The sequence below is a fragment of the Acromyrmex echinatior genome, chromosome 15, assembly GCF_024713525.1.
Source record: "Acromyrmex echinatior isolate Ae372 chromosome 15, ASM2471352v2, whole genome shotgun sequence".
NCBI classification, from domain to species: Eukaryota; Metazoa; Arthropoda; class Insecta; order Hymenoptera; family Formicidae; genus Acromyrmex; species Acromyrmex echinatior.
In genome coordinates this window covers 376,850-448,938 of record NC_141866.1, presented here as the reverse complement: position 1 = coordinate 448,938, position 72,089 = coordinate 376,850, and the positions used below count along the sequence as shown (strand labels likewise).

At 34.1% G+C, this 72,089-nt stretch overlaps 4 protein-coding genes and 2 long non-coding RNA genes across 8 annotated transcripts; 2 read left to right on the top strand and 4 right to left on the bottom strand.

Moving 5' to 3' along the window:
• Positions 1–12,351: 12,351 nt before the first annotated feature.
• Positions 12,352–16,313, bottom strand: LOC147907181 (uncharacterized). The gene is made up of 2 exons (XR_015547540.1): positions 14,841–16,313; positions 12,352–14,771 (listed from the first exon to the last, which is right to left on the bottom strand). It is a non-coding gene; the product is annotated as an uncharacterized LOC147907181 (long non-coding RNA).
• A 1,863-nt stretch (positions 16,314–18,176) lies between these two features.
• LOC147907180 (uncharacterized) lies at positions 18,177–24,299 on the top strand. The gene is made up of 2 exons (XR_015547541.1): positions 18,177–19,514; positions 19,584–24,299. It is a non-coding gene; the product is annotated as an uncharacterized LOC147907180 (long non-coding RNA).
• Positions 24,300–24,617: 318 nt separating this feature from the next.
• Positions 24,618–28,092, bottom strand: Neos (nuclear receptor coactivator protein neosin). 3 transcript variants are annotated; one of them, XM_011065983.2, is made up of 7 exons: positions 27,929–28,092; positions 27,447–27,850; positions 26,426–27,269; positions 26,185–26,268; positions 25,908–26,107; positions 25,401–25,829; positions 24,618–25,037 (listed from the first exon to the last, which is right to left on the bottom strand). In XM_011065983.2, the coding sequence occupies exons 2-7, from the start codon at positions 27,679–27,681 to the stop codon at positions 24,835–24,837; spliced, it is 1,995 nt and encodes a 664-aa protein (XP_011064285.1). In that variant the 5' UTR covers positions 27,682–27,850; positions 27,929–28,092; the 3' UTR covers positions 24,618–24,834. The 3 variants fall into 3 exon arrangements, with proteins under 3 accessions (XP_011064285.1, XP_011064286.1, XP_011064287.1); XM_011065984.2 differs by having other exon boundaries at positions 27,447–27,701; XM_011065985.2 differs by having other exon boundaries at positions 27,447–27,682.
• Positions 28,093–47,027: 18,935 nt separating this feature from the next.
• LOC147907179 (uncharacterized) lies at positions 47,028–54,690 on the top strand (the record flags this gene model as incomplete). The annotated part of the gene is made up of 4 exons (XM_087414077.1): positions 47,028–47,429; positions 49,572–49,633; positions 53,458–53,476; positions 54,502–54,690. Coding segments are annotated over 4 exons (672 nt in total), but the record flags the coding sequence as incomplete, so codon positions are not given.
• A 5,213-nt stretch (positions 54,691–59,903) lies between these two features.
• LOC147907178 (uncharacterized) lies at positions 59,904–65,537 on the bottom strand. The gene is made up of 4 exons (XM_087414076.1): positions 65,276–65,537; positions 64,114–65,153; positions 60,817–64,002; positions 59,904–60,092 (listed from the first exon to the last, which is right to left on the bottom strand). Exons 1-3 carry the CDS (start codon positions 65,535–65,537, stop codon positions 61,579–61,581), a joined length of 3,726 nt encoding a protein of 1,241 aa, XP_087270202.1. The 3' UTR covers positions 59,904–60,092; positions 60,817–61,578.
• Positions 65,538–65,583: 46 nt separating this feature from the next.
• Positions 65,584–66,774, bottom strand: LOC147907177 (uncharacterized). Its single transcript, XM_087414075.1, has one exon. The coding sequence runs from the start codon at positions 66,772–66,774 to the stop codon at positions 65,584–65,586; it is 1,191 nt and encodes a 396-aa protein (XP_087270201.1).
• Positions 66,775–72,089: the final 5,315 nt, after the last annotated feature.

The window sequence follows — 72,089 nt, the reverse complement described above, 5'->3', positions numbered from 1 at the left end:
ACGCTACCGTGAGAAGTTATCCTATGCGTTTTATGATTTTTTAAGCGCGACGTGGCGCCTGTTTTTCTAAAATGAAATTGTTGGTCAGTCTGGAACGACAAAGATTGGATTACTATTGCGTGACTTCGGTGCATTTATAATGTCTTTTGCAATCTTGTCACTTTTTGGGCCTGCATTAAGGTTGTTATTCTTTGTGGGTTGATTAACGTTTACGAGTTTTCACAGAGCTTGTCCAGTCCCTCTTTTCAGTTCTGTCAGACCGTTATCAGAAGACTCCGCTCGAGTCTAGCAGACGCCAATCACAGTCGCGACGTGGAGCCGAAGAAAAGAATTGTGACATCTGTAGGACATAACAATATGAAGCGGTAAAACGCTTCTTGTAATTACTTGCAGCAATAAAGCGAGTGATTACATTTCCTTATTATTCTTGATACTTGAAGCAATAAAACGCTTTGAATGATTCATATTCATTTTTGAATGATTCATATTCATTCTTTCCGATTCCATGAACCGATAAAACGCTTTTCGTAATTTTTCGCTCTTTCTTCCTCTCTCGCATTAGGTGTATAATTTTGCTTCCGCCATTTTCCTATAGATGGCTTTAGCGGTAAATGGTGGTCGAAATAAATAGATCATAGATGTCATACAATAAACTTAGGCATCTGTCAACATAACCCCATAAAAACATTAGTCGATGTTTGTGTTTGCATCATAAAGTTATTCTCGATTGAAAATGTCAGTTTACGAGCCAAATTCTTGTCATTTGCGGGAGATTTTAATTTTCTGCTTCAATATGAAGAAATCTGCGGTTAAGGCTCATCGAATGCTCTCAAATACTTATGGTCGCTATTAGTGAACGTGTCGTGAATGGTTTCAATGCTTCAAGAACGATGATTTTGACGTCGAAGACCGGCATAGCGGTGGAAGAGAGAAGGTTTAAGATGCAGAATTGGAGGCATTACTTGATCAAAACTCGTGTCAAAATCAAGAAGAATTGGCACGATCATTGAGAGTGACTCAACCAGCCATTTCAAAACACCTCAAAACTATGGAAATGATTCAGAAGCAAGGAAATTGGGTGCCGTACGAATTGAAGCCGAGAGATGTTGAACGGCGTTTGTTTGCTTGTGAACAGCTGCTTGAAAGGTAAAGATGGAAGGGATTTCTGCATCGCATTGTGACTGGGGACGAAAAATGAGTTCATTACGATGACCCCAAGCGCAGAAAATGGAGAGTTCCGGCCATGCTTCCACGTTGACGGCCAAATCGAATATTCACGGCTCCAAGGTCATGCTCTGTATTTGGTGGGACCAGCTCGGCGTAATGTATTATGAGCTGTTAAAATCGATTGAAACAATCACAGGCGATCGGTATCGAATGCAATTGATGCATTTGAGCCGAGCATTAAAAGACAAACCGCAATGCAACAGAGACACGATAAAGTGATTTTGCAGCATGACAATGCTCGATCCCATGTTGCGAAAGTGACATACTTGGAAACATTGAAATGGGAAGTTCTACCCCACCCGTATTCTCCAGACGTTGCTCCCTCTGACTATCATTTGTTTCGATCAATGGCACACGGCCTGGCTGACCAGCACTTCCGATCTTATGAAAAAGTAAAAAATTGGATCGATTCATGGATCGCCTCAAAAGATGACCAGTTTTTTCGACGCGGGATTCGTACGCTGCCCGAAAGATGGGAGAAAGTGGCCAGCGATGGACAATACTTTGAATTATAAATTTATAACCAGTTTTTTACAATAAAGCCTCGAATTTCGGAAAAAAAAACGGCGGAAACGAAGTTATACACCTAATAATTACTTGACGCAATAAACTTTCGATTCGAGTGGTTACCTCTCTTTATTATTTCATGTATTTGAAGGTAGAACGCTTCATATTGATTCTTTCTGATGACATGAAGTGGTAAAATGATCTTGTAAATTCTCTTTCTCTCTCTTCCCCTCCCTCCCCCCTTTCTCTCTCTTTCGAATTACTTAGAGCGGTAAAACACTTTGAGTAATTTACTCATTTCTTGGTTTCTATTATTATTCGAAGGGATAAGGCGCTTCGAATTCAAATCTCCTCGTTTAATTTACTTTTTTGTTTTTCTTTTCCTTTTTTCTCACTTATCCCTTCCAATACTCTTCATCAATTTCGATATCATAATTCCTTAAATTAAAAAGGAAATTTCTAACATAGATGGTAAAACGCAATCGCCATCGGACGGGTCAGAGAAAGTGAGCTAAGGTTGAGACATTGAAAAAAAAGGGGGATTCCGATAATTCAGTCAGGAACTTTCATCTCCGAAGAGGCCCGTGATCAGCTGAAGAAGGCTCAATTAAAAAAGCTGAATTAAAGGCTGAATTAAAAAAAGGCTCAATAAAAAAGCAATAATTCAAAAGAAGCACCCTCAAGACTCACCCTCAGCGATCCCTGAGGTGGATTTGACAGAGGTCGATCCTCCATCCTTAAATTTTGAATTTCCTTCCCCTTCTTACTCTCCTATCCCCTGACAGACTTCCCACATCCCGCAATTTCTTCCCCATTCCTTCTAAGGACAACAGATCCTTTGACAAGATCTTTCAGTCACTTGAAAGCCTCGCCGAATCTGCAAAGTCCTCCCTCCCTTTGATCACATTACCTCACCCCACATAAACATACACACATGCACTCACACATATACATATATTGCTAGAAAATCTACATGTTAACTTAGTTTTAGTATTACTATTTAAAACGTACACACACACACACACACACACACACACACACACAAAGAATGTGAATTAAATCAGAAATATTTTTTTCATGAAATTTAGGATGGGATAAAAGTAAAATTTTATCGAATGAAAAAAACATCTCTGATTTAATTCACACTCTTTTAAGTAATGGTTATCCTCTAAAATTCATATTTTCAACAATAAATAATAAAATAAAAACATTGGAGAGTAGAACTAATTTAGATCAAAATTGCGAAACTAATAATGAATGTGATTCTAATGTGTTAACTCAAAGAAAAATTTTTCACGATACCATACTTAGGCAAAGTATCTGAAAAATTCAAAAAACTTTCACATATTCATAGTTTTAATATAGCTTATAAACCTATGAATAAAATGAATACATTTATAAAGATTGGAAAGGATCCTTTGCTTAAGGATGACTATTGTGGAGTAGTCTATAAAATTAATTGTTTAAACTGTGAATTGTCTTATGTCAAAACTAAAAGGCCAAACTAAAAGGAAATTAAAAACTCGTATAAAAGAACATAAGGCTGACATAAGAAAACCCACTTCCGAGATATCAGTGGTTTCACGTCACCGTTTGAATGAGATGCATGAATTGGATTGGGATAACATAAGAATTTTAGACCCAGAACAATCATTAATGAAAAGAAGAATTTCTGAAATGATACATATAAAAGATCAAACATGTGGTATCAATAAGCAAAGTGACACGGAAGATTTGCCTGATGTTTATCTTCCTCTTCTCAAGAAAGATCTTTTTCTCTTTTAATAAATAATTCTAGAACTTTCTAAACTGTTGACTCATATATATAAATAGTGATAAAATATACGATACGACATATAACAACACACAATGTCACGACAAATTTCTAATTGTGCTAAGGATATACTTGAGATTCATCGTTATTTTTTTTGCTGTAAAACAGGTAACGATTCTATTCTTTTATATTCCGATTAGAAGATATTAATGATATACAAATTTGTTTTAAATTAGAATCTGGAAATTCTTGTTCTACACTTTTCGTGATATGACAATTGGCGTTGTAACATTATTGTATGAAGCATCTTCACATAGAAAAGAACACGTTTATATAATTTTAACACACGACGGTTGAATTTAATGTAGATGTAACTCTTCAACTAGATGTAATTCTGAGTTTTAAGAATATTATTGAATTACTGAAGATGGCGGTCGAAACGTTTAATGTTTTAATTAATGTAATAATAATTAAATATCACAAACTATAACTTGTGCGGTGGTTTCTTATGCTCTTTTTTTTATACGTTTTAAAATTATAACCACGTTTGTTTTTACGATGTATTTTTATACTCAAATTAAATTAGTATATAACGGCTATAATATGCATCAATCTTCCAATATACTTCCAATCGAATTCGCCATAATGCTTATTATATTAGGTGTTGGAATTAATTCGTAGCGTTTTTTAATGAAAGAATGTTATTTATTTCACATGAGCATTAAAAAATACATTAATGAAAGTACTTCCCATCACTTGTAAAACGCTACGAATTAATTCCAACACCTAATACGAAAAAGGAGCAACTTTTAGATGAGTTTTCCGAAAAAAAGTTATCAAAAAAAATTATCGATGCGTCAGATTTAAAAGAAATTAAAAGCTATCGAAAGTAAGAAGACTGATGTGACGAATTAAATTTGGTAATTTGCTTGGTTATGAAGGTTACATCTCTTCCTCAAAGAAACTCGTAACCTTCCTTGAGAAAAGGAAGCTAATAAGGCTCCTTGTTTGATCAAGAAAGGTTTATGAAATGAGAAACAAAGAATCCTCATTCCTCAAGGAAGGATTATGAATACGGATAGTAATCAAATTTTATATTCAAGATCGTCTTAAGTATGGTCTTAAGGAGTCACAATCAGAGGGCCGCATTAGCATCTTAGGCTCCGTTCCAAAACTTCCTTTCCGAGAAAGATTTTACTCTATATACTAATATACGTTACGTGTATATTTCGAGTAAAATTTTCTTCGGAGAGAAAGTTTTGGAACGTAGCCTTAAAACATTACTTAAAACTGTGGTAGAAGGGATAACATGGGCCTATATTCATAGTTAGTTCTTATATTCAAGATCTTAAGTTCAATCTTGAGATGTCATGAATCAATTACAAAGCCGTATTAGTGTCTTAAAACGATTTATAGTGTGTATGCAATTGGACGGTGTCTCTCTCTACATTTCCGCCCTCTCTGTCTATATTGATGTTCATGAGTTTCAAAAGCCACAACTGTGAAACGCTAAACATAGGGTATTCATAATCTGTTTTTATTTTAATTGTCTTAAATATAATGTCTTAAGATGCTAATACAGTCCTCGGATTGACTTACAATATCTTAAGATTGTACTCAATCAAGACAATATTAAATGTAAAAATCGACTATGAATACTGACCTGTTTTGCGTCGTAAAGTTGGTACTAATCTTTCTTTACACAAGGAAAATGAATTGACTTGTCATTCCTGTCGAATTCTTAAAAACACAAATTCACTGCTTTTAAATACCATTAAATTCATTACTTTAACAAAGAATTTATGTTTTTAAAGCATAGTGAATTATTGTTATGACAGATTTTCTAGCCCAAATAGTCATCGACTTTAAGAGGATCCTAAACTCAGATCTACAATAGATTTTTGAACCTTAAGTCATAAGAAATGGACAAATCATAATCATATATCTTAAATAAACGTGATTATAATTTTAAAAATTAGAAAACAAAGAACATAAAAACCATAGCACAGGTTGTCGGTTGTGATAATCAAACTTTCAACAATAAAAAATTTTTTAAGCGTTTATCAATACAACATATCAATCAATAAACAATTAAACGTTTCGGCCACAATCTGGCCATCTTCAGTAATTAAAAATTTTCTTAAGGCGCAAATTTACATTTAGTTGAGTTAAATACAACAGTCGGTTGTTAAAATAAAATAAATGTGTTCTTATTTGTATGAAGATGCATCGTACAATAATCTTACAACGCCAGTTTTCATATCCGGACAATGTAGAACAAGAGTTTCCAGATTCTAATCAGAATAAAATTGTATATCGTTAATCTCTTATAATCGAAATATAAAGCATAGACACATTACTTGTTTTACAGCCAAAAAACTAAGCGGTGGATCTCAAATATCACTTTTGCACACTTAAAATTTATTATTATTCGTGACATTGTGTGTTGTTACTAGTCATAACATGTATTTTACCACTATTTATATATCGAGTCAAAACTCTCGAAAGTTCCAGAACAATTATTGAAAGAAAAGGAGAACCTACCTAAGAAAAGGAAGATAAATATCAGACAAACCTGTCACTTTGCTTATTGATACCTCTTGTTTGTTTTTTTATATGTATGTTATCATTTCCGAAATTCTTCTTTTAATTAAAGATTGTTCCGTGTCTAAAATTTCTATATTCTCCCAATCCAAGTCATGCATCCCGCTAAGACGATGACGTGAAACAACGGAGATCTCAGAAGACGGTTTCCTTACATCCGTTATTTTATGTTCCTTTATCCGAGTTTTTAATTTTCGCTTTGTTTGGCCCACGTATGATGATCCGCAGTTTTGACAGTTTATTTTGTAGACTAATCCGCTTTTTTCATACTTGGAAAGAGAATCTTTTCTCGTCTTAATAAACTTATTTATTGTATTATAGGTTTATAGGCTATATTAAACCCATGAATATGTAAAAGTTTTTTGAACTTTTCAGATACACCACCAAGATATGGTATAGTGAAAAATTTTTTTGAAATAAAGTTCGAATTGTTTTCTACACGGTTCTCTTCCAAGTTAATTCTATTCGCTAATGTTTTAATTTTGTTGTTTATGGTGGAAAAAACAAATTTCAACGGATAACCATTACACAAGAATACATTAATTAGTTCAACAATGTTTTTTTCCTGGAATTTAGGATGAGACAAAAATATAATTCAATCAAATTGACCGATGATAACACCTCTTTTATGTATTAATGAATGATTTGAAAAAAAGTTTAAATATCTTCCCGAATTAGTAGGTTTTTTATAGATATCAAAGATTATCTTTCCGCCTTCAAAATTTAATACAGTTTTGACTACCGACCTTTCTAAAAACCATTTTAGAGAAGAATATATTAGGTGTTGGAATTAATTCGTAGCGTTTTACAAGAGATGGCACAAGCAGTACACTATTTCGTTGTTACCTATAGTTCTGTATACATTGTAAACATCTATCATAGGACGTCATTTGCCGTACATAACCTTTCTTGAAATCATAAATAACAATACTGTATAATTCATTGAATATGTCAAAATTTGTGCCAGATAAAATGTTTTTGCGGGGAGTTTTGCTTCATTACTTTAATATGAACAAAAGTGCAGCTGAAGCTCATCGTATTTTAGTGGATGTGTATAGTGAACATGCTCTGGCTGAGCAAACGTGTAAGAAGTGGTTTGCACGTTTTAAAGCTGGTGATTTCGACTTGGATGACAAGGAGCGACCTGGTCAGCCGAAAAAATTTGAAGATAACGATTTGCAGGCACTGCTCAATGAAAACTTATGTCAAACACTTAAAGAATTATCTACGTCATTGGAAGTTGACTTCTCAACAATAGGAAAACGTCTTAAAAGTTTGGGCATGATCCAGAAGGAAGGACATTGGGTCCCATATGAATTGAAACCAAGGGATATTGAGAGACGTTTTCTCACGTGCGAACTGCTGCTTCAACGGCAGAAAAGAAAAGGTTTTTTGCATCGGATTGTTACCGGTGACGAAAAGTGGATCCATTATGACAATCCAAAGCGCAGAAAGTCATGGGTTAAGCCCGGCGAACCATCAACATCAGTGGCAAAGCCCAATATCCATGGCTCAAAGCTCCTGCTCTGTATTTGGTGGGATCAGAAGGGTGTCATATACTACGAACTGCTAAAACCGCATGAAACCGTTACTGGAGATCTCTACCGACGGCAACTGATGCGCTTGAGCCGTGCATTGAAGCAAAAACGGTCGGAATACTTCGAAAGATACGATAAAGTCATCTTGCTGCACGACAATGCTCGCCCACACGTTGCAAAACCGGTAAAAACATACCTGGAAACACTTAAATGGGAAGTGCTACCGCACCCGCCGTATTCTCCTGATATTGCACCTAGCGACTACCACTTGTTTCGATCATTAGCTCATAGCTTGTGCGAGCAGAAGTTCACATCTTACGAAGATTGTACAAAATGGTTCGATTCCTGGATTTCATCTAAAGATGAACAGTTCTTCCGACGCGGTATTCATTCACTGCCCGAAAGATGGTCAAAAGTAGTAGAAAGTGATGGGAAGTACTTTCATTAATGTATTTTTTAATGCTCATGTGAAATAAATAACATTCTTTCATTTAAAAAACGCTACGAATTAATTCCAACACCTAATAGTTAATAATTTCGGTTATGTAAAGAACAGCTTAGACTTAGTCTATAAACTAAAATGGCAAAGCTATGGATATGGATTTTAGTATTGTATCCTTTGATGTTGTTTCCATGTACACGAATATTCCGACTGAATTACTTATAAGTAGTATTGAACGTAGGTGGAATGACAGTGGTAATGTGACTTCAATTCCTTTGCACGAATTTATCAAAGCGGTTACGACCATAATTGACTCCACATTTTTCGCGTTTGACAATAAAATATTTAAACAGATTTTCAGCTTGCCAATGGGTTCTCCTTTGTCTCCGATACTCGTTAATATGGTTTTACAAGATTTGGAAGAAGAAATTATTATCAAGAATAATATTGTTTTATCTTTTTATTTTCGTTATGTGGATGACATCTTGTTAGCCATGCATAAAGAGAGCGTTGATGACCATCAACACCATCTAGTGATAAAAAACCGCGGATACTTTGTCACTAGATATATGACCATCAACACACATCTAGCGACAAAAAACCGCGGATACTTTTTAGATGACCCAATATATCATTCTGTCTTACTCAACATACATTTATCCTTATCTAACATATGCCAGCATCATCTATCGTAAGACCACGCAACTACTACTATACGGAATTTCGGCTTTGTTAATATTCCCAGTCTTCGCAAAGCATTCGTATACACATATTTTCCACTCGATGAAAAAACTTTTCTTCTAGAATTTTAATCTTAGTTCTACAAACTCGATATCGTTCGTTTCAGTAATGTGACCTCAGTTGCACGTATATTTTTAAGATATGGTCTCTAAAACTTTTATATCAAGCAAATATATACCTGAGGAGACAGTTATACGAGTCAAAAGTAAGTGAATTTTTTAGCTTTTTTTTTCATGAAATCAGTGCAGCTGAGGTCCTATTTGTGCGTACTTTAATTCTGTATTTTTGCAATCTATAAATCCAATTCAGAGATTTTTCACCAAGAAATGATGGTAAAGTAGGATAACTTTAGCATCCCCTTAAGAGGCTTAAGGCTGCAGCACTTTTGTATAACGTAAACGCATAGTGCATAAGTGAATCAACTAATCAGAATCTTTCCTTTCCTCCCATTCCATGGAAAAAAAGAATTTTGATGGGTTAATTCCCTTATGCGCTATGCCAGTGCTTGCAAAAATCTGTACATTTCGAGCCGATTCCTGCGGGCGCCGCCTACTGGGCCCCTATTCTTGAAAAGTATGGGTCTGAGCACAAGAACTTAGAAGTTACTTAGATTTAAATTGTAGACGTAAGTAACGTACAAGCTTTCACGTATGACGTACAACTTATTATCATGTCTCCAAGAGACGGCAATAAATCGTACGTCATACGCCAAAGCTTGTGCATTACTTACGTCTACAACTTAAGTCTCTGAGTAAGTGTTGATAGTTCTTGTGCTCAGATCCTATCGCATACGAAAAACTAGGGAAATGCTGTAGTATATAAACAGAGAGAAACCTGAGAGAGAACATAATCTCAAAATCTATAACCGCAAAATGCTACTAGTCACTAAATAACAAAATGCTGCAAACTTGCCTCCATCTTGACGCAGAACGCAGTCATTTTCAAACATATGTACTTGTATAAACACAGTTTATTTAGGAAAATAAAATATATAAATCAATCTTTTAATTGTAAATAATTTATTTACGAACCAAAAGAAATATTATACGAATATTTAATTTGTGTATATTTTAGTCTAACATAGGTTTTTTCGTTGTTGAAGTCTTAGTGTAGAAAAGTGCATGAAAGTATGTATTATTCACATATAGATTTTGAGGCTTGTCAAGCATTTATAATCGTTCATTCATTTCCTAATTCCTTATATAGCAATTTAATTAAAGAAAATCTTTTGCCGTCTTTCTCCGAATAAAGAAATATTGAGAAATATTGAAGAAGTGTTTTTAACCTAACCTCTAGATGACACTTGCTGACACTAATATGTCATTTCCTTATCTGACTAGCCAGACGTTGCCGTGCTAAAAAAAAGAAAGATATAATCACCGAAAGAGAACATAAAATGCATGAGGTAAATATTTAATTTTATTCATTGCGTGTAAGAATTTATATTGATTTGATTGCATGTAAGTAATTAAGTAAGGCCTAATTGCATGAATGTTGCTTTGATTTTAAGCAAGAATTAAAACTCTTTCTCGTCTTTCAAAAGAGAGAGATAGATTTTTTAAATCTCATTTGGAGACAAATGATGTTTTCCAGAAAAAGACAGTGCAAAACACAGTAATCATTTTAACATTGGTAGATAACAGTATGTAAAATGTTATCACTATTTCCTGTATGTTATCTGTGTTTCCTGTGTGTTATCTGTATTTCCTACTAGCACTCAAAATAACTTTGGTGCAATTGAATCTGAATTGAATCATTAATATTTCTCTTAAAGAAGATAATTTAAGTATTCCTTGTTAAAATATCAGAAATAAGTGGAATAAAGTGAAATAAGTGGAGCAATTATGAACTTCAAATTTTTTTGTTAGATTTGTAAATTATATGCAATTATAATTGATTATTACATTCCTACAACACATTCCTTGAGACTATATTTTATTCTCTGTTACAGAAATTATTGTTCTCAGAACTTTATTCTATATCTCAAATGAATAAAGAGATTTCTTTAAAAAATTCTTTTTCTAAAAATTCTTTTTAATAAAGAGGTTTCTTTAAAAAAAAATCTTCAGCAAAGTACAAAGGGGAAAAAAGGTATATATTTGTAAGGTAAGCTCTTTAAGGGGATGCTGGAGCGAAGGCTGAAGTTAATCAAGGTCGATATTAGGTTTTTATTTCCAATGTATAAGATGCTTACGCCCTCTGAGTTAATATGATCATGCAGGAAATTCGATCGATTAATTATCGATATTTTTATTCCGTTTCCTACATTACCATCTTAGCAGGGACGTATATTATGGTCGGTTCCACAAATGTAAAATTTATTTTGGAAAATTTTCCAATTTTAGAATTGAGAAAAAAATAAACCGTAAGTGAAGTTAATCTTATATTTGTAGAATCGGACCTTAGAAATACAGTTGTATTATTACACATGCAGTATAGACCGTGTTCCAATATATACCACCAGTATTAAAAATCTGTAATATACATAAAGTACAGATTTTTAACTTTAATAGTTATATCGATACGAAGTCATAGTAGCACTTTTTCCTTACGTCCAATGCCATTTTAGGTAATAATAATATAGTATCAATAAATGAATACGACATTGCACATACATAATGTAATTCTTTTTCATGAATATCCATATATATATATTAGGTGTTGGAATTAATTCGTAGCGTTTTACAAGTGATGGGAAGTACTTTCATTAATGTATTTTTTAATGCTCATGTGAAATAAATAACATTCTTTCATTAAAAACGCTACGAATTAATTCCAACACCTAATATATATATATATATATATATATATATATATATATATATATAATGAGTATATCTGTACACATAAAATGAGAATTTATCAGAGAATTTGGTAATTTGATTATCTTTTTAAAATGTTACGTCTGATCATCTGCGTTTGATTCTCGTTAGCTTTAATTTATGTTAGTTGTATGTATATTCTGATATTGAAAATATAAAAGCATATATCATTAATATCTGTATATTTGACCATAAAAAACATATCTCTTTTTATTTTTTCAACGTAGAAAAAAGAAGATCAGTACGCCTTTTTGTTATGCGTAATAAAAAGAGAAATAGCTACACACGTACGTGAATATGAATTAGAAATATATTTTATGTTTTGTAATGTGAGTACATCATAATGCACATAAAATATAATTCTATTATTCACTAATGTGTCTATATTATATCTGCATGAAAAGCTAAGTATGAGCTAAGTATGATATAACTTCTATCTCTCTTTTATGGACCTTCTACAATAAGCCATTAGTTACAAATCAGAAGTCAGAAGCTAAAAATTGATCAATCACAGATAATTTTTCTGACTTCTTATTTATGGCTGATTTATGGCTTATAATTGTAAAAAGCCCATTAAACATAATAAAAAGAGATGGAATAGCTACATATGTATGTGCAATGTATTTACGTACTGACAATACATGTTACATCCTAAGTTAAAATGGTATTGGGAATAAAGGAAAAAGTGCTATAACATTACACGTATTGTATACATGTATTTCAAATACATGGTTACATCCGAAGATATATCTAAGTCACATTCAGAGTATAGTTAGTAAAAATATATTTATTGTAACTTGCTGTTAGTCAACGTACACATTGACCTATAAGTGTACACATTTGCTAAACCATTTTGCTTTGAATATGATATATATTTATATACATTTCATAAACGTACAGCATCGTACGAAAATTATACATGTAACTATTGACTGTATAATATATGTTATATATATGTATAACGTATATATTATATAGGATGTCCAAAAAGACCCCGGATTTAGGAGCTGAACATAAAGATGACTATAACTATAATCGTAAAGGAATGTGAATTATACTTGTATCGGCATGCATAGTATATCAAAATATAATATGTTGACCTATGATTCATGTTCTCTTCTATGAATTACGGCCATTCTTGTGCTATAAGACTATTACCTAACGTTTTTAGAAAAAACGTTTCAGACAAAAGTTATAAGGTTTCAAAGAAACCTGCTGTTTACTGATATTCAGTCTTTTTTTTTCTTCATTAGTTTTTTTGTTTCCATCATGTCAAGCAATCAGCTTTTGATTCCATCATGACAATGCTATTCACATTTCTTTAATTGCAGACGCAAAATTTTACAAGTTGATTTTAATTGTATTTCACCAAATTTGATAATCGAATGCCTCTGCCAGTAAATTAAAAATAGTCAGTCCACGATGAAGGCCTCTGACATTTGTCTATAACTAGCCAAAGCACGATTAACGCCTCTGACAGTAAATTAAAAATAGTTAGCTCACGATGAACGCCTCTGACATTGGATCTAATTAAACAAAGCGCAAATTATTGTTATAACTATATCACTTGTATGATAAATAAAAGTGATATTTTCACGAATGACATAAAGATGCTAACCTTTTCCATGCTGGCTTTATAGAGTGCCTTCCAACAAGAGACACAGTGTGACACGGTGCATCATTACAATCTTGTTCGCCAATACAAGAATGAGATACTGTATTGTACTGAGTCGCTTATTAGAAAGCACCCATAACCTTCTCTTACTAAAGGCAGACAATATTCTGCTACTACATTTTTTTCTATTTTGTGGATACAAAACACTATATAAATACACATATACACACACACACACACACACACACACACACACACACACACATATGGTTGTGTGTAAAACACTACACTGAATTGACAGTTCTGTTGCGCAGCAACGATACTGTGAACGCGGGTCATACTGATTACAGCTGATTGACTCGTATAACGCCGTTTTTCTGACACATACAGCGTCACGCAAAACGATATATGTATGCATATATATATATATATATATACACATACATACAAAACATTTTCACTCTAAGAAAAAAGATACATAATCGATATCATGGTCACATTATCTTCTCCTTAGCGACTAATTAAGAAAAAGCGTTCACCATATCTAAATCTACGTTATTGTAAAAACTCTCTATTATCTTGAAGTTCTATTATTGATATATCATTTAAATGCATTCTCCAGGTTTATTCCACTAAAAAAAAAAATACAAATACATGACCAGATATATGACGTGGTAAACTAAAATTCTATATTACATTCTGTGGCACAAAAATGTGATCAGTAGCCCTTTGAAACTGAATGTATCATAAAAATAATAAAGTAATATTTTAAAAATACATTACATTCAGTAAAATGCATTAAGTTATTATGATGTTCAATCACCATCATCATTATTAAGAAAATATAATATTATGTAGAAAGGAAAATATTTTATTTTGTTTTATTTTATTTTCATGACAATTTGCTGGAAGGTATGGTCGCAGCATACTGTTCCTTATACTGTGACGTTCTTGAGATGCACGTCCGCGCGTGAGCGGTTCGGCCGTCAAGCGTCAAGCGGTTGTGAAAGAAAAATAGGTAGCATTTCAGAAATCGGCCCGAAATGCGCAATTAATTTCGAGCACATTGAAGTACACGTATATAATTTCTGTAATTTTATAAAAAGTATATTTGGAGTAATATAATATAATAATAGGTTTATTAATAACGTTATTTATTAAAAAAAAAATTATGAAAAAAGGAAAAAGCAGGATCGAACATAAGATCTTCAAAAGGTAGTATAAAAGAAGGGCAAACAGCCAATGATGTATATAAAAAATTATAATTCAGATAAAAAAACTTAATACAAAAACAATTAAAATACAATAAAATAAAACAAACGTTTCAACTCCAATTGAGTCATTTTCAATGCCATCATACGATAATATAAATGTCGTTCTAAATTAAAAATTAATACATAATCTTACAATATTCTTAAAATTAACAAAAAATTCTTTCCTCTTTCTGTGTAATACGCTGTGAGTCATTTTTATCAAGAATTAACAAAGTCATAAGAAAGTTCTGGAAAAGTAACCGTAAACAAAAAGAATTAATATTAATCATATAAAAATTAAAAATATGATGATATACCTTAGTAAATCTGTTAAAAGTCCCATAATACACAACGAGAAAAAAATGTAAAATGTGGTCCATTTTGTGGTACAGTAAAAAAGTCTTTTTAATTTAATAGGTTATTAAAGCAAATTCGCAAAAGTAACGAGCATCTGACTTAAACGATGTCACACAACGAAATGTCAAACAGAAAAACATTATCGATAAACGGAAAAAGGAAAAATAGGAGGAAAAGGACAGAAGATGTTAGAAAGGAGAAAGAGAATGTATAATGTCAGAATACAAATCCGGCAAAGACTCCGTGTCATTCTGTCTATTAATCCCATGCTTCTGTTTTTTAATATGAACCATTTCTGATATCAACCTTTTGTTGTATGAAGGCTCTATATCCAATATTTCTACTTTATCCCATTTAAAGTTATGATTCTCCACCATACGATGGTTGGAAATCACTGATGGAGATTTTGAACTTATATTGATATCAGAAACATGTTCATGCAATCTGATCTTTAATTGTCTTTTAGTTTGGCCAACATAACTGGCATCACAATCCTCACAGGATATTCTATAAACCACATTTTGACTCTGAACGTGTTCCAAATCATCCTTTCCTCTCCTTATAAAACTTCTCAATGTGTTAGGAATAGTAAAAGCCAATTTACAATTAAGCATATTAACAATAGGTATAAATCTTTCGGATATCGTATTAACATATGGAATCGTAAAGAACCTTCTCCCAGTGTCATCCTTATTCTTATTTAAATTATTAAACTTATTAATGTGATATTTTATTTTATTATGAATGGTCGAAAAAATAAAACTTAACGGATATCCATTCTGTAAAAAAATCTTAATAGCGTCAATCAAATTATTTTGTTGGAATTTCGGATGACACAAACAAAATATCTTATCCACAACTCCATAAATCACACCTCTTTTATGACAGAGTGGGTGGTGTGAATGGAAATTAAGAAATCTTCCGGAAAAGGTTGCTTTACGGTAAACATCAAAAATGAGATTCCGTTCATCGATAATTACCATCGTATCTAAATAACTTATTCTTCCATCACCTATCTCCATGGTGAACTGTAATCTAGTATGTAATGAATTGAAAACATCCAAAATATCATAAATACTTTCAGAAGGAGCGGCTAAGATAATATCATCGACGTATCGGTAGTAAAACAACAGACGACAAGGCAGCATTCCAATAGCCATCTTCTCGAAATCCTGCATAACAATACTTGCAACAACCGGTGACAAAGGTGAACCCATGGGGGTCCCAAAAATCTGTTTATATATTTTTTTATTAAAAATGAAAAATGTCGAATTCAGAACCATACGAAAGGCTATCAGAAACTCGTCCAAAGGAATCTTAGTTTTCTTAGATATAGCATCCCACCTCACAACCACACTATCAGATGCCAAATCTATAGGTATGTTAGTGAAAAGGGATACTACATCCAAGGAAACCAAAACGGAATCTGATTCCAGTTTTACATTTTTAAGTTTCTTGATCAAATCATAGCTGTTTTTTATGTAACTGGGCGTCTCCGGTATAGAATCTGCAATAATGCCATGCAAAAATAATGCCAAATTATATAACGGGCTATTTAACGATGAGACAATAATTCTCAACGGATAGTTTTGTTTGTGTATCTTAGTCACACCATAAGCCCTAGGAATGACCCCATCAGTCGTCCGCAACCTCCGATACGTCAAATCATCTATTATTCCCTTTCCTTTCCACCTACCAAGTTACGTAACTCACCCGCAAGTTTCTTAGTAAGATCTTTCGTTATTAATTTATGAGTATTCTTATCCGAAAGCATCAATTCCATCTTGGATATTTACTCTAATTTATTCTGAGCAACGGTGACATTCCCCTTATCAGCTTTGGAAATTAAAATTTCGGGATGATCCTTTACAAATAGTTTAGTTGTCCTTATCCAATCGCACAACAACTTGTCATTTGAGTCGTTCTTAGGAAAATCATTCCGAAATTTATCAATAATTAAAACACTATTATTTCTAACAAAGTTAATTAAATTCTTCCGACGGCCAATAATATTATTCTCGATATTTTTAATAAATTCTATCAATGTTCTATCTAAATTGTGTTTGTTAATAGGAAGACCAAAGCCTTCCCCCAACTGAAGCAAACATTGGACCTCTAAAGGAATGTCAACATTGCTCAAATTCAGAAACCATTTAAAACATCAAGAGGAGCCGCATCTCCGAACAATTCTGTCGAAATGTGAATCTTTTCTACATTTTGTACATCAGTGCAATTATTAACCTTGTTAGGTGTAATTTTATTAAACAATTCATTATTCGAAGCTATCTTATTCGAAGATATCTTACTGTTGTGCTTCGAATAATGAATTGTTTAATAAAATTACACCTAACAAGGTTAATAATTGCACTGATGTACAAAATGTAGAAAAGATTCACATTTCGACAGAATTGTTCGGAGATGCGGCTCCTCTTGATGTTTTAAATGGTTTCTGAATTTGAGCAATGTTGACATTCCTTTAGAGGTCCAATGTTTGCTTCAGTTGGGGGAAGGCTTTGGTCTTCCTATTAACAAACACAATTTAGATAGAACATTGATAGAATTTATTAAAAATATCGAGAATAATATTATTGGCCGTCGGAAGAATTTAATTAACTTTGTTAGAAATAATAGTGTTTTAATTATTGATAAATTTCGGAATGATTTTCCTAAGAACGACTCAAATGACAAGTTGTTGTGCGATTGGATAAGGACAACTAAACTATTTGTAAAGGATCATCCCGAAATTTTAATTTCCAAAGCTGATAAGGGGAATGTCACCGTTGCTCAGAATAAATTAGAGTAAATATCCAAGATGGAATTGATGCTTTCGGATAAGAATACTTATAAATTAATAACGAAAGATCTTACTAAGAAACTTGCGGGTGAGTTACGTAACTTGGTAGGTGGAAAGGAAAGGGAATAATAGATGATTTGACGTATCGGAGGTTGCGGACGACTGATGGGGTCATTCCTAGGGCTTATGGTGTGACTAAGATACACAAACAAAACTATCCGTTGAGAATTATTGTCTCATCGTTAAATAGCCCGTTATATAATTTGGCATTATTTTTGCATGGCATTATTGCAGATTCTATACCGGAGACGCCCAGTTACATAAAAAACAGCTATGATTTGATCAAGAAACTTAAAAATGTAAAACTGGAATCAGATTCCGTTTTGGTTTCCTTGGATGTAGTATCCCTTTTCACTAACATACCTATAGATTTGGCATCTGATAGTGTGGTTGTGAGGTGGGATGCTATATCTAAGAAACTAAGATTCCTTTGGACGAGTTTCTGATAGCCTTTCGTATGGTTCTGAATTCGACATTTTTCATTTTTAATAAAAAAATATATAAACAGATTTTTGGGACCCCCATGGGTTCACCTTTGTCACCGGTTGTTGCAAGTATTGTTATGCAGGATTTCGAGAAGATGGCTATTGGAATGCTGCCTTGTCGTCTGTTGTTTTACTACCGATACGTCGATGATATTATCTTAGCCGCTCCTTCTGAAAGTATTTATGATATTTTGGATGTTTTCAATTCATTACATACTAGATTACAGTTCACCATGGAGATAGGTGATGGAAGAATAAGTTATTTAGATACGATGGTAATTATCGATGAACGGAATCTCATTTTTGATGTTTACCGTAAAGCAACCTTTTCCGGAAGATTTCTTAATTTCCATTCACACCACCCACTCTGTCATAAAAGAGGTGTGATTTATGGAGTTGTGGATAAGATATTTTGTTTGTGTCATCCGAAATTCCAACAAAATAATTTGATTGACGCTATTAAGATTTTTTTACAGAATGGATATCCGTTAAGTTTTATTTTTTCGACCATTCATAATAAAATAAAATATCACATTAATAAGTTTAATAATTTAAATAAGAATAAGGATGACACTGGGAGAAGGTTCTTTACGATTCCATATGTTAATACGATATCCGAAAGATTTATACCTATTGTTAATATGCTTAATTGTAAATTGGCTTTTACTATTCCTAACACATTGAGAAGTTTTATAAGGAGAGGAAAGGATGATTTGGAACACGTTCAGAGTCAAAATGTGGTTTATAGAATATCCTGTGAGGATTGTGATGCCAGTTATGTTGGCCAAACTAAAAGACAATTAAAGATCAGATTGCATGAACATGTTTCTGATATCAATATAAGTTCAAAATCTCCATCAGTGATTTCCAACCATCGTATGGTGGAGAATCATAACTTTAAATGGGATAAAGTAGAAATATTGGATATAGAGCCTTCATACAACAAAAGGTTGATATCAGAAATGGTTCATATTAAAAAACAGAAGCATGGGATTAATAGACAGAATGACACGGAGTCTTTGCCGGATTTGTATTCTGACATTATACATTCTCTTTCTCCTTTCTAACATCTTCTGTCCTTTTCCTCCTATTTTTCCTTTTTCCGTTTATCGATAATGTTTTTCTGTTTGACATTTCGTTGTGTGACATCGTTTAAGTCAGATGCTCGTTACTTTTGCGAATTTGCTTTAATAACCTATTAAATTAAAAAGACTTTTTTACTGTACCACAAAATGGACCACATTTTACATTTTTTTCTCGTTGTGTATTATGGGACTTTTAACAGATTTACTAAGGTATATCATCATATTTTTAATTTTTATATGATTAATATTAATTCTTTTTGTTTACGGTTACTTTTCCAGAACTTTCTTATGACTTTGTTAATTCTTGATAAAAATGACTCACAGCGTATTACACAGAAAGAGGAAAGAATTTTTTGTTAATTTTAAGAATATTGTAAGATTATGTATTAATTTTTAATTTAGAACGACATTTATATTATCGTATGATGGCATTGAAAATGACTCAATTGGAGTTGAAACGTTTGTTTTATTTTATTGTATTTTAATTGTTTTTGTATTAAGTTTTTTTTATCTGAATTATAATTTTTTATATACATTGGCTCTTTGCCCTTCTTTTATTCTACTTTTTGCTTATTACTACAGAGCCTTTTATATTACTTTTAATAAGATCTTCAATATTCTGATTTTGCACCTAACGCCCGAGACCACGCTGAGTTCTTGCGGATCACCTCGACGAACACGGTACATATAGCGCACGGAAAGTCTTAAACTATTGTATATCTCATCAATGTTTATGTTTTGAAATCATTTTTGTATTTGCATTTTTGCTACATTAATGAGAAAGATATATGATTAATATAATTTAGTAAAAAGAAAATGAAAGAATTTTAATTCACAAACACGGTTGCCAGCTCTCCGTTTTTTTTTGCCAGATTTCGATTGCTGGGACTAATATTTAATACTCCAGCAGACGACAAAAATTGGAGATTTTCACATCTGCTGGAGTATTGAATATTAGTCCAAGAAACCGAAGTCTGTCAAAAAAAAAAACGGAGAACTGGCAACCATGTTCGTGATTTAAAATTCTTTCAATTTCTGTTATTTCGATAGAGCGAGACAGAGAAAAAACAAAAACGGATAGAAGCTCCGATTGTAATCAGTGAGTCTCCGCGCGGACACGCCGAACTGAGCTCGTCCAGCAAAACAATGAGTCTGTCTCTGTCCTTCTCTCTGTGGTCGCTTGTTTCTAGCGACCGAAAATATTTTCTCGACGATCTCGGCCGCTTGGCGTGTATTATAAGGAGGAAAGAGACATTCTAGACAATACATAATTTTTATTAAATTATATTAATCCTTTGCCCTACGATTTAAGTTACGATGGCGCGTGCCATAATTAACAGCCTGGAACATATTGTTTATGTTTGGCCCGATAGACATACCACGGCTCTCATCAATGATACTTATGTTTTGCCCGATTTCTTTACCACGAGTCTCACACGATATTATAAGTGAAAGAGTTAATCATATACCTTTCTCATTAATATATAATAGCAAAAATGATTTCAAAATGTGATAGTTAACGAGATATAGTTTACGATTTTCCGTGTATTTTATGTACCACGTTCATAGAGGCGGTCTGCAAAAACTCAGCGTGGTCTCGGGTGTTAGGTGCGAGATCAGAATGTTGAGGATCCTATGTTCAATTCTGCTTTTTCCTTTTTTTCTTAATTTTTTTTTAAACAAATAATGTTATTAATGAACATATTACTCAAAATATATTTTTATAAAATTATAGAAATTATATGTATACTTCAGTGTGCTCAGAACTAGTTACACATTTCGAGCCAATTTCTGAAGTGCTGCCTATTTTTCCTTTACAACCATTCAACAGTCGACGGCTAAACCGCTGGATCGCGGAAGTGCATCTCAGGAGCGTCATAGTATAAGAAACATGCTGCTATCATTTCCAACATGAAAATTATCATGACAACATTTTAGCATGAAAATTATCATAAAAATATTTTCCTTCCTACATAATTGTTATTTTCTTAATAATAGTGATTGAACATTAATAAATATATACATTTTACTAAATATTATGTACTTTTAAAATATTTACTTTATTATTTTTATACATTACATTGATACATTCAGTTTTCTTTCAAATGCATTGCATTGTATTAAAATAACATATACATACATATATATATATATGTTATTTTATATATATATGCATCAATAATTTACTAAATAAAATGTATATAAAAGACAGAACAGTGTAATTAAAATAATTATCTTCATTTGTATTCATATGTAAATAATATAGTATGTTTCTTGTTTAGGAAGAAATTATTTCAACAAAATTAAAATAACTAATATCATATTTATTTTATTATTTTTCCTCTCAAAAGAAAAAACTTTGATCAGGGCACGTTTATTGATATGGGCCTGAATAGGTCGATAATTCAGATCATTTCTATGGTTCAGCGACACACTTTTCATGGCAGCGCCGCTGTCGGAATATCGCGAAACTAAAATATTGCTCAGTTTCATGGCTTCACGTCAATTTCACTCGTAATATTGGGTCATCTAAAAAGTATCCGCGGTACTTTCACTAGATATATGACCATCAACACATATCTAGTGACAAAAAACCGCGGATACTTTTTAGATGACCCAATATACAATACAAACGAAATTTTCGGATGCACCTTTCTCTTAAACTAAAACTCCTACCGCGTTTCTAAAAGCATGGAATTGTTCGTTTAGGTTTTCCGCAATTCGCCAGCTATTTTTCATGAACGTGCAAGATCTGAAACTCTTATATGCAACACATATTGTGATGTGTTGACTACAGAAGCCGATAACAAAACTGTAAGTCTTTAATTTTCTTTCGTTTTTCGTATTCAAATGTAGCTGGCGATTTGCGTTGTTGTCGATACTTTAATTGTGGAGAAGGATTTTTCAGTCCATAAACACAGTTATGAGAAAGGTGTTTTTAAAATTTAATGATAAAACAGGACTCCAACATCCCCTTAAGCGGCGTCTACAATGGAATTCTAAAGCATTAAATTTATTTAAGTACTTCAGGTTGAGAAGATTACAATCAGTAATATTTCGAAAAGTTTCAGCTATTTCTGTAACTTTTTGGTTATATTTGAAGATTGCAGATTTTTTTCTGTAATATTTTAGCACCTTTCAACAAGGTTTTACAAATAAGAATTATCGGACATTTTACTATTCCAGAGCTATCTCAAAAATATTACAGATATTTCACAATTTTTAATGAAAAAGTAAAATGTTTCATTTTTCTGTTGAAATATTTTTGAAATATTTCTGAATTTTTTCGATTATTTTACAAATTCTGAAAACTTTCGGTATTGTATGGGACGTACATGAATCTATCATGCTTTCCATTATAATATTGATATCCAAAAGAGCAGAAAATTCGAAAATTCCGTATAGTCAAATACGCAAGATTTGATTCTCGGAATGTATGTATTGAAAACGATATGTTTCATCAGAAGTCACATATTTATTCCGATAGAGACTTTGGAATTTCCGTATAGAGCCATATATGTGAGATTCGATTCTCGGAATATGTGCATTGAAAACGATGCATCTTATCGGAAGTCCCATATTTGTTCCGATAACAATATAATCTTTCGGAAAGTCCGTATGGAGTCGTATATGCGAGCATGATATAAAAAGAAGTTGTACCATTCCCATGGATGTGCAGTCGTCTGAAGTATAGAGCCAATCAGAAATCACCCAGGATGTTAGAATTCAATATGACTATAAAGTAATACACTGAACTGTTGTACATTTGCTCCACTTCGCTCTACACTTCTGGGCATTTCTTATTGGCTCATTACGATCGTTACGTTATGACACGTGACATCATATGCGCAATGGTACACCTATTTTTTTTACATCATGTATGTGAGGTTCGGTTCTTGGAATAGGCGCATTGAAAACGATACGTCTGATATGGAAATTTTATATATGTTTCAATAGAGCGGTATAACTTTCGTAATGTCCGTATCTGTGAGGATCGTATATGTGAGGTTCAGTTTTCGGAATAGGCGCATTGTAAACGATACGCCTGATTGGAAATTTCATATTTGTTCTGATAGAGCGGTATAAACTTTCGGAAAGACCCATATACATGCGTCGACCATACATGTATCGGAAAAGTCAGATACAGAACAATATGATATCTGGATTTTTATATTAATCCAGATAGATTCAAATCTATCAGGAAATTCTTATATATATGGATCAGTATCTACATTACATTTTGCGGTTTCGTAGAAACTATATAAAAATTATGGTCTGATGAAATGATTAATATGACTTTTAGTAATAGATACGATTGAAAAATTCAGTAAACGTATCTGTATTTCTTCCTAAAAATATAGGACAAAAACAAAATGGAAGCGGTAAGGTACAGATAGACCTTAAATCTCTCGTACTTAATCGGGTTCTTTCGATTTTTTTAAGCAGGGTATACTTGTGTATATTAAATAAAGGAGTACACTATAAATACAAAAAGGTTCATTGCATATTACGGGGTACAATTATGAGATTTTTTAAATATGTTATATATATTACACAATTAAACTATTAATAGTTAATAAAATTTACATCTTTTTGCTTCATAAATTTTATAGCCAAGTAATATTAATAAAATTAAAATATATGTATTAATTCTTATTACATTTACTTGAAAAGAAACATATTAATTTCATTAAAAGATTTTATATAAATATGAACATATATGTAACACACATTTAATAATCAAAAAAGAATTTAAAAATATGTTAAACATAAATTACTGTAATATCTCTAATTGCTTATTATATTATTGTAGTTTTTGACCGGAGAAACAATTGTTAGGAATAATGTTAGTGAAAATACTTTATATATAATATTATATATAGGGACATGAACATTAAAGTGATTTTCATATAATAAAAAGAGGATGTATCTTCAATTATATTGAATATTTATCTAATATTCTAAGTTGTATAAAAACTGATTTTCACATAAAAATATATATGATGATAAAAAATAAGATTCATGTTTTGAACAAAAGTGCTTTAGATGTATGCATATGTGTATATTGTCTAATAATTTATATGTTCAAGCATCTGTGTGCAATGCAAAGTATATATATCATATATATATATATATATATATATATATATATATATGATAAATTATATAATGTTTATTAAAGCATATGTAGTTCAAACACATAGCTAACTAGAGAAATACATTATCAACGATATAATATTCCATACATATAGGCAGTAACATTAATTACGTGAATATCAGAATTATATAATTATATAATATTGTGTTGTGCAATTTAGAATCATAATAAATTTCTTATATTGAATTTTATCATTTTACATGGTTAATATACACAATATACTAAAATATTTATTATGTTTGCAATGCTACTTCTACATCTTCTTTTTGCCGATTGCATTTTCGCGAATGTATGCTTAATACGGAATAAAATCGGAAAAGTATAAAGAATTCGAAAATTTATAAGATCATATAATAGAATTCAATGTGACAGTTAAAATCTACCAATATTAGAAAAAGCAGCAAATAACGGTGCTCCAGATGTTGTCGCAGGTGATGGTTGCTGATCGCCGATATTTTTCAATAGATTACCTTGCAAGAGGCTGTCAAGAGCTTTCTGAACTGTCGGATCATTTAGGAGAGGCGAAGGTGAAACTCCTGTAGAAGTTGTTGTCGATGATGTGACCGTGTTTGATGCTATTAATATAATACAATAAACATTTATAAATTTTACAATTTCACACAAACTATAAAGTGCTATATCTATACATACGTAGATAAATTTTCTGAAGTTTATCTTTGATAAACTAAACAAAAAACCTACATTTGATCTTCACATTTAATTGCAAATAAGATTTTTTGCTCAGTATGGCAAAAATTTTTACTTGTTAAGTACATAACTCTTTAGGATCAAAATTTCAATTTGCGAACATTTACAAAAATTTCAAATTTAAGATGTGAGTGTAGATATTACTATAATATTAAAATTTGTGGTAAAGAGCATGTAATTTATCTTTAAATCGTTCTTGTCAACGCAATTTTATGATTTATAATTTTTACCTGTCCCCCAATTAGCTGATGGTATTGAGACTGGTGCTGAAGTCGGTGGTGGCACCGGACTGGGTTCCATTGTTGTTGATGCAGTTTTACTGTTATTTAAAATATTTAATATTCTCGTTTGTAATTCGGCCTGTTTCGGATCATTGACTGGCGTGAGCGATGTTTTTACTGGTAAATCTTTTGCATCACCTAATTCAACTTGTACTTGTTCCTCGCGTTTCATATCGAGATATTTTATAACGCGATCGTATTGCAAAACCGTAAGCTGATGATTGTCAGCCAACATGTTAAGAAGAACTTGAATAGCATCCGGATGACGTTCGCTTGCAAGAGGTGTATTCAAAGGAACCGAACGACCACCAGATTTATAATTCGCAAAATCTCGTGAAATTAAGTTTATAGCATCTTCAACAGGCATATTTCTGTGTTCTATAACATAATAATAATATAATGTCAATTAATGTATATTTGTAAATATACGCAATGAATTTTTTGTATTGACTCTACCTTGTGGCAAACCATGTAAAATATTTAATGTTAATGAATGATGCTCGTGGTTGATAGGTGTAACAACTACAGCATACAGGCAGCCACGGCTCGCTATATTTCCCAAAACACGACCTAAAGGAACATCTTCATTTGGAAACAGCAAATCTACCATTAAACCAATTTGCTTCAAACGTAATTCGATATCTTCTGCATATTTCCTGTATATTTAATAAGCAAAATATTATGTGTTACTCAAATAAAGTAAAACTCAAACTGTAATCTTGTAAAATCTTACGTTAACGCTTTATTAACAACAATAATTTCACAGTCATTCTTCTCAGCTGCAATGGCAAGATAATCAGATGATCCACTGGTGTTTCTGTAATATAAACAGATATTTTGCTATCTGAATCTATACAAATTAATAAATTAATAAATTGACAATAATTGTATCTCAGAAATTTCATTAGAATTGTCACTATTTATACATTATCTAAAATGAGATGTATTGTTTATTTTTACAAGAATGATTTTACCCAAAATTAGCATTTGTCTCCCTAGGTCCAGGAGCTTTGAAATCATCATAACGATTTGCACTATCATTAAATGAATCTCTAGGAAAATTATTATTACGTAGTCTATCTCCTTGTTTGAGATCCCAGTCTCTATTTGTTTTATCTTCCATCCGATTATTTCTATTAATTGGACTTCGATCTCTGAAATTATTTATGTTTGGATTATTTGGAATGTTCTGATTATTTTTATTTCTGTTTTTTCCTCCTCTTGACCCACGAGGTCTATGAATACCGCCAAGGCCTATTCCTGTACCACTGGCATTTTGGTTTTGGTTATTGCCTGGGTTAATTTGATTTCGATTTGGAATTCCTCCAGGTCTATTCTGATTTCCCATTTGGTTATTATTTCCAAATTGATTGTTTGTGCCTCTATTTTGATTGCCATGACCAAGCTGATCATTTCCACGATTTGAATTGTTCGTATTAAATTGATTATTTCCACGATTTTGCATGGGATTATTAAAATGATCATTTCCACTATTATTACTATTATTATTATTATTATTATGCTTCCCATTAAACTGATCATTATTCTTACTTCCAGCCTGATTTCCATCATCAAAGTGATTATTTCCACCGCTCCTAGATGGAGCATTCAAATCTTTTTGGTTGTTACCAAAGGTATTGTCATTTCCAAAGTTCTGATTCATCCCAGCATAATTTGGTTTATTTATACCAAATGATTCGTTTGCATTATTGAATTGATTCATGGAATTAAATTGGTTATTTAATCCACTCATTTGTTTTATATTTGCATTTCCTGCATTACCACTAGATTGATTATCTTTCTTTGCTGGTCTAACATCTACAAATTAGAATTAATTATAGAAAAAAATAAGTTCGAATTATTTCTCTACATATATTCTATATTTTCCAAGATAAAAAAAATTAAATAAAAAGAATCTTAATTAAATAAAAAAAATGGATAACGACATAAGGAAAGGAAAAATGAAACATATCTAGTTGCATCTGTATAATATACCTATACGTCTGCCTTTAAACATTGCACCATTCTCCTTTTGAATAGCATTTTGTGCAGACTGCTCTTCTTCAAATTGTACAAATCCAAAACCTCTGTTTATTACTGATGCTATAATAGTGCCATATTTAGCGAAATGATCCTCTAATTCTAGCTTCGTAATATCGTCAGTTTGTAAATGGCCTATAAATATACGGCTAGACGCGGTAGCAGGATCTTTTAGAAGCCTGGCGCTCATCCTGATTTCATCAAAAGATCCTTGTAGAGAATCAACAAATTGCCAAGAAAAATCAAAGTAGATACAATGTGTAAAATTACAACTTATTGATCATTGTGTAACATCAGATATTATTTAATACCACGTCAAAACATGTTAAATTATGTAAAATCTGACACCAAACTGATTCCTACACAAGTCCCAAAGCATTTATTGAATTGATATAAGTCAATGTGATGAGAAATTATATATCACCACTGAAACTTACTTTATATAGCTTTTTCACGAAACTTAATCACCATAAAAATCTTCATCAACCGCTATTTATATGTTTTAGAAAATATTGTTGCGAGTCGCGATTAACAACCACTTCACAACAGAGACATCTTGCCAAAACGAATCAGTGATACCAACTTAATTACAAATCGACAAACAAGAGAAATTTAGGGAGATTCTTCATGATGCATTTTTATGAACCGCTCAGGGTGGTCACGATTACATGTAGCGCGGTAGCAATACGAGCTAATGACAAATAAACTTTAATATGAATTTTTTAAAATATAATATATTAACTTATTTCTATGCACATTTTATCAACACTCTTATTTTTCAACGAATTTACTTAATAATAGCATTTAAATCAATTAATTCTATTAAAAAATGCTTAGTAATGTGAATTTATCACTAAGGCCCATGCCTTCTTACCGCACATGTAAGGATGCGATTACAAGGAACGCGGTACAGTAATGGCTCTTGCACATTGGACGCGAAAAGGCTTGCCGCGTGGCAAAATGAGACGCGGCAATCAATGAACACATTATAAGCTTATTGGCTACCGCATCATATTTTGCGCGGCAAGCGTTTCCGCGGCCAGTGTGCAGGAGCTATTGGGTCATCTAAAAAGTATCCGCGGTACTTTGTCACTAGATATATAACCATCAACACACATCTAGTGACAAAAAACCGCGGATACTTTTTAGATGACCCAATACTTATGAACGTGTCGTTTGACGCGCGCATTACGCGTTAAATTGAAGAAATAACTAGATTATCACGACTTATACGACGTATTTGATGCGTTTACAGTTTAATTTCAAATAGTGTTGTCATGTTTGGCAGCATTTAGTTTTGTTTGGTATTAAAATCGAAATGAGAACATAAATAGTTTGATTTCAGTACCAAACAAGACTAAACCATGGCTAAATGCTGCCAAACGTGACGATGCCATTTAAAGTTGGATAAATTCAACTGTAAACGCTTCAAACGCGACAATGTTGGAAGTTACTATAATTTAGTTATTTTTTCAATGGGCGCGCGTCAAATGGCGTGCCCAGGCTGCGTTCAATGGAACTCAACGGTTGAATAAGCACTCGATGTTATTGGTGTATTTTTTTAAATTATCCAATCAGCATTTTAGATCTGGAAAAATATATCAAGCAAGCGCTTATTTAACTGTTGAGCAGCCACGAGTTCTTATCTTTATGTAGAGTCTAGATACAGGAGAAGTTGTAATAAAGAGTCTTAAGTCATAGAAAATTAACCAACTACAGTCGAATATGAGAAGAATAATCGACTATAATTGTTCAATTTTCTACGACTTAAGACCCTACGACTTCTATTATAGATTGTAGCCCCACATTATGCGTGATCTACAATGGCAGTAGCAGTGCAGCAAGAAATGACCAATCACAGTCGATTATTCTTCTCACATTCAACTATGATTGGTCAATTTGTTACTCTTACAATCTCATCCACTACTGCTACTGCCATTGTAAACCACGCATTATCCCGTACGACATGGCGAGGCAATCTAATTACGAAAGCCGTGATAGAAAAGCACTCGTATACCATATGTCGAGGGACATGAATAACGGAAATGACTGGTGAATATACTCGATACCGATGATGTCATCGTCAAAACTCTAGATGCGCATTACGAAGATGTTATATTTCTTAATTAAATGATTGTAATACTATACGATGTGGAAAACATGCAAAGAATTGTGCTTTGCAAAATGTATTTAAAATATTTAATTGGTGGTTGCGATGTCAGGAAAAATTGTAAGATTTTTTAAATAAAATGTATGTTGTCTTACATTAATATATTTTTATTTCTGCTATCCTGACCAGTATTTAAATAAATAGCAGATAGAATAAAAAATGGACCGATAACGGTCTGATAGCTGTTTGAAAGCTATTAAATATCAGTCCGATAGTTTCAATAAGTATACGTTTAATTGCGAAGCGCTGTAACTAAAAATGTTGAGGTGGAATCTTTCGAGCGCGTCTCGTATACTTTTTGGTTGAAGCATACGTTTTTATTCGAGGCATTGTACTTTTTGCCGCTGATATATTGATTATGACTAATTATAACTGATAATCTAATTGTAACTCCAGTGTGAGCGTTAAAGATTAATTATAAAAATGCATTTGGATGAGAAAATATTGATACAGAGATTTAGTTATAATAAAAATAAATAATAAAATTTTATCACTTTAATAAGGCGATGTTCTCGATTTTTCTGAACATCTAACATTATCATGTCGATATTCACTCGCATTACTAATTTTTTATATTTTATTTTTGTTCCAAGTATGGCACTGCGGATGGTGACTGAACGAAGTGTTTGATGTAATGAATAAAATGATTGGGAAAATGATTGATGATGCCAAAAAAATTGTGCGAAAACTACAGAAAACACAGGAGACCAGACCATAACGACGACATCGCATTTGTGTTGGAGCGGAGGATTTATTAAAATTAAATTGATCAACAAGTTTTACTTATATATATAATGTAACAATCTTGTTTCTTTCGAGATATGATCAACATGCGTTTTTTAATAAATTGTACAACATCAAATCTGTAAATCTGATGGTGATTTTCCTTAGACACAGGAAATTAAATTTTGATTTTTGTAATTACTGAGGATGGTACCAAAATGTGCTGAAACATACTATGATTTTTGAATAAAGATTTAAAATTACATTTATGTACTACAATTATTACTATTTATTACCGCACCCGGAAGCGGCGGTGGCGGACCGCGCCCGGCAGCCACTGATTCCGGCAGCCACTGACTCGTGACATCATCACGCGGACATAATTTTCCGCATACCCCGCGCTATATAATTTTTTGCGACGTAATTTCCCCGCACCATCCTCCCCCGTCCCGCGACGTTATCCACGCAACGTCATCCCTTGCGTCACCCCCCTTGCCAAGTGACTCCTCCCCTTCCCGCGGACCCTCCCAGCGCCACGGATATTCCCCCTCCTCCCTCGAAGCATGGATTAGAATCCTTTTATCTACCCTACTAATGTTATTGAAGGGATATCATGTCTATTTACATATGTTGATTTTATTTTGTGAGCTAGAGTTGGTATTTTAATGAAAGTTCAATGCAGATAAGAACTTTTAGAAATCCTACAATCTTCAATTTTATATATTTTAAGTTTTTTTTATTTTTACAATATTATATTTTTCGTTTATAAAAAATCATCATTATCACTACTTGATGACAACGAAGGAAGATCAAGGAAGAAATATTATAGCGCTTTTCATTGGGAGAACTGGTGTGCACTGAGTGCGCACTAGACGCGGACTGTGTGTTTCATTGGGGATTTCAGTGCGCACGAAGATCGTGCGCGATGTTTCATTGGTAAATCTAGTGCCGAGTTTTCGCATTTTCATGCAAAAATCTACCATGAGCTCCGAGGGACGGTGTCGATTGCATGCAAAATATAGCGATAAGAATTGATATAAATGAAAACGATATGCAAGTAATACTCGATTATCTTTCGTCGCCATCAAGTAGTGATGATGATTTTTTATTTATAAAAAATGTAATATTTCAAAAATAAAAAACTTAATAAAATTGAAGATTGTAGGATTTTCAAAAGTTCTTGCATTGATGGGACTTTTATTAAAATACCAACCCACAAAACGCCAACCCACAAAATAAAATCAATATATGTAAATAGATAATGTAAATGGACATGATATCCCTTCCTAATACCTGATACCTGAAAGAAATTTATAGATATATTTGTCGGAATTCCGTCAAAAATTCATGATGCGCGTACTTAAATTATCAGATATATGCGACGAATTGCCAGAAATATGTGAAAGTGGAAAATACTACCTCCTAGGAGACGAAGTGTATTCAATAAGAAAATGGCTTATTACATCATTCAAAGACTACGGAAATTTTTTTGCAAAGAAAAAAAATTCAATAAAATGCTGTCTGCGATTAATAGAGAATGCATTCGGACAGTTTCAAAGATCGATTTTGACAATTGATTGAAATAGATATGCACAATGTAGATAAGATTTCAAAATTTATTATAAGATTTCAAAGTTTATTGTCTCTTGCTATGTATTGCACAATTTATGCATTAAAAATAATGATGATTTTGATGTTCCTATGTACAAAGAACAAAATGTAAATGAGATTTATAATGAAGATACAGGAGAGCAGAAAGCTGTGTTAACAAGATTAGGAAAAATGAAAAGAAATGTATTAATGGATGAATTGTCCCAATGAAATAAAGGTATATATATATATATAATAAAATATTATATAAAAGAACTGGAAAGGATACGAGTAGTAGGAGTCAAGCGCAGAAGATGTCGCACAAATAATATATCTATGAAGCGTGAAATTTCTTTATTCACTAAAACGCGCTTACATGTTTTGACTCCACTTTTGAGCCCTCCTCAGAGACAATACAAACTAACATAAATAAATTGTAAATAAAAATTATCTTGTGATGACATGAGCTCCCCTATCTTGAATGATTATCCATTGAACTTTATATTTGAGAATATTAACAATCGTTTGAAAAAAATTATTATAGCTAGTAATAGGAAAAGTGCTATTAATAATAATAGGGTTGAAGCAGTGCAGCCTTCGTGCTTCAGCCTTCCTTTCGTTCGTGGTATTACTGAGAAGTTAAGCAGATTGAATAGCGGGCGTATGAGGGTATCGTTCTATAATACTAATAAATTGCGAGAATTCATTAGGGTGCATAAAGACCACGTGACAAGAAGTCGAATCGTCTATAAGATCTCGTGTAAGAATTGCGATGCAAGTTATGTGGGACAGATGTGTAGACAGCTGAGGTCAAGAATCATGGAGCATACCACATCCAATGGAACACCTCTACTTGTAATGTCATAACGGAGCATCGATTACAAGAGAGCCATGATTTCGATTGGGACAATGTTACAATACTGGACAAGAAGCTTTATTACAGGAAAAGATTGATTTCGGAGATGATATTCATCAGGAGATAGACGCATGGACTCAACTTGCAGACGGATATGGAGGGATTTCCCAAGACCTACTTTCCGATCATAAAGCCATAAAGGCTAGAATTGTTGTCACGTCTAGTCAGTCAGTGTCGTTTGTACGCAGTAATGAGTTTTTCTGGCGTGATTTTTGATTACTTTTCAACTTTCATTTTCATGAAATTGATTAGTATTTTAATGTTAAATTTTTTCCATTTATAACCTTGAATAATACTAGCTAAAACTAAAAGTGACTCACTGTGTCTGATATTGGCCAAAATATCAAGAACCGGTTTTTGAATAATTCATAGTAATTGCATAAAGTTTGCAATATAGTTTGTAATTTGTGATCAAGGTGAGCGATCCTTATTTTCGGGATAATTAATTATAATCTTAAAGTTTTTTCATAAATTAATTTTTCATATTCTCTATTCCGATATTTCCATCATTTCCTTATTTCGTTCATTTTTCTTTTTTCTTTTTTCTTTTTCTTTCACTCTTTTTGGATTTAATTGTGGCATTTAAATTCTCGACGTAGCTCACCATGACAAGATAATTTTTATTTACAATTTATTTATGTTAGTTTGTCTCTGAGGCTTAAAAGTGAGCCGAAACACGTAAGCGCATTTTAGTGAATAAAGAAGTTTCACACTTCATAGATATATTATTTGTGCGACATCTTCTGCGCTTGACTCCTATTGCCCATATTCTTTCTAGTTCTTTTATTTATAAGGAGTCTTGGTTAGTTTGATTATACGGAAAATATTATATTGTATTTCATAATATATTATAATATTTTCCAAAATATTTCAGTTTTAACAAACTTCCCATACAATAAAAAAAACTTTCAGAGATATTTCAGAAATGTTTCATGTTTGAAATTGAAACATTGCAAAATGTTTCTGCAACAGCTCTGCAGACAGCTTTAAGATAGCAAAATGTCCGCAATTTTTGCACTTGAAACCTTTCTGAAAGTGTTCTAAAATATTTCGGTAACCTTTTAGAGCACTCTCAGAAAGGTTTCAATCACAAGAATTGCACATTTTGCTATCTCAGAGCTGTCTCAGAGCTGTTGCAGAAACATTTTGCAATGTTTCTGTGATATTTCAATTTCACACGTAAAACATTTCTGAAATATCTCTGATTTCTGTACTGTATGGATTACTTCTTTTTGATATTAAAGCACTATTATTCAGTGCTATAAAAAAATGCATTATGAATTTTGCTTTAAAAAACATTTCATATGCTTTTATCTTGGAGCCTAATCTTGGAGCTCATTTTACAGGCGAAATACTGCACTCCTTATATTCTCGCCCAGATGATTCTTGTTTACGAAATGCTCTCTGCCAAGGCCCTTTGTCGACGGAGATGTGTAATTTATTACTTGTAAAAGATTTCAGAAACAACTTAACTAACTAAAAGGTTTACAAAACAATTTCATATGAAATGTTATAGAGATAACTCAACTGAAAATTTTGTAAAATTATGTTCATGTGAACAATTTCAGAAACATTTCTTGCTGCAACATTTCATGTGACATATTGCAAAATACTTTCAGAATTATTACATATGAAATGTGAAAGGTCAAAATGATTTTGAAAGCTTACTGAAAGTTTTCTGTAACTATCAGTGCTATATGGATTGGTCTTATGTTATCAGGAAAATGTAAATAAAAATATAAAATATATTATTATACTTTAAATACGAAGCGCTGCTATGGTCTGAATGTTAAGATATTGAACTATTATATATATTCATATAAATGAATTAATTTCAGAAATGACGTCTTTTAGATATCTTGTGCAACATAAATGTTATCTAGGCAGTAACACACACACACACACACAAACTAAGGTATCTTTTATTTGTGCAATTACTTACAATAAAACAATAACAATACAAAGAAGTATTTTTACAGAATGCCTGTTCGTTTTCAGAATATTTAAAGATCATAACTTGTATCATTTTCCTATATTTGGAACTTAATCAAATTTGTATCATTTTCGTATATTTTAGAAACCTATTATATAAGTAGGATTATCAGAAACATTGTGATTTTCATGATGTTTATAAATATATGAATGAATATGTCTAGGAAAATTCAAACGTCTGAGAATCAATAGTTTCAGTCTGACAATCAAATTTTTTAAAATCAGACACAATTCGATTTGTGTGCTCTACGTATACTTATTTATAAACGAAAACTTCGTATGAAAACATCATACGATAAGCAAATATTAATCCATACGAATAAAAATGTGTAATAATAAATATGTAGTAGCATATTATTCGTGTAGTGAAGATTATTTTTAATAAGGAAAGCATCTCGTAACAAATTTTCTTCATAGTCACAGACTACAGGTTATATAATTTAACGGAATACGTATATACTTAAGTATAAAAATTATGCGTTTCACGAGTTTTCTCCGTGTCCAGATCCATTCTTGAAATACCAACGTTTCGTGAACTTTGCAATCCACTTCAGGGGCAGCCTGATACTGTATAGTACATGATACACCCTGATTCCTAGTTCAGGACAGACCGTTGCCAAATCATCTTCGGGCTGCTTTCACCAAGCTCCGATTAACGGGCCTAGTAACTTTGCAGGATTTCAACTGAAGCTGATATCGGAGAAAAAATATAAATTGAAGAGTTAAACATATTTCACTAATTATAATTAATTGTAATTTTACATACTATTGAACACAAAAATAGGTTATTAACAAACAGTTACCAGAGAGAAACTTTGCTACATAAGTTAGTATTACAAATCTATATTTATAACTCCTCTTTTTGCATTTTTTCTCCGACATCAGTTTCAGTTGGAATTCTGCAAAATTATTAGACTTGTTAAGTTAATAGCTTAGTGAAAGTGACACTTCATCAAGCAAATCAGAGCAGTTATTTTCAATGCGTTCAGAGCATAGTGAAAGAGATAACATGGTGTGTGCAAATATCTCTTTCTGAATCTCCGCCGTCTTTGTCTATGAATGTCGAAACTAAGATTGTTAACTGTGAAACGCTAAACATGTGGCGATGTTCATAATCCGTTTTTATTTTAAAACTGTCTTAAATAATGCCCTAAGATGCTAATACAGTCCTCGGATTGACATCTTAAGACTGTACTTAAGTTGATTCTTGTATTTAAGACTATCTTAAATACAATCTTAAGATGTCACAAGTCAATCCGAGAATTGTATTCACATCTTAAGATAGTTATTATTTAAGACAGTTTTAAAATAAAATCGGATTATGAATATCGCTCCATGTTTAGTGTTTCACAGTCGGCAGCCTTACACCCGTATTCATAGTCTTTCCTTATTTTAAGAATGGAGGAAGCCACCGTATGAAAGATTCCTCGATTCTTCAAGACCTTCATGTTTCATAATCTCAAGTCTGCCTTCCCGAAGGAAGAAATATTTTAGAGATTTTAATAACTTACTGAGGGTAGCATGTCATAATACAATATAATATATGCATACCAATATCGAGAATTACGAATAATAAAAATTATAAAGGCATTATTGATTAAATAAGGTCGTGATTAAGCATTTTGCAACAATAATGAACAAAAATAAAACTAATAGCAAATTTGATTGGACGCACTCATTGCTCACTGATGCATATTATAATAAAACCGCCGCACATACATAAACGTAAATATGTTTAAATAAACATAGAAATCGATTAAATTGTGAAATATTCTATATTTTATTATATTGTTAGATAAAATATATACTTTATAATTCGAAATATTTGCATTTCATTTTTATACTCAAATTAGTGTACAATGGCTTTAAGGCTCTTGACTAGTCGCGGCGGCCATGTTGGAATAGTGACATCAGAAGCGAGAAATGACATGTTAATTTATGTTGCATGCTATTTTTAAATAAAGACAATTTGAATAAAATGAAATGACAAGATCACTTTAAAATACTTGTAAAAATCGATAAAAATCCTGTCCTTTCCTCCCTTGACAATCAGTAAATGATCATAAAAGGCACGTAAAGTGAGCCTATATTCGGGCAGAAACACACACAGCTGAGTAAAATATACACTTTTAGAATTCCAAGATAACTCTAGTTTTCATCGATAATTACGACTTTGACAAGTACGAGACAAGTTACATTTAGACAAATAATAACGAAATGGCACGCAACATAAATTTCGTCATCAAAACGTCACTTTTTCTCGCCTATAAGTTCAGCCATTTATCATGGTGCGGCGTTGTAACACACAAACAAGTACGAGCCCATGTTCGTGTGGCGCCGAGAGTGAGCGAGCTCTTTCTCCCACTAGTAGCTTGTTTCAAGTGACCGAAAATGCTTTTTCGGCAATCTCGGTCGCTCGACGGCCTAGACATCAATAAGGAGCGAATATCCTAAATAACATACAAGTTTTAATAAATTGTAGTAATCGTGTACCCCTCCCCTTAATCCAGAATAGTGTAAATCATATTAAAACGCAATTTATGAGATATTTAATTGTTTACTATTTTTCATGCGCGTTATATAGTATACTCTTTCATAAATTTGAGTAACAAGAATAGTTCAATAGAAGTAGAATTTTATCGGAAAAAAATTATAAACCAGCATTTCTTTTCAAAAAAGAAAGTCTCGAAAGACTATTAGAAAAGAAATGCGTATGTTCGAGACTCGAGACTTGCGAAAAAAATGGAATAGTTGCAAAAAGCACGTTTTTTTTTATAAAACGAAAGATATAGTATTGATTGTATGGAAAAAAATTCGATATAAAAAATGTAGGTATTCGAAATACCTACAAAATAAGATATGGAATATTAAAATTGATCTATTAGTTTAGTAGAAAAAAAATAAAAAACACCGAAAAAGGCCTTTTCACTCTATGTTCATTGAGATTTAAACGCAAAGCTTTGAAATTCTCGTAAAATGTAGTTCTCGTAATGACGAACAAATCTAGCCCTGAACAAGCCAGAAAATGTTCATTAATTTTTGCAAAAAGCCATTTTTTCACTAAAAACTTGTCTGTGGAAAACTTAATTTCTTCATCTCTGAATAGTCGCACAGCAATTTACATAGAATATGGCATTATCATGAAATTTGATAAAAATATACCCATTCACGTTTTCATTCAAAATGAAAGAATTTGGAAAGAAAAACGTGGTGGCATGCTTCATGAAGCAATATTTATTAAATGTTGGGCTACGTTCGAAAACATTATCCAAGTGCTCCCATGTATCATTTTATCCTTGTGTTTAACATTGGATAATAAGATAATATACGGAGACACTCGGTTTACTTTACGCAGCTCTAATAACTATTCAGATAAAGAAAACTCATTTTCCTAATCTGAATAGACGCTTTGTAAGGCCGACTATCACATTTTTCTACTACATTCTCTTATTTCGAATGAGTATATTATCAAGTTTTGCGATGATATCTATATTCTAAAGCTCCATTCCAAATCGTCCTTTCCGAGGAAAATTTTACTCGAAATATTGTATAGCAATGCAAAAATACATTCGGGCCGATTCCGCTGCACTATCTCCACTACCGCTCGAGACTCAGCAGCCGAGCCGCCGGGCGCTCACATGATGCTCTTGCTTAGGAGCATCTCTGTAGCTTAAACATGCGGAGATCGTATTTTACGTTAATGAATATTTTTCTTACAAAATAATTTTTATTATTAACAAAATCAAATACTAAATTTTCTAAAATATTTTGTCATAATAATTCTTGCCTATCAAAAACCATTTAATAATTATTATAAATTTACATCAAGAAGTTTCTATAACAGACTTGTGAAGATTGAAGTCAGGAAATACGTGAATCTAGAAATTCCGTGTTTTCTATGCGATGTCTTATAAAATCTCAAGTAACGAGGATTCTATATCGCAATACATAGAATCTTTGTTTCTTCTGATGAGATTTTGTAAAACTTCGTATGGAAAACACAGAATTTCTAGATTCACATATTTCCTGACTTCAATCTTTGCAAGTCTGTTATAGAAACTTCTCGATGTAAATTTATAACAATTATTGAATGGTTTCTGGTAGGCAAAATTATTATGACAAAAATGTTTTAAAAATTTAGTATTTGATTTTTTTAAGAAAATAAAAATTATTTTGCAAGAAAAATATTCTTTAATAATGTAAGATACGACTTCCGCACGTTTAACCTATAGAGAGCTCCTGAGCCAGATTGTCACGCGAACGCCCAGCGGCTCGGCCATCAAGCCTCGAGCGGTAATCGAAGTAACGGAATCGGCCCGAAATGTGCAAATCTTTGCGAGTACTGCTGTATAGTATATGTTACATGTTTTATTTTGAATAAAATTTTTCCTGGGTGTTTTGGAATATATATAGCTAAGTAAATGTCTTTATTATATTTACATCCTGCTGTTCCATGTTTAAAACTTTGTGTAAGAGCGATGTCGTTGAAAGTTGGATTAATTAAACTTTCCAACAGTGTCACTAGCGACAAGAAATTAAAATAGGCAAATTGAAGGAGGATTCAGTTACATGATCATTTGTCGCTGAGACAAGCGACATTATGAAATTGTATCCATCATATAAAGATAAGGGTATACTCGTCCGGTGATAACCCATTACGCAGATATAGAAAAGAAGGGTTAAACACATGACCGTCAACAAATTACAGTCTCGAATAATTTTGTCCTTGTTTAATATTTAATAAACAACAAGGCTGAAATGATGCTTAAAGCGTTGTTGAGCATCAAAGCGAACACAGCCATGGTCGCAAATCATAACTGCGAGCACGTTTGTTTATAAGGTGATTGTATTTGATCACAGATTAACATGAAGTGTAAAGTAAAAAAGTGTAAATGTCAAAATTATTATTGGAAAATGAAAAATCATCCGGTTAAATATTTTTCATTTCCGTAAGATGAAGCAATTTGTGTTAAATGGCATGAAATCTGTGCAAATCGAGATATTTCCGTTATCGTTGTTTCATATTATATTTAGTTTAAACAACAGTTCGAACAATAAATTACCTCGAAAAGGATAATTTTTAATAACAAGAGAAATAATTATTTTCTATAATGCATTCCACAGGTTATAAGATGTTATGTTATAAAAATAAATTTCTAATTGAATTCTATAATATTTTATAATATTCTATAATATTAATCGGCGAATATTATAATATTTTTGTATAATATTGTTTTTTTATTTTGTGTTTAATATCTTTTGTATTTGTTAAAATGTATTGCAAGGAGCACTGTATACTGATAAATATAGTATACTGATAAATAATACATTCAAATTTATCACGAAACGATGACGTAACTTATCAACAATTCTGATTGGTCACTCGATTGTCGCGTTACATTCTGCGCATAGGCATACTCTTTCTTTATATCGCGATTGTATCTTTATTAAGGTACGTGTTAATGATCATATTCAGTAGAGTATAAAGTAGGGTATAAAGAGAGTGGCATCAATGCATGTGTCTAATGCTGATTGACTCCGCCATTAAGTATCCTTACTATTAGTTAAAAAGAAGAGGTTAAGATGAGGAATAGTGTCATATAGATACTCCAAATGTAGGACACCAAATGGCAACTTCTGGCTAATTGGCGTCACTCTCTTTATATCCATTCTAATATTCGTGACAAACGAGTCACGTGATTTCATATGTCGCTAACCTCGAATGTCGGTCATATAATAAATGGATTAGCACACACAGTGATAAATTTTTGATAGTAATTAAAATAGAATCGAATAGAGTAGAGTTGTCAGTTAACCGAGAAAGCCGATAAAGACTTATTCATTCATTCATTCTCTTCCTTCCTCCCCTTTTCCTCCCTCCTCTCTCCTCCTTCATCCCTCACTTTCATCCCTCACCTCTCTCGTCACTTTCCTTTCTTTCTCTCCTACCCGCCCCCTCTTTTCTCCTTTTATCTTCTTCCCTCTCTTTCTCTAGTTCTTTAATCCATTCCTCTCCTTCTCCTCCTTCCCCTAGGGATCGATTCTGTATCTTGAAATTAGATGAAAATTATAAAAGTGAACGAATTTATTAGAATACTGATTATTTCATTGGTCAAAATCTAATAAATTGCTCGCTTTTATAATTTTCACCTTGTTGGAAGATATAGAATCGACCCCCTAATACCTCACTTACACTACCTGCCATGTCCCTCCCCCTTTTTTTCTATGTCCTACATCTCTCCCACACATATTTCCATGTTTTCTCTTCCCCCTCACAAAGTCTGTATTTTTTCTTCTCTCCCTCTTTCCAGTATCTTCTGCTCCTTATTCATTTCCTATTCTAAATCTAATTACTCTCTTCCATCTGTTCTTTAACCATCCTCTTTTTAAATATTGAGATATCCCATCTCTCCCTTAATCTCTTTATACCAATGATTATACATTGATCTTTTCCAACCTTTCTTCTTTTCTCTGTTTATTATTCTTTCTCCTTCTTCTCCTTCTCCTTGTCTCCCTCTTCTCTCCCTTCCTATCCCATTTCTTCCATAATAATCCTCCTTCTCTTTTTCCCATCTTGATAATTCCTTTTCTTTTTCCATTCTTTCTTTTCCCTCTCTCCAACATTTTCTCGCTAATTCTTTTTCCTTGCCTTCACACAATTTCCTCTCAAATTTCCATGTTCTTAATCCTGCTCTGCCTTTTAGTTTATCTCTCCCTATTTCTTTTCTTATCATATTTCCTGGTATATCTCTTTCTACCCATTTTATATATGTATCATGTACTTTCTCTATCTCTTACCGCTCTTTCCATCCCCATATTTCCGTAACTCATCACTATCATCCATATCAATGCATCAAAAAGTCACATTCTCTTTCCCCATTCCTTTTCAAATCTCCTTTTTCCTATTCCCCATATATGTTCCAACAGTCGCTGCTTCTCTCCTCATTCTTCCTACCTCCCCCTCCCCTTTTTCTAAATCTCATAAGCTTTGCCTTTTCTAAGTTTAGTTCTAATTTTTTCTCATCCATGTATCTTTTTTAACCTTCCTATCATACTCCTCATATCATTTTCCTCTTCCGCCAACTATATCGTCTGCATATAGAGAGAAGGTCTGCATATAGAGAGAGGTAGAAGGTAGGCATTAATATTACCCCTCTATACTCTTCTATCTCTTTCCCCTCCCCTTTCTTTATAATCAGTAAGCAATTATTCCTTTCTTCTAACTTTCTACGGCCATTCATCCTCCCCCCTCCATATCCTATTACATATTTCTCTTACCCACTCTCTACTTCTCCATGCTTCCATACTTCCATCGGAATTTCCATTGCCTTCCCTTCCTTCATTCTTTTTAATATTCTTTTAAATTCTTCTTTTCCTATTTCTTGTTCTTCTTTCCTTTTCCTACACTTCTTTCTGACTTTTTGCTCTACTCCTCCTAATAGTTTCATAAAATATTTCTTCCGCTGTCTCATTTCTATTTCATCGTTTATCTTTCTAGTCTTTCTCCTTTCTCTATTCACAATTTCCCACATTTTATCCTAGTCCTTTGCTAATTCTATCTCTGTCTCTTATTTCACATTCTCTTCTTCTTTCTTCCTCCTACACACATGTTCTTGTATTCATTCTTTATTCTTATGTACTCTTTTCTTTCTTCCCTACCTTTCTTCCACATCCTCAACGTTGCTTTAATCTTTTCTTTCAAACACTTACATTCTTTGTCCCACTAGCCCTTCTTTTTCTTTCATCCCTCTACTCCTTTTTCCAATGCCGCTTTTATTTTTCTCCCTATCTCTTCTATTTCTTTATTTATCCCTCCTCCTTCTATCCCTCTCCTAAATTCCTCTCAAATTCTTCTCTTCCTTTTTCATCCCATATTCCTCTTCTCTTTTTCCCTATCCTTATCCTCTTCTTATTCAATTCTTTCTTTTTTTCTTTTAATTTGACTATTATTATTATTGGTTGATGGTCCGACTCTACTTTATCTCCTATTACTAAGCTTTCTATTCTGTTCCTACTTTCTCCTTCCATTACTACGTAATGAGCGTATCCCGATTGTGGACACCGCACAATTGAACACGCACGATTGAACAACAAGATTGGACACCGCATAGTTGGACACCTCATTATTGGACACTGCATTATTGAACACGAACATTGTGCGATTAGACACCGCTAAGTTGAACACGGCATTATTGGATACCGCATTATTGGATATGCATTATTGGACACCGCATTATTGGACATGGATTATTGGACACCGCATGATTTTATACCATACGTCTTTAAAAAATTTGTCATTCGATGTATAAATTATTCACATTTAAGGTAAGGCCCTTCTAACATATGTACATATACACAGTGCGACAAATATATTCCCGGACACGAACCACATCTCAGCAACCAGTGGCGACATCTGTGCGTTCAAACATGCATTTTAAAGGTTGAACATTTCATCTGTCAAAGTTTCATTCATTTTGGTTGACATATAACGAAGATATGACAGTTCATATTAAATAAGATTTTGGTCGAAGTAGAAATTTTAATATGGAACAAAGAGCAGTGATTAAATTTAACGCAAAACTTGATAAAAGTGCATCAGAAACATTTCGATCGATGCAACAAGTTTACGGCAGTCAATGTCTAGGTCGTAGCTGTTTTTGAGCATAAACGTTTTTTGGAAAGCAGAGAGACCCTTGAAGATGACAAAAAATCAGGACGGCTAATTTTGGTTCGAACACCCGAAATGATCGAAAAAATACGTGATTTTGTTGCAAACGATCGCAATGCATCACTAAAAATGGAGGAGGCTTTAAATATCAGTAGAGAAACGATTCGAACCGTATTACATGAAGATTTGGATAAAACGAAGGTTTGTGCGAAGTTTGTTCCACACACATTAAGAAGCGATCAAAAATCAGCGAGAATCAATTATTCCAGAGACATCGTTGCACCCGCAGAAAATAATCTAACCTTCCTAAAATCAATTGTTACAGGTGATGAAACATGGAGCTTTCAATATGATCTAGAAACTAAGCGTCAAAGTGCGGAATGGAAGTCAAAAAATTCACCACAAACAAAAAAAGTACGAAAAGTTCCATCAAAAATCAAGACAATGCTCATCACATTCTTTGATAGCAAAGGTATTATCCACAAAGATTTGTTCCAACTGGTCAAACAATTACTGGTGCATATTATCTCGAAATTTTAAAGCGATTGATGGGCAGAATTCATCGTATTCGCCCCGAATATCGTGATCCAGAAGATTGGTCTTTGTTGCATGATAATGCATCGAGTCACACTTCATTGATTGTCCGTCAATGTTTGGCTCGAAATCGTGTCTCTGTGTTAAACCATCCACCGTATTCACCTGATTTGGCCCCCTGCAACTTCTCATTATTCCCAAAATTGAAATTGAAATTGAAAGGACGCTTTTTTGATGACATTCCGACCATCCAATGAGCTTCTACATAGGCACTAGAGGCAATTCCGCAAACTGAGCTAGAACATGCATTTGAATCACTATTGAATCGCTGTAACAAGTGTATTGAAGCCAGAGGAGAATATTTTGAATAATAAAATCAAAAAATATGCATATTGTTGTTTCAATTATGATTTTCAGGCCCTGTCCGGGAACATATTTGTCGCACTGTGTATATACCATATGTACGTATACATATCCAAATGCGTTATGGCTCACCGAGCGGCTTAGAGCTTCTTTTACCAGGTCGATTTCTATCTATATGTAATTCATATGTTTATTTCATACATTGACGCATTGAAGATTTTTAAAAGTTTTAGATTCATCATGCATATTTAACAACATTTACTTAGACTGCGTGCCTATGAAGAAAGAAACAGTGGAACGGAATATTGACAGAAAAGATATAGAATGAGGCTTCTTTCTCCATGGATTATGAGTCACATCGTATACATATAGGGACATTGCTTTTTTTACCGTTTCGATATTCTTTATCGATATATGCCTGATTTGTATTAAAATATATACGTTGTTATGTGTATTTTACTATGTAAACGTACATTGTAATGTAAAATAAACGTACATTGAGAAAATGAAATTATAAAAGAGCATTATTAAGGACTCGGACTTCTTTGTCCTATAGCCAATCTTTGTTGCCAATCAACAGGCTTGAAAAATTTATCGTACGACAAAAAACGGACGCATATAATATTGACCTAATAGATAACATCAGCCGTTAATGAATCGCATTGTCGATTGCATGACAGATTATATAATCTTCAAAATATCACATGTACTGTTTTACTGCTTTTTTATTGTATAATTCCATTTTCTCGATGTACCTTCACTTTAAATAGTAAAATATGTACAACAATGTACGTATTTTAATACAAGTAGGCACCGATAAAAAACATCGAAACGGTAAAAGAAAGCAATGTCCCTATATATATACGATGTGACATAAGGCTACGTCCCCATGGAGAAAGAAATCTCATTCTATATCTTTTCTGTCAATATTCCGTTCCGCTTTCTTTCTCCATGGGGACGCAGCCTAAGTAAACGTTATTAAATTGCATAATGAATCTAAAACATTTTAAAATCTTCAATGCGTCAATGTATGAAATAAACATATGAATTACGTATAGATATAAATCATTGACCTGGTAAAAAAAGCTCTAAGCCGCTTGGTGAGCCATAACGCATTTGGATATGTGTACATACATATATACGTACATATGTTAGAAGGGCCTTACCTTAAATGTGGATTTGAATTTATACATCGAATGACAAATTTTTTAAAGACGTATGGTATAAAATCATGTGTCCAATAATGCAGTGTCCAATATTGCGATGTCCAACAATGCGTGTCCAATAATGCGGTGTCTAGCAATACGTATCCAATAATGCGGTATCTAATAATACCATGTCGAATAATGCAGTGTTCAATCTTGCGTGTCCAATCGTGCGGTGTCCAATAATTACGTGTCCAAAAGAAGGTCACCCCTGCGTAATCTATCACCGTTTATCCTCTGGCTCTTATATATGTCCACTCTCACTTTTAATCACTTTTAATGTACCATTTAAAATCATCCAACCCACCTCTTCTATATGCTCTACTAGTTTCTTCTCTGTTTGTTTCATGCTTTTATCTTTCAATTCTCTTTTTCTTTCTTCTTCTTTTTGTTCCTCCTAACTTTTAATTTTACCTCCTTCCTCACACGTCCTCGCATTAAAATTCTCTATTAATGTTTGAATTTCCTCCTCCTTCATTTCCATTCATTCCCTTAAGCTCTTCTTTTTCTATCTCATTCCTTTTTCAAGTATACGCCTATTATCTTCCATCTTTCTTTCCCTAATTCTATTATTCTCTCCATTATTCCCTCTCTCAATCCTGCTATCTCCCTCCATTTGAATCCTCTTTTTATTCCTATAATTATCCTTTTGCTCTTCTTTTCTTATTGTTGTCTTTGCGTCTTTTTGCGAATTGCACTCTCCAATTCCAATCCTTTGGTAATCTCTCTTTTACTCTTTTCCAATTCTTTTCCTTTATGTCTCCAATAAAAATATCACGTCCCATTCCTCCATCGTCCCAGAAGCTTCTATCTTTATTCTCTATCCCCGCTCTATTCCAGAAAGCTATTTTCCATCCTGCCTCATCTCTCTCCCCTCTTTCTACGTCTTTTTTCCTCTCTCCTTCTCCTCCTCCATCTCCCCGCTCTCACTTCTCCTCCCTCCTCTTTCCCTCTCCTCCTCTCCCCCTCCCATCCTTCCCCTTGTACTCGTTTCCCTATTTCCGTCCTTCTATCTTCTTCGTCCTTTAATATCCCCTCCCAATACCACCACTTCTTCTCTATTTTTTCTTCTTTTTATATCCTATCCATATTTTTTTCCTTCCGTTTCCTCTTCATGTGCCGTCTTAATCACCATTTCATTCTTCTCTCATGTCATGTCTTTTTCTGTCTGTCCATATCTTCTTCCTTCTTAACTTTTTCTTTTTCTGCTATACCTCTTTCTTTTGCTCTGCGTTTCTTAATTCCGCTACTACGATTCCTTTCTCTTTTATTTTCCTGCTACCTATTTTCTTCACTTCTTCTATTTTGACCTCCGCTCCTATTTCTAATATCTCTTTATTCATCTTCCTTTCGTTTTCACCTATAATCACTACATTTTTTTCTCCTGTCCTCTTTTCCTTTAATTTCTAACTTTCTTTCCATCATTTCCATCTTTTCTCTTATTTTATTCATTTCATCTTTCCCTTTAGTTTCTTCTTGCATTTTTATCTTTTTCTCTAGCTTCTCTACTCTCTCTTCTAGTCTCTCTACCTCTATCCCCCTCTCTTCTCTTCTTTCTTCCCTTCTTTTCTCTAATTTTTCTATTCTCTTTTTCAATTCTTCTATTTTTTTTCTTCCCTCTTCCTCGTTTCTCTTCATCTCCTTTTTAAATTTCTCAATTTCTTCTCTTATCTTCTTCTTTATCCCTCTTACCTCCTTGAAACCTTACGTCATTTCTTCTCTTATTTCTCCTTTCTTAAATCCATTAATTCTTATTTTCCTTCTTTCCTCTTCCTCTTGATCTTATCGTTTTATTACTATTACTAAAAGGTTCTAAACTTTGTTCTCTCTTCTCCCCTCCTTCCTTATTCTCCCTTTCTCTTTTCTCTCTTTTTGTCCTCTAAAAATCTCATGTTTCCTGTTCTCTCTCTCTCTCTCTCTCTCTCTCCCTCGCTCTCCCCCTCCCTCCCTCCCTCCCTCTTCCCTCTGCATTATTTACATCTTTTCTCCTTTCTCTCTTATATTCCCTCTTCTTTTCTCCTTTTCCTTACTCCCTTCTTTGTGTATCCAAGTAATCTAATATATTATTATATTAAATTTAACAATCTAATATAATGTGATATATTCAATATGCCTGATAAAATCCTATGCTGTATATAATCCAACTAATATGAGTTTTCTATTCGCATTAACTTATTTACAATGCTCTATGTCCTATGCCGCCTCTATATTCATATAGTCCGCCCTCTCTCTATTGTCTATTCTAGGCCTTAAGTTAAATTTCCCAGTTCTTATGGTTGTCTCCTTCTGTTTCCCTCTAATCTCTTTCCTCTCCCTCTCATTTGTCTATTTTTCTAAGTATATCATCTCATCTTTCTAACCTCAATCCCATCCGATCCCTATTTTTTTCCTTCAATCTCACCTTCTCATCAACTCTTCCACTAGGTCTTTCCCTCACCTTCACCTCTACCTCGCACCTTTGCACTCTCCCACTCTCTCACTCAATCTCACCTTATATTATTACTTTCAATATCAGCTCTCTCAGAAAAACGCACTCTCATCTTTCACTACCGGAAACAGAAGTCCTTTTGACGGTAATTATATTAATTATGTTGTGTAAAGTACTGTAAAGTCCAAAATATCATATCAAAAATGATATTACGATTGGACCTGTCAAGTTGATGCGATTATGTACAACAAAAATAAAGCTAAACTATGGTAAAATAGACTAATAATAGCTGTAAGCATTAATGAGTACAAATTTAAAAAGAAAATATAAAAGAAGAGATTTTGGATTGATCCTTTATTTGAAAGACATGAACATGGATTAAAAAAAAATTTATTATTAAAAAATTATCAACGAATAACTAGTTATATACTTCTATACACCCATAAGTCGAAATGCTCTTTTCGCCTATAATCATATTTCACATATGCCACAAATATGTACAACTATCTGAAAATTTCATAAAATTCGCAAATAATAATAAATATAGTAATTAAATAATAATACAATAATCTGGAGACACTGGTAGTGTCTCGGCGTTAAGCTACGCGCAGCGACACTGCAGTGGCTACTTTACGCCAGCCGGCGAGTTGCGTCAGATCAAGATTATCAGATCTCAATAAGAGCTGAACCGATCAAGTGTGCTCAATCGATTGCGACCGCTCGGGATATATAATGAAAATATTTTTATTTTTTCTCTACGTAGTCTACGAGCGGAGATATTGCGACGCAAAATATGAATCTGAAACTTTTATATTAAGAACCGTCGTCGTCGTCGTCGTCGTCGTCGTCGTCGTCGTCGTCGTCGTCGTCGTCGTCGTCGTCGTCGTCGTCGTCGTCGTCGTCGTCGTCGTCGTCGTCGTCGTCGTCGTCGTCGTCGTCGTCCGTCGTCGTCGTCGTCGTCGTCGTCGTTAGTCGTCGTAGTCGTCGGTCGTCGTCGTCGTGTTCGTAGTCGTCTCGTCGTGTCGTCGTCGTCGTATGTAGTCGTCGTTCGTCGTCGTCGTCAGTCGTCGTAGTCGTCGTCGTAGTCGTCGTCGTGTCGTCGTCGTCGGTCGTTGTCGTCGTCGTCGTCGCGTCGTCGTCGTCGTCGGTCGTGTCGTCGTCGTCGTCGTCGTCGTCGTCTCGTCGTCGTGTCGTTCGTCGTCGTCGTAGTCGTCGGCGTCGTCGTCGTCGTCGTCGTCGTCGTCGTCGTCGTCGTCGTCGTCGTCGTGTCGTTCGTCGTCGTCTGTCGTAGTCGTCGTAGTCGTCGTCGTAGTAGTCGTCGTCGTCGTACGTCGTCGTCGTCGTCGTCGTCTCGTCGTCGTCGTCGTCGGTTTTTTTCGTTCGTCGTCGTCCGTCGTCGTCGTCGTCGTCGTCGTCGGAGTTCGTCTCGTCGTGCGTCGTGTCGTCGTCGTCTCGTCAGTCGTCGTCGTCGTCGTCGTCGTGTCGTCGTAGTCGTCGTCGGCTCGGTCGTCGTCGTCGTCGTCGATCGTCGTGTCGTCGGCGTCGTCGTCGTCGTCGTCGTCGTCGTCGTCGTCGTCGTCGTCGTCGTCGTCGTCGTCGTCGTCGTCGTCGTCGTCGTCGTCGTCGTCGTCGTCGTCGTCGCTATGGAGTGGAAGAAATGTCCTTTTGGAATTTTTGGCGCAAGAGGCAAATGTGGCGCTGACAATACATGGTCACATCACACACATCTGTTTTCTGTGGCTGATGATGAACTAGTGTACACTTTTGGAATTAAAATGAGATAATTTAGGTTAGTTAGGAAATCCGCCACATCAATGGCATAGGGGAACACGTAAGTGAGGCTAAGTATTTTCTGCTTCTGCAATTACACAAATTCTCTGCTGTAAAACACATTTTCTGTTTAAATACAAATTATTCCCTATATAATTTTTGTTTTTACAGCAGAGAATTTGTCCTGGTTAGGTATTTGTTTACTTTAAAAACACAAATTATCTTTTATAAAACACAAATTCTCTGATTTAAAAACAAATTTTCTACTGTAAAAACAAAAATTATATAGAAATTTGTGTTTTTATGAATAGAATTTTCAGTTAGAGGCAAGTATAATTGTCAGCAGTTCTGCTCTTGGTTGTTGCGACGCAAAGACACACATGTGAGATTCATAGATTATTATGAGAATCTTCATGGTTATATTACGATTTTATCGAAAGATAAGATATTTTCAGATTCTCTTACACTTTTCCTATACATGTATTCAAATATATTAATTTCTTTTTCCGTGTACAAAGATGTTCCTATGGACAAGCGAGGTGTTTACGCACTTGATTGTAAAATGTGTAATACCACACAAGACTTAGAACCAACCAGAATGACGATTATTGACGAAGATTGTAAAGTGATATACGAAACATTAGTCAAGCCGCAAAATCCAATTGATTACAATACGAAGTAATTCTAAAAAGAATTATAATGCGGGGTCTAGAAGTCGTAGCGGTCGTACGATCGTAAATCGTAGAAAATTGACCAATCGTAGTCGATTATTCTTCTCATATTCAACTTTGATAGGTTAATTTTTGAAAATAGATTAGAATATAAGTCAACAAATTATTGATTTATGTATACAATAATAATTTTCTATGCTATAATAGGTTTTCAGGAATTATGGAAGAAGACATAAAGAACGTGACAACGAATATTTTAGATGTACTATTTTAGAAAATTTGTATTTTAGAAGCTAAGCTTCCCACAATGTTCTGGATAAAACAATCTTGGTAGATCACAGTGTCGAAAGTGATTTCAAAACTTTGAAGTTGTTATACTGTCGTGGATACCAGCGTCATGTGCATTCTGCATAGAAATGAATATCCGCAAAAAAGAGATTGAAAATTTTATAATATTTATTTTATAGGTAGCGTAGATATGACTTAGACAGTAGGAGCAGTCTTAGAAAAGAGATTACGAGAACGACCGTTGTTATTCTCATTCGCGCTCAGTTGTATGATCACAGCAATTTAGATTAGATTGTGGCCATCGGTTAAGAACGATATGCGACTATGCAATTTTCAAAATGCGGATTCAAAAGAAATTGGGGATATATACTGTATACTTTATGTGCAGTCGAACAGTGTAATCTTAGGACCTACACTATATATTGTAATATACTCAGTAAGTCAGGTTGCCTATCTGTCTATGGACAGAAGCACGCGTTACTGGTAATGCAGAATATGTTTAGATTGCAAGTCTGGCGGGAAATGAGACAAGAGAAATTGAATTTTATTTTGATATAGAATAAAATTTAATAATATTATATAAAATATATATTTGATAACATAAATGACATTTAAGACATATTTAAAAATATATAATTATAAATATTTGTAATTATAAAACAAATGTTTATTATATAAATATTTTAGAACAAAAATATTTGCTTCATAACTATAAACGTTTATAATTATATATTTTTAAATTAAAAACTTTTTAACGAAGGACGAGTGCCGGATGAAATCTGTTTAATACTGAAAACAAGTGATTAATTGTGGCTAGTATTAGTATTAAATTTCTATAATTAGGATTAACTGAATTGGATATATTTATTTACTTTCTTTTGTAAAATTACTTTTTAATGTAACAAAAAACCTTTTTAAAAAAACATAAAAAGGCGCTAACAATACGTGTTTCTCAAATAAAACCTAAGTATCCAATCTAATTAAATAGTTTTAATTTTTAATTTCAAGGATATTCATATTGAAGGTCTTCTTATTCCAACTCAAATAATGGCAATTTTAATTCTCTGTCCAAAATTATTACTCTTCGAAAAAAGTATATCCAATGAATATATCCAATGAAAAATGAAAACTCAAATGCTACGATCTTAATTAATCAAGTTAAATTCTATCAAATTAAAAAGTAATACACAAATGATATTGTCTCTTGTTATTTGCTTAACTCTATAACTCTATAACTCTATAACTCTAATGATATGTATTATTCGTATAAAAGATTTGATATCAACAAAATTGACACCAAGTTAAATTCCATGTAATTCGGATATCAAATTATATAAATAATAATAACAATAAAAAAGCCCTTCAATAAGAATATCTTTGACGAAAAATTAAAATTACTATTATTTAGGTTGAATACTTAGTATTATACAGGGTGTCTCTTGAAATGGGTCGGGGTCACATTGGGGGTGGACAATGGATCAAAGGGAACAAAAAATTCTTATACCATTTTGAGATATTCGCTGTAGTTTTCGAATTAGAAAAGAAAATGTCTAAGTCAATATGCGGTTAAGCCGCGCCGCGCGAATTCGTAGGACGGCCCACACTCGAACGGTAACACGCTCCTTCTCCCTCCCTGCATGCCGCCATCGTGTATACAAAGAGCCAGTTTCATCAACTCGATTAAGTCGCATCGGTGATTAACTGTCAACCATACGTGATCAATTCTACTAAACAGCAAACACAAACACAATTAGAGCAAGTTTCAATTGGTTCGGTTCAAATTTGCCTATTGCAAGGTTATGAATAAGTTTATTGTTATTTTCATTTCCGTTAGATTTTATTTCCGTAGACCTAAAGCAATATCCTGATTGGCTTATTAGCTTAAGTTCACATCTTAAGGTTACTGTTACAGAAATTTTGTGTGCGGCAGCCCTTAGTCAGTTCCACGGCCAATTAAGTAATTGACTTTGGTGAAATCTGCCCAAATGATTCTTCGATGAAAAGCATGCATGCTTAGTGCTTTTTTTAAAAAGATAAGTTTGTATAAATAACAAGAAACAATACCGTTTGTGCTTTACTTTTTAATTTGATAGAATTTAACTTGATTAGTTAAGATCGTAGCATCTGGATTTTAATTTTTCATTGGATATATTCACTTTTTTCGAAGAATAATAATTTTTGGCAGAGAATTAAAATTGCCATTGGGTTGGAATAAGAAGACCTTCAATGAATTAACACAATCATTAAATAATAATAAATAATACAATAATTAAATTGGTATAATGTATTAAGCGATCATAAAGAAAAGTCGGTATAAATAAAATTAGAAATAAAAATAAAAATAATCAGAATTAAATGAAATAAAATCGCATGCAATAAATTTTTATTGATAAGAAAGGACTCCACACAAATCTTATAAAAAATGTCCCTCGATTAAATTGACTGAAATCAAAATATGTTGTTGTCCTCGATGTCCTGACAAAACAAAAGTTTCAATGGGCACGACTATCTAAAAAAATTGAATATTTTTCCATTCATAAACGTTTAAAGTGGAAATCTATGATTCTACAATATCATGTTTCTTCACGAACCAAATATATAAATCTCTCTCTCTCTCTCTCTCTCTCTCTCTCTCTCTCTCTCTCTCTCTCTTTCTCTCCCCTCCCTCCCTCCCTCTCTCCCCTTCCCTCCTTCCTTCCCTCTTCCTCTCTATCCCTTTCCCCTTCCCCTTCCCTACCCATCCCCCCACCCCTCCTCTCTCTGCCACCATGCCCTCCCCTCTCCCTTTCTCTCGCTTTCGCTCTCTTTCTCTATATACATATGTATACATTTTTATATGCATATATATATCGGATGTTTATATATATATATATATATACATATATATATACATATATATATATATATATTATACATTGGATGTGGGAAGAAGTTCGTGACGCTTTTCCCACTAGATGACATTAAATACTCAGCACTCGGTAACTACTAATCGCATCGACAACACTAGACGTGCGTTTAAAAAGTGACATTTCAACCTTTGTTTTGAGCCAAAAAAAATTGAAATTGGTGAAGTGGATCAAAAGGTATTTTTTTTTAAATGAAAATAAATAAGGAAAAAATTCGTTACATTTTGCAATATTACTACGATAAAGACAAGAACACTGCACAGGCCTGTGAAAAAATTTGTGCTATTTACGGTAAAGATATGGTACTCTATCGAAATCAGCAGCACAGAAATGATTCGCTCGTTTTCATACTGGAAATTTCGATGTGAAAGATGAACCTCGCTCCGTTCGATCAATCACTGAAAAGTTCGATGAAATCATCGGAAAACGTCGAGCGTGATAATTGTGAGCACTGTGAGCACTGTGGAGATTGTCAGAGAACTAGGCATCGACCACAAAACAGTTTTACAAATCATTTATACAAAGCTGGATACAAAAAGATGCTCGATGTTTGAGTTCCTCATGAGTTGAGTGTTAAGAACATGATGGACCGAATTAATATTTGTGATACACTACTGAAACGGAATGAAATTGACCATTTCTGAAGAGAATGATAACTGGTGATGAAAAATGGATCACGTACGACAATCGAACTCGCAAAAGATCGTGGATAAAGGAAGGAGAGAAACCACAAGCAATCGCAAATCTGGATTGACGACATAGAAGGTGATGTTGTGTGTGTGGTAGGATTTGAAGGAAATCGTTCACTATGAGCTGTTATCGCCCGATCAAACAATTAATTCCGAACTCTACTGTGAACAACTGGAGAGATTACAACAAGCAATTGAGAGGAAGCGACCAGAATTAATTAATAGGAGAGGTGTCGTCTTCCATCACGACAACACTCGACCACATACATCTTTGATAACTCGATAAAAATTGCGAGAACTTGGGAAGTCGTAATGCATCCACCGTATAGTCCTGACATAGCACCCTCAGACTATCATTTGTTTAGGTCTCTGCAGAACTCTCTTAATGGTGTAAAGGTGACTTCAAAAGAGGCCTGTGAAAGTCACTTAAACCAGTTTTTCGACTAGAAATCACAAAAGTTCTATCGCGATGGGATTATGGCTTTGCCTCAAAAATGGCAAAATATTATTGAAAATAATGGAACATATTTGGTTTTAAATAAATTGATTTTAATATGCTAAGAAAAACACTTGAATTTTAAAATACCGCCACGAACTTTTTCCCATCCAATATATATATATATATATATATATATATATATATATATATATATTAGGTGTTGGAATTAATTCGTAGCGTTTTTTAATGAAAGAATGTTATTTATTTCACATGAGCATTAAAAAATACATTATATATTAATGAAAGTACTTCCCATCACTTGTAAAACGCTACGAATTAATTCCAACACCTAATATATATATATATATATATTAGATGTAGTAAAAAGAAATCCATTATTTTTCCAATAAATCTCGTCTACGCGTGATACAGATTACTAAACCCATCTATTGGAAAAATAATGGATTTCTTTTTACTATACCTAATATATATATATATATAATCGATATATCATATTATTTAAAATAAAACACCCGTGTATATATATATATATACATATATATATATATATCGATAAATCATCGATTATCGAATTGATGATTTTATTGAAAAATTTTTCAAATAAAAGTTGCATGGCTTGAAGGGAAACATACGATAAAAATATGGATTTGACCTTGAGAGACCTTCAAAAACAATTCAAGGTCATTAATGTTTTTTTAAATGAAAACCTCTATTTTTTATTATATATTTTTGTAACTTATCTCGAGAGCTTTCCAAAACACTGTAATAAAGTTACGTTTCATTGAGTACTTTCCGAGTTATGGAACTTGAAAGTTACAGTATCGCCGGCGTTATCCATGTACGCATGCGCGTATGAGCGGGATTATTACGCACGCGAGTCTCCGCGATCTATTCACATTGCTTAACATACGCTCATGCACACGGAATTAAGTTCAATTCTTCTCAATTGAACAATTTAACTTTCTTCTTTTTTTTTGTATAGCTTTTTTTTATTTTTTTTACACTAGTGAGCTTTTTCAAAGCTTTTTTCAAAATAACCGCAGTTCAAATGAAATCGTTGATATTATTCTTGTGCTTGGTGAAATTGAACGAAATTATTGTAGAGCAGAAAGATTGTAAGTCATTTAGACAACATTCAAATGCAATATAGATAAGAAGAATTTTATTACGAGAGCATAGAAAAATCCATAAGAGAAACCACAAGCAAATAAATACTGAAGATGACGTTAATGATCCGCGTATATTAGCAGTGCTAGCAATGATAAACTTGAATCCTTATATTTCGATTAGAGAACTGCAACATAATTTAAGAATTTCTTATATCACTGTGTGGAGGATTTTACAAAGACATAAATTCCATCCCTATCATATCACTTTAACCCGAGATGTAAGTGAAAATGATATGAGGTTAAGAAGATAATTTTGTCTTTGTATTCCAAATGATAAGAGAAGATCTAATTTTTCCAGCAGGTTCTCTTCAGTGACGAAACCTTATTTCATAACAATGGACAACTCAACAGGCATAACTGTTATTATTGGTCTACATACAATCCTGACTGGACTCAATGTGTTCATAATCAATATCATTGGAGTTTAAATACTTGGTGCGGAATTGTAAATGGGTATTTAATTGGTCCATACTTTTTTGATAACCGCTTAAATAGAGAAAATTACCTTTTTTTCTTGCAGAATAAATGACCTAAGCTTTTAAAAGAGATTGATATTATTACTCGACAAAAAATGTGGTGGCAGCAAAATGGTGCGCCACCCTATTCTCATCATGTTGTGACGGAATACCTCAATAACGTCTTTCATGAAAGATGGATAGATATGGGTATATTCGATGACCTCTCCTGATTTAACTTCGTGTGCGACTTTTCTTTCTCTAGGGCTATATAAAAAATATTGTTTACAAAACTCCGCCGATATCTGCAGGAGATATAAAAAATCGAATAACTAATGTTGTCATAGCATTCCTCAAAATATTTTTTATTTCAACAATAGAAAATTTTTTAGAAATGATTGAGACTACGTCTGCAAGAAAATGGAGCTCCATTTGAACATCTTATCAACGGCTAAAGACATATTTGAATTGATCTTGTCTTAGTCGGCCGGATCAGTGATCGGTATTGCTTTAGTTGATTTTTACGTAAAAATAACAATAAAAGATACAACCTCCAATCCATGATCTTGGCAAATCTAGGACATGAACAATATTCAAGAGATTTTAGCCGTCAGTATAACTTGCGCAATGCTATTAGGTGTACAAATAAGTTTCCGCCGTTTTTTATCAAAAATTAAGCATTTATTGTGAAAGAACGATACATAATGTTTTATTGAAAGTATTGTCCATCGCTAGCCACTACTTTTTCCCATCTTTCTGGTAGCATATGGATACCGCGTTAGAAGAACGCTTCATCTTTTGAGACTATCCAATTATCGATCCAATTTTTGATATCTTCATATAATGTGAAGTGCTGCTCAGACAGACCATGCGCCATCGATCGAAATAGATGGTAATCGGAAGGAGCAATGTCTGGTGAATACGACGGGTGGGGTAGAACTTCCCAATTAAGTGTTTCCATGTAGGTTTTGATCGGCGCCGCAACATGTGATCGAGCATTATCATGCAGGAGAATAATTTTGTCATGCCTGGAGTAGTAGTGGACGCGTTTTTCCTTGAGTGCTCGGCTCAATCTCATCAATTGTGTTCGGTAGAGAGCCTCAGTAACGGTTTCGTTCGGTTTGAGCAACTCATAATACACGACACCAAGCTGATCTCACCAAATACACAACATGAGTTTTTTTCCATGAATATTCGGCTTGGCTGTCGATGTTGAAGCATGGTCAGGTGATCCCCATGATTTCCTCTTCTTTGGGTTATCGTAGTGGATCCATTTTTCATTACCAGTGACTATACGATGTAAAAAACCCTTTCGTTTATGCCTGACAAGCAGCATTTCACATATGGAAAATCGGTGTTCAACGTTTCTCGGCTTCAGTTCATATGGAATCCAATTCCCTTGCTTTTGAACCATTCTCAATGATTTCAAACGATGTGAAATTGCTTCTTGAGTCTCTCCTAATGTAAGTGCAAGTTCTTTTTGCATTTGGCACGAATCTTCATTCAATAATGCTTCCAATTCCGCGTACTTCATATACTTTCGGCCTTCCGCTACGTTCTTTGTCTTCGACATCAAATTCACCGTTCTTAAATTTTTGAAACCATTCACAACAACTTCTCTCACTTAAGGCAGCCTCACCATATGCTTCTACAAGCAATCGATGAGCCTCAGCTGCAGATTTCTTCAAATTAAAGAAGTAAATCAAAAGTTCCCGCAAATGACGCTTATTCAAAACTCGGCATTTTCGCACAAAAAAAAATATATGATGCTGATACAAAATCACTAGTATTTCAAGGTTATATTGTTGACAGATGTCCTACCTTACGATATAATGTTTTACATCAGACAATTTTAATCATAGCTTGCTAGTGACGCCGTCTTTTGTCAAACGGCGGAAACTTATTTGTACATCTAATAATACCGAAGGTACTGTGACTTTCGAGCTTTATAACGCAAAAAGTACTTAATAAAAAATAACTATTATAGATTATTATTAATAATAGAATAACTACTATTTTGGAAAGTTCGATATCGGCTAATACATTCTGGAATAAAAAATAGGGTTCCATTTAAAAAAAAATCGACATGACCTTGACTTGACCTTGACAATGCTACATAAAGTCAAATTGATAAGATCAGTAAATAAATTTTTTCAAACCTTACAATTTTTGCTGAACACTTTTACGATTGGATCTTATACGAAGATAAAAAGATAGTACGGGTAATCTACATATATAATACAATATAAACATCCGGTATATATAGAGAAAAGGCCCTTATTATGAGACCGAGTTCATTTTGAATAAACGTTAGAAGTCTATGGACAGAATTTTAAAAAATAATAGGTCATTTTAAAGGGAATTTAATAAGCCTTAAGATAACGTTATATAAAATTTTATTCAAATTCCATTTTTTTTTTAAATTAAAGAAATGTAAAAAGTAAGCAAATCGCAAAGTCAAAAAATTACGCTCCTAATATGAGATGTTTCGAGAAATTGATAGTAAAACGCAAAATATATCAGTATTGCAATTAAAAAACTTTATTTTATATTTCTAAAGTGCAAACAAACACAGCCAGCGTGCGTGAAAAGTGAGCATGCGATAGATTATACCCAGAACTCGTCTTCAGATAGTTGGAATCAAGCATCGCACAAATAGGCATTCGACATTCATTCTGGTTGTCCTTTTTATTATTGTATATCAATAACATTTGTTTTTTAGCAATAATTTTCATTATAACATAGGGGGCGTATGGGTTTTTATATTAGAAATATCTTAGGTATTATATCTCATATTACGATTTTCACGCCTTATGGTTTTTAATCATTAAATCTAACTTCTGTAATTAAACAATTCAATATATCCCGTATTTTTCTATTAGTAAGACCTTACTCTATCACTACATGAAGAATTTATTGCTAAATATTTATTTATTAAATAATAAACAAGCTTTAAAAGCTCATTTCAATGAAACTTGAAGACGTCCAAATTCTAAAATTTTTTTTACAATGACTACAGGCATGATCTAATAATGAATTTTCTACTAAATAGTTTTCAATTCAAGAGCAATAAATTCATGGTGGAACCAATAGATAACGTTTATTAGTTTAGCAGAAACGCCGCTATCTCATAATAGGAGGCTTTCCTCTCTCTCTCTTTCTCTCTCTCTCTCTCTCTCTCTCTCTTTCTCTATATATATATATATAGAAAAAGAGAGCAAAAGAAAGATATTCACACATTTAGTTCATGAAGAAACATGATACAACCATACAGGATGCGTCATCAAAATCCGGACAAATCAACAATTTCTTTAAACAAAATATTTTTAATAAAAAATTAAATATTACAAAAAATCCTTTTATGTGACACTTAGGGGCTCTCCCTGTAGAGCACAATTATTCAATATATTCCCCATTAGCTTGAATGACGACTTCTATTCTTGGTCTGAAGCATTCACACGCATGCTGTAATGTAGCGCTGTCCATACCGACGAATGCTGTCTCAATAACGATTCTTAATGACGTCACATTGGGATGTCGAGACTTGTTTGTGACCCTTTCAACTACGCTCCATACGTAGTAATCGAAGGGATTTAAATCTGAGCTGTTGGGAAGCCAAAATTTCTTAGATCAAAACATATCGACGTTGCCTGAGAGTCATATACATATTCAACATATTTTCACTCAAAATGAAAGAATCTGGCAGAAAAACGAGGTGGTATGCTTCACATGAAGCGAATTATTAAATGTTACAGTTAGGCTACGTTCGGAAACATTACCCGAGTGCTCTCATATGTCATTTTATCCTTGTATTTAACATTGAATAATAAAATAATACACGGGTAACGTTTACATTACATACTTCTAATAACTATTCAAGTAAAATCTCGGTTTCCTAACCTGAGTAGTCACTTCATAAAACTCGCATTTTTTTACTACAGTCTCTTATTTCGAAACGTATCGAATAAGAATATATATATATATATATATATATATATATATATATATACATACAATATATACGTTATAAACCGTATAAAAAATTTCTTTAATTAGATAAATAAATTTTAATTCCATCAATTAAGTAAAAAACATTCTATATTTGACCAAAGCTGATCTTATTGCCTAAATATTTCGGTGTGAATTTATATACATAAGTACATAGACAATTCTGTAAACTACGCAATAAAGTCCTTTTCAATCTTGAAACGCAATCATGGATGGAACTACAGTATTATAAAATTATGTATTATAATTGTGTGTTCATACATGTTCCTTTGAAAAACGATATTCATTCACTAGTTGTTGATCAACGGATGTCCACTTACTTATAATCATTGGCGACAAGCATTGCTGAAATCGGCACGCTTAACTTATGCGAAACTGCAAAATTGTGTTCTACGTATTCAACAGAATAATCTAACCGCAAAACATGTTGTGATATATCGATTTTACGTAAAAAAAAATTTTTATATTACACTTATGCAAAATCGTATCTAACGTGGTCTTCGTACAACAAACATACAACTGCCGCACATCGACGTCTCACCGAAAAGAACTTATGCACTTTTATGTGTTAAACTTAAATCATCAACCGAAAAATACTTTATTATTATGTCGTATACCCACTAACACATATTGATAGTAGTATTAGTGAACTACAATCACACAAAATCATCTGTTGCAGCCGCGGTTTCGGGATCGTAAGGTTCTCAATAATATTAGACACTTCTTCTTATTTTACACGAACACGCTACTTTATTACAGAACATTGAGAGCACATGGCTCGGATTAAACGTAGTAACAATGACAGTAAAAGAGTCGAACGGCTATAATGGCGGGAAATATATAATGGCGGACACTCTCTCTGCCCGCGATCCGATCTCGTCTTCTTCCGTTCACACGCGGCTACTTCCGGCATCTTCCTTAAAGTCACTCCTCGGCCGGTAACACGCGTCTCGCCCTCTATGTCAACGGTACTGAGGGCGCGTTTCCAACATCTCTCCGATCTTGAGTTGTGACTTCTTGGTAGGAGCAACTCAAACTATCTAAAAAAAAAATGAAAACGAAAATAAAATGACAAACATTTTCTAATATTTGAACCGATCCGGTTTCTTGATGATACGACCCCTTCGGGTCTTTAAGCTCGTTTCTTCCAACGATTTCGGTTCCTCTTTAGGAACAGCTACAGACTCTTCGAGGGTATTAGCTGCTTTTCCCTTAGTAGTCTCTGACGTCGTAGTGGTAGACTCGATAAAGTTATCAGCTTCAGGACTGGAGTGTTCAACTTCCAAGGGAATTAGTTTTTGAATGGGTCGAACCAGTTCACCTTTGCTCGTTTTCAGTTTTACCACCCGCACGTAACCATCTTTTCCGGGATAGACTTCTCTAATGACGGCGAGCGGCCAGTCTAATCGCTTTTGTAAATTGTTTTCAATAAGCACGACGTCCCCGACAGCCACGGACGCGGAACTATTGCTGGGTTTAGTTCGTCTAGATAACTGGCCCAAGTACTGTATACGGAAACGTTTTCTGAACTCTTCTTTTAATCTTTGACGATAGCGTATCCTCTTTGCAAAGTGGGACTTGTAAATTTGATCCAAGTCAGGAACGCCATTTTCTCGAATGTCACTGATGAACATCGCTGGAGTCAGCGCTGTGATTTCAGTATTTTCCTCTGTCAAGTAGGTAAGGGGTCTTGAATTCATAGTAGCTTCGCAATCGCATAAAATTGTGTTCATTTCTTCGTAGCTCAACGAAGTTCTCTTTAGTGTCCTCTTCAATAGATCCTTAAGGAGGCGGATAAGTCGCTCCCACCATCCTCCCCACCAGGCGGCTGAAGGTGGATTAAAATGCCATGTTATCTCATTGAGTGCACAATATTGGGAAACTTTCCGCCAATTAATCTTCTGTAGTAGATTCCTGGCCCCTACAAAATTTTTCCCATTGTCGCTATATACTACAGTAGGTCTTCCTCGACGTGCAATAAATCTTCTGAAGGCCTCCAGAAATTCCTCTGTTGATAGAGACCAAGATGTAACCAACTCCAAGTGGACTGCACGGTAGACTGCACAAGTAAACAAACAGATGTATGCCTTTTGTCCACCGCTCAAAAAGAGTGGTCCAGCGTAATCGATACCTATCACTTCAAACGCTGCGGCATCTCTTACTCTGTCTTCAGGTAACAATCCAGGTGGTGCTTTCATTGTCTTCGATGCATACCGACGACAAACGACGCATTTTCTTATAACTGAGCGTACCGTACGACGACATTGCAGGACCCAAAACTTTTCGCGTAAACTATTCATCACAATGTCAATACCAACATGATTAAGTTTCAGATGAATATGAAAGATGATCTTTAACGTCAATAAATGAGCTGAGTCCAACATCACAGGACATCTGAAAGAAAAAGTGTCTTGACGATTGGAGATCATTGTCTTTGTGCGTATTAGTCCATTCTCCTCGAAAACATTTAAGCTTCGTAATCGTGAATCGTTACTTCCCAGGAATGATTCTTTCTGTGCCAGTCTACAGAGACACAATTCTGCTTTAGTTATTTCTTTGGCAGTTAACTCTTGAGTTTTGTTTACTTGAATTCTTCGACAATTATTCACAAATCTTAATATCCACGCGATAGTACACAGAATTTTGGAATACATCGAAAATCTCTGCAAATACCAGGGGACTGTCTCTTCACTCTCTTGTTCTACGGAGGTTAGCATAGCGATTTCTTCAATAGTAGTCTCAGGGAATATTCTCTCTTTGCATCGTCCGGGAGTCTTGCGTAACTCTAAGTTAACTATGTTCTCGTCAATTTCTCCCTCCTCCTTGGGCCACTCTTTGGGAGGTAGTTTCAACCACTCCGGTCCCTCCCACCATTTCAGTTCAAGGAATTTCTTAGCATCACAACCTCGTGAGGGTAAATCTGCTGGGTTCATCACTCCGGGGACATATCTCCAAGATTTAATATCCGTAAGGCTCCTTATTTCCAGAACACGATTCCATACAAAGACTGCCCATTGTCTTGTTTGTCGAATCCATGTTAGAATGGTCATCGAGTCGCTCCAGAAATAAGTCTTGATATCTTGATAATCCATAGCCTTTATGAAAGATCGCATCATCCTAGCTCCAATGGAGGCTGCTAGTAATTCAAGGCGAGGTATGGTCTTCTTCTCTTTGGGTGCTACTCTAGATTTCGCTTCTACGAGATGTATCTCGACTCCTGTGCTTGACTCAACTCGTACGAAGATTGCCGCCGCGTATGCGTCTTTACTGGCGTCGACAAAAACATGAAAGGACAGTGAGTCGGGACCCCTCTCCTCTCCAAAAATCCATCGTGGAAACTTCAATATGCGTAGAAGACCCAGCTGTTGAACCCATTTAAGAAATTCATGTTTAATGTCATCGTTTATTTCCGTGTCCCAATCCACGTTTTTATTCCACAGATCTTGCAATAGTAATTTTGGTTTTAACAATACGGGACAGACGAATCCGAGAAGGTCATAAACTTTCTGTACTTATGACAAAATGACTCTCTTTGTTATTTTCTCCGTGATCGTCAGTGCAGGAAATTCCGGTAACATTAAAATATCTCTCTTGGTGTTCCATATAAGTCCAAGCACCGTTGATTGACTCTCAGGGTCCTTGCCAGTGTATTTCCAATCTCTTAAATCAAATCTGGCTTGAGTCAAAAGGGAACAGGCTTCTCTCCTGAAAACTTCAAAATCAGAATAAGAATTGACACTAGTAACACAGTCATCGACATAAAAGGATTTTGTCAGTTTCTCATAAACTACTTTCTTATATGCCAAAATGGTAGGGTTTAAGGCTCTATTAATATGCAATTCAATCGCCGCCCCTAAAAGGAATGGGCTGCTTGTCAATCCGAAAACAACTCGACGATGTCGATAAATCTCTATTTCTCCGTCAACGTTCCACCATAGGAATCTCAAAACATCTCTATCCGACGGAGAGACACTGATTTGTAAGAAGGCTTTCGCGATATGAGCTGTTACTCCTATCTTCCTCTCTCGAAATCGATGTAGCAATGCTGGAATAAACTCTATGAGATTGGGTCCAGTCTCCAAGCATTGGTTAAGCGAAGGCGATTCCTTGACTTTTGCTGACGCATCGAAAACAGGGCGTATCTTCGTAGTTCCTTCTTTCTTGACTACAGGTCTGTGTGGAAGATAGTAGCTCTCTTGGTCGACTTCAAGTACAGGTACCCTTTCAATAATCGCTTCTTCGAGCCAATTATCAAAGACAGCCTGGTAGTCGTCGAATAAATCTTCTTGTCGCAACCTCTTTGTAACGCCTTTTAGTCTCTTCTCGGCTACGTCTCGATTATCTCGTAGAGATGGATGATTCTCTTTCCACGGCAGAAGAACTTCGTATCGACCTTCGTTGTCGATTTTCGTTGTCTCTTGAAATGAGGTCTTTATTTCAGCTTGACGTGCCTCTTTAGTAACACTCTCAATAGGATCCGTGATGCCCAAGACATCGAGTCTCCATAAATCTGATATGTTGGCTTCTTGAGTGAACATCGACATAATCGTCAACGTAGTATCGGTGCCACTGTCATCGTCTATATTCCTACCCAAGATTGTCCATCCAAGCTTAGTTTCTAAAGCTGTTATTCCTTGATTTATCTGTAGGACTTTCCCTGTGAATATTTTGCCAGCAACATCAGCTCCAATCAATAGTGAAATGGATTCTTGACGTTCACCGGTGTCGCTCAAGCGTATGTTTTTTTTCTCAAGTACATCCAAGTATCATCGATATTACAAGGGGCGTCCTGGCAGATAATGTTTTGTTGCAAAGCTACGAAGTCGCATTTATATGTTCCATCTAAGTTGCCGATGTAGATCCGACAAGTTTTGTGTCTCTGAGGTTTGGTTTTAGTTCCTCCAAACAACAAGTGTACCATCGTTTGTTCGCTCTCAGTCTCGTATCCAAGCTCTCTGGCTACTTTTTCCAAAACATAAGATCTATGCGAGCCAGTATCTATGATGGCACGAACATTCACCAAGCCTTTTGGACCTCGCATCTTGACTTTTAGTGTAGGCAGAAACATTTTTGTATTCGAAGAGACATTAGCGAGACAACTTTCCCTCGTGAAAAGCTGGTTCTTTCGGTTTCTTCTCATCCGCTTGCTTGGTCTCATTCTTGCTCGACAGGTTTCTACACATCAGCAGGCAATGTCCTTTGCTGCACCAAGGGCATTTTATTTTGTTACGGCATCTTTTATAGCTGTGCCCTATTTTTAGACAATTGAAACAGCCCTGCTTGTCTTTTACAGCTTGGATTCTCTTCTCTAAATCCATACTTCTGGCCGTTTCACAACTCAAGCTGTCATGATTAGCTCCACAAAATATACATTGCTGTGGCTTTGCTTCTTTCGCCGATAGTAAGCTAGATGCTGTCGCTATCTCTGGATCTCGTTCACTCTTTGATTTCCTTTTATTTTTGTCCTTTGTCATCTGGAAATCGTTGCTCTCGAAGCATGTTTTTGCCATTTGAATATGTTCCTCGTTCTCGACTTCTCTTCCTAGAAAAGTCATTAGACTAATAAGACGATCTTTTGCAGTAGTAATTACAACAGTAACAGACGCGTCAGAATGAGGAATTAATTGAATCCTTGTTCGTTGCCATGTACGTAAAATCTCTTCAGGCAGTGAGGATTCTACTAAAGGAAGCAACATTGCTGCGCACATTTCTGTTGTCACGCCTAAAGTTTCAAGTGCTCGTATATGTGTCTCTAATTTATCATAAGTGATTGCGAGCGACATGTTTTTATTCTTACTTAAGACTAACTTTAAAAGTTCGCGTACATAATATTCAATCAATAAGTCTTTTTTGCCGAATCGAGACTCGAGGCTGTGTATGGCTTTCTCATAATTACCGGCCGTTAGTGGAAAACTATTCACTACTTCAAACGCGCGCGAGTCTTTTACCATAGACTGTACCAAATATTGGAATTTATCTTCCCTCGACAGCGACGTATCTTCATGAATTTTCTTAAAAGTACTCCAAAACGGAAGCCAATCTTTGATATCACCGCCAAACTTTCTCAATTCAATTTTCGGCAATTTCAATGCGCGTATACTTTCCTGTGTTGTCGTGGTAGTCCGTTGTAGCGGAGCCGGTGTCGGCGTTTCGAGTTCATTCTTCCGCTCTAAAAGACAGGTTAGCCCGACCTTTGCTTGATGGTATTTCGTGGCATACTCATCTGCGTGTTGTGCCTCTCTTCCAATGGTTTCTTCAGACTCTCCAGCTTCGATCATCAAGGTCTGAGCTTCTGATTTAGCTCACTAAGCTCACTCGTTTTTTCTCGTAGCAATGCGAAGCTGACTTGCAATGAGGTTATGTCCGGCGATTCCTTCGACTGCTCAGTCCGGAAGGAAGTGTACACTCTCGTAAAGGCGGATCGTGTTATTTTTAGCGTTAACTTTACTTGTTCCATGTCTATGGATTACTTTCTTACGATCTCTGCTTGCTATGAAACGGCTACAACGAAATTACTCAGTCCTGTCACGATCGCCAGAATGTTGCAGCCGCGGTTTCGGGATCGTAAGGTTCTCAATAATATTAGACACTTCTTCTTATTTTACACGAACACGCTACTTTATTACAGAACATTGAGAGCACACGGCTCGGATTAAACGTAGTAACAATGGCAGTAAAAGAGTCGAACGGCTATAATGGCAGGAAATATATAATGGCGGACACTCTCTCTGCCCGCGATCCGATCTCGTCTTCTTCCGTTCACACGCGGCTACTTCCGGCATCTTCCTTAAAGTCACTCCTCGGCCGGTAACACGCGTCTCGCCCTCTATGTCAACGGTACTGAGGGCGCGTTTCCAACATCATCTATGACAATTATCAAACCATCGTCGAACGTTTATCGAATCACTGTCAAAAATATCTTTCAAATCAATGTCAAACATTTATCGAACCATTATCGAACATCTATCACACCACTTTTAACCCTAATTATACACACAGGGTTCCCAGAAATCTCAATCTCAATTTGCTAAATCGAGATCTTTTCGTATTTCTAAATTTTTCTTTTTCTTTGAACAGACAGTCCTCGAATGGTTCAATCATACACTGAAGACCGAAATGTGTGTGGAAACACACACAAATTATTAATCACGTATTCGTCTATTTGTCATATATTGCAGCATTTTTGATATTATTTAAAGCGTGAACTATTTATTGATAACACAACTTTTGAATAAAAATTTAACATAAAAATTTATTTAAATTATTTTAATTTTCCACTCATACTGTTTACATACTGACACAGTTCAAAGTATACGTGCTTCATATAATGTTCTAGTTCGAACATAAAAAACATAGTTGATGGCTTTATATATGGATATGTACCAAGTTATGACAATATTGCATTATATGTAACACGTATTATAACAAGTTCTACAATCAGAAAAAGTGCCGTATTTTATAATTGATACGCACGCATACACGTACACACACTGATTCGTTCATACGTTCATACGTACACACATATGTGCATACATATGTACATACGTTTATACATACGTTTATGTGTACATACGTACATACATATGTGTATACATGTTCGTTGGTTCTATTCGTTGAACATGATATACGTGGCGGCGGCCTGCGTCAGTGCTCCAACATGTACGCAAGGGTCAACAATATTGATCATACGACTGCATGTATTTTGTGTGTGTGTGTGTGTGTGTGTGTGTGTGTGTGTGTGTGTATGCACATACGTACTTACTACACAGCGTACATTCTTCATTATAAGGACTTACAAAATTAGTAGAAATAGTGGTATGTGAGATCGACGTAACCGTTGGTGTATTTTTTAACATTACAGTTCGAAATTAAATAACTGACATACTAATATCAATTTATTACAAATGTCTGGACCTTAATCCAATCACTCTCAATGCAAATACAGACAAATTATGGTGTTACCAATTATAAAATAGGCAATGATTCTGTGTCATTTTGTTTATTTGATCCCCGCAATAGCTCTTTTCTAATATAAACTATTCAAGAAATTAAACTTTTTTCTGATTACAGAATTTGTTATAATACATGTTGCATATAATGCAATATTGTTATAACTTAGTATATAATCCACACATAAAGCCTCCAATTGTGTCCTTTATGTTCGAATTGGAACATTGCATGGAGCACGTATACTTTGAACTGTGTCAGTATGTAAACAGTATAAGTGAAGAATTAAAATAATTTAAATAAATTTTTACGCCAAAAGTTGTGTTATCAATAAATTTAATACTTTTTTCACAAAATTTGATAAAAATTTTATTATAGAATATGAATAAATAGTTCACGCTTTAAGTAATATCAAAAATGCTGCATTACATGACAAATAAACGACGTGATTAATAATTTGTATGTGTTTCCACATTTCGCTCTTCAGTGTATGATTGAACCGTTCGAGGGAACGTATGAACACACAATTTTAATACATAATTTTATAATACTACTGTAGTTCCATCCATGATTGCGTTTCAAGATTGAAAAGGATTTTATTGCGCTTTTACAGAATTGTCTATGTACGTATGTATATAAATTCACACCGAGATATTTAGGCAATAAGATCAGCTTTGGTCGAATATAGAATTTCTTTTACTTAATTGATGGAATTAAAATTTATTTATCTAATTAAAGAAATTTTTTATACTATTTATAACATATATATTGTATGTATATATATATATATATGTATGTATATATATATATACATATATATATATATATATGTGTTAATTGTAGTTTTTGGGGACTTTTACTAACACAACTGTTTTTTTGGTATACATAAACGCGGAATCACTCACTGAAGTATACATTGATACGCATATAGAATGCGTTTTTTGTACACATTTGTATTAAATATATAAGACGTTACTTTCGGGAATTATGTACATTTGTATATACATTTGCAAATACTGGGTGTCTCAGAGCACCCGTACCACCCTTTTAAAAGGTAGGGATGTGTTTGTACAAAAAAATGGTTCAGACAAAATTAGTAGGATTTCGGGAGATCTATCTGATGGTGACCTTGAATTTGACCTTGAGGTCGACCTTGGGCATAACTCAAGGTCAAAGTACCGTTTTACAAATGTAAACCTTTATTCATGACATCACAAATGAAAATAGCGGAAAATTTTACGTCCGAATACGTTATCAAGCCTAGGTCAAAATTACCCTTAGAGGTCATGTGGAGATCAAGTTACTTTTAGAGCACCCGTACCAACCTTCTAAAAGATATGGATGTGTTTGTACAAAAAATAGTTCAAACTTCACAATACTAGATATTTACATAGCTATGATGCATCCATCTGCTGGTGAATTTGAATTCTATCTTTAGATTCATTTGTAGTCGTGTACATCGATTTTTAAAGATTCCTAATTATCAAGATCTTGAACAGTCGATGCCGCCTGTGTCAGCGTTACCCAAGATGTACCACGTGGAGGTCACAAGGTCGGACTTACACCTCGTCGGGGTGCTTTTTTAAGGTGGTTCCCCTTGCCGTCACCTTTGTTCGTACGCATGTGTTCAGTCTAGATTTTCGAAGTGTCCTCCACGTGCATGTATGCAGGCTGTTATTCTTCGTTGAAAATCATCCGTCACCCGACGAATTTCGACAGGATCTAGAGACTGAATGGCTTCTCGAATTCTGTTCTTCATGTCTTCTGAAGTCGTAGGTCGTTCGCGGTATACGAGGTCTTTTATTCTTCCCCACAAATAAAAATCCAAAATTGTAAGATCCGGTGATCGTGGTGGCCAGTTATGTGGACCATATTTACCTATCCATTGGCCGCGAAATATGCGGTTCAGTTGTTGACGAGCAATGACAGACGTGTGTAAGTAAATTTTTCTTTGAAGAAAATCTAAACCGTTTTCTGTATGTCGATTTACTCGAAAACGAACTCCCACGTTTACTTGAAGATATTCCACTTCAACTACGTCTAAATATGTGGTTTCAACAGGATGGATGTCCAGCCCACACGTCTGTCATTGCTCGTCAACAACTGAACCGTATATTTCGCGGCCAATGGATAGGTAAATATGGTCCACATAACTGGCCACCACGATCACCGGATCTTACAATTTTGGATTTTTATTTGTGGGGAAGAATAAAAGACCTCGTATACCGCGAACGACCTACGACTTCAGAAGACATGAAGAACAGAATTCGAGAAGCCATTCAGTCTCTAGATCCTGTCGAAATTCGTCGGGTGACGGATGATTTTCAACGAAGAATAACAGCCTGCATACATGCACGTGGAGGACACTTCGAAAATCTAGACTGAACACATGCGTACGAACAAAGGTGACGGCAAGGGGAACCACCTTAAAAAAGCACCCCGACGAGGTGTAAGTCCGACCTTGTGACCTCCACGTGGTACATCTTGGGTAACGCTGACACAGGCGGCATCGACTGTTCAAGATCTTGATAATTAGGAATCTTTAAAAATCGATGTACACGACTACAAATGAATCTAAAGATAGAATTCAAATTCACCAGCAGATGGATGCATCATAGCTATGTAAATACCTAGTATTGTGAAGTTTGAACTATTTTTTGTACAAACACATCCATATCTTTTAGAAGGTTGGTACGGGTGCTCTAAAAGTAACTTGATCTCCACATGACCTCTAAGGGTAATTTTGACCTAGGCTTGATAACGTATTCGGACGTAAAATTTTCCGCTATTTTCATTTGTGATGTCATGAATAAGGGTTTACATTTGTAAAACGATACTTTGACCTTGAGTTATGCCCAAGGTCGACCTCAAGGTCAAATTCAAGGTCACCATCAGATAGATCTCCCGAAATCCTGCAAATTTTGTCTGAACCATTTTTTTGTACAAACACATCCCTACCTTTTAAAAGGGTGGTACGGGTGCTCTGAGACACCCGGTATATATCATCCATTTCAGAGACATCTACAAATATTCTTTTCTAGTGTGTGTATTATACCTGTTGAGTTGTGTAAAATGTGTTGTGTGAAATCGTTCTATAGAGCAACACGATACTTCGAGCACTTGAAGCATACTAACTAGTATTTTTCTATTAAATTTTCTTAATTTTAGCAATGTATTTAAAGGATGTGAATTGGTACAATATGCATCAAAATGATTAATTAAATACACATATCATGCATACGTTTACACATATCACCGAAATTAAAGTTAATAGAAAGTTACTAATTATACGAGGGCAAGTCAATAAATTTTTAGAAAAACATAATAAAACACATTTTTTTTGATCGATTCATTTTTATTTCTCAACATAGTCTCCTTTCAGCTCGATACACTTGATCCAACGATTCTCCAACGTTTTCAAGCCATCCGAATAATATGATTTATCCAATCCATCAAAATAAGCTTCTGTTTCGGCGATGAATTGCTCTCTGGTGGTGAATCTCTTTCCTCCGAACTTTTTGTTCAGTTTTAGATACAGGAAATAGTCGAGGCTAAATCTGGCGAATATGCTGGATGAGAAAGCAATTCGTAGCAGAATTCGTTGAATTTGGTACCGGGCACGTGTGAACCCGTGCATTGTCTTGAT

Coding starts and splice junctions, on each gene's coding strand:
- Neos (XM_011065983.2), bottom strand. CDS start 27,681: ATGAGCGCCAGGCTTCTAAAAGATCCTGCTACCGCGTCTAGCCGTATA. Junction 26,108..26,184: donor GTTGTTAATAAAGCGTTAAC/GTAAGATTTTAC, acceptor TTAAATATACAG/GAAATATGCAGAAGATATCG. Junction 25,038..25,400: donor ATCAGCTAATTGGGGGACAG/GTAAAAATTATA, acceptor TTATATTAATAG/CATCAAACACGGTCACATCA.
- LOC147907178 (XM_087414076.1), bottom strand. CDS start 65,537: ATGCGAGGTCCAAAAGGCTTGGTGAATGTTCGTGCCATCATAGATACT. Junction 65,154..65,275: donor TATCTGCCAGGACGCCCCTT/GTAATATCGATG, acceptor AAATATTCACAG/GGAAAGTCCTACAGATAAAT. Junction 64,003..64,113: donor ACCCTGAGAGTCAATCAACG/GTGCTTGGACTT, acceptor TCATAAGTACAG/AAAGTTTATGACCTTCTCGG.
- LOC147907177 (XM_087414075.1), bottom strand. CDS start 66,774: ATGATCGAAGCTGGAGAGTCTGAAGAAACCATTGGAAGAGAGGCACAA.